Source organism: Procambarus clarkii, chromosome 89, assembly GCF_040958095.1.
Source record: "Procambarus clarkii isolate CNS0578487 chromosome 89, FALCON_Pclarkii_2.0, whole genome shotgun sequence".
NCBI lineage: Eukaryota > Metazoa > Arthropoda > Malacostraca > Decapoda > Cambaridae > Procambarus > Procambarus clarkii.
The window spans coordinates 2748021-2820109 of NC_091238.1; the positions used below are offsets into that span (position 1 = coordinate 2748021).

The window sequence follows — 72089 nt, forward strand, 5'->3', positions numbered from 1 at the left end:
GTTTATTATTGAAGTTGAATTTGCTGAAATCTCCTCCACCGGGAATCTGGACTGGTTTTGAAGGTCTACTCCCCATGGTTGTCATAACTTCAATTAAGTTGTGATCTGAGTAACAGGTATTTGTAATCATTAGGCATCTAATCATCTAATTTTAAGCATCTAATTAGGCATCATTTGTAATCATGCCTTCTGCCTAGGATATTGATATTACTCATGCCTTCTGCCTAGGATAATTGAAATAACATTTCACCATATATGGATGTCTATGGACATCCATATATGGTGAAACACATGTGAAGAACCTCTCACACACTCACAGCTCCCTGACAAGAGGGAGCCAGCTTAGCTTAGCTGCCAACACCCACACATCATGTCAGCAAGGCGGACAGCCCGCCTGCTTTCATACCTCTCACTGTATTTCCCACTTCTATACTTCCCTTCACCTATGCCTCTCCTTCCTCTTTACTCCCCCCCCCCCAAAAAAAAAAAGTTATTCGAGGAGAGATGAATCCATTGTGAATTTGAAGTATTCACTATTTTGGATGTACTCATTATCCATTATTTTGGAAGTACTCATTACCCACTATATTGGAAGTACTACACGTCCGACATAACTCATGCTTGGGATATTGATATGACTCATGTCTAGGTTATTGCTATTACTCATGCTTGGGATGTTGATATGATGGATATTGATAATATTCATGCATCCTGCCTAGAATTTTGATATTACTCATGCTTACTGCCTAGGGCCTAGGGCCTAGGCAGTAAGCATGAGTAATATCAAAATTCTAGGCAGGATGCATGAATATTATCAATATCCATCATATCAACATCCTAAGCATGAGTAATAGCAATAACCTAGACATGACTCATATCAATATCCCAAGCATGAGTTATGTCGGACGTGTAGTACTTCCAATAAAGTGGGTAATGAGTACTTCCAAAATAATGGATAATGAGTACATCCAAAATAGTGAATACTTCAAATTCACAATGGATTCATCTCTCCTCGAATACCTTTTTTTTTTGGGGGGGGGGGAGTAAAGAGGAAGGAGAGGCATAGGTGAAGGGAAGTATAGAAGTGGGAAATACAGTGAGAGGTATGAAAGCAGGCGGGCTGTCCGCCTTGCTGACACGATGTGTGGGTGTTGGCAGCTAAGCTAAGCTGGCTCCCTCTTGTCAGGGAGCTGTGAGTGTTTGAGAGGTTCTTCACATGTGTTTCACCATATATGGATGTCCATAGACATCCATATATGGTGAAATGTTATTTCAATATCCTAGGCAGAAGGCATTAGTAATATCAATATCCTAGGCAGAAGGCATGAGTAATATCAATATCCTAGGCAGAAGGCTTGAGTAATTATCAATATCCTAGGCAGAAGACATGAGTAATATCAATATCCTAGGCATTAGGCATGAGTAATATCAATACCCTAGGCCCTAGGGTATTGATATTACTCATGCCTAGGATATTGATATTACTCATGCCTTCTGCCTAGGATATTGATATTACTCAAGCCTTCTGCCTAGGATATTGATATTACTCATGCCTTCTGCCTAGGATATTGATATTACTCATGCCTACTGCCTAGGATATTGAAATAACATTTCACCATATATGGATGTCTATGGACATCCATATATGGTGAAACACATGTGAAGAACCTCTCACACACTCACAGCTCCCTGACAAGAGGGAGCCAGCTTAGCTTAGCTGCCAACACCCACACATCGTGTCAGCAAGGCGGACAGCCCGCCTGCTTTCATACCTCTCACTGTATTTACCACTTCTATACTTCCCTTCACCTATGCCTCTCCTTCCTCTTTACTCCCCCCCCCCCCCCAAAAAAAAAAGGTATTCGAGGAGAGATGAATCTGTGAATTTGAAGTATTCACTATTTTGGATGTACTCATTATCCATTATTTTGGAAGTACTCATTACCCACTATATTGGAAGTACTACACGTCCGATATAACTCATGCTTGGGATATTGATATGACTGATGTCTAGGTTATTGCTATTACTCATGCTTAGGATGTTGATATGATGGATATTGATAATATTCATGCATCCTGCCTTGAATTTTGATATTACTCATGCTTACTGCCTAGGGTATTGATATTACTCATGCCTAATGCCTAGGATATTGATATTACTCATGCCTTCTGCCTAGGATATTGATATTACTCAAGCCTTCTGCCTAGGATATTGATATTACTCATGCCTTCTGCCTAGGATATTGATATTACTCATGCCTTCTGCCTAGGATATTGAAATAACATTTCACCATATATGGATGTCTATGGACATCCATATATGGTGAAACACATGTGAAAAACCTCTCACACACTCACAGCTCCCTGACAAGAGGGAGCCAGCTTAGCTGCCAACACCCACACATCGTGTCAGCAAGGCGGACAGCCCGCCTGCTTTCATACCTCTCACTGTATTTCCCACTTCTATACTTCCCTTCACCTATGCCTCTTCTTCCTCTTTACTCCCCCCCCCCCTAAAAAAAAAGGTATTCGATGAGAGATGAATCCATTTTGAATTTGAAGTATTCACTATTTTGGATGTACTCATTATCCATTATTTTGGAAGTACTCATTACCCACTATATTGGAAGTACTACACGTCCGATATAACTCATGCTTGGGATATTGATATGACTCATGTCTAGGTTATTGCTATTTCTCATGCTTGGGATGTTGATATGATGGATATTGATAATATTCATGCATCCTGCCTAGAATTTTGATATTACTCATGCTTACTGCCTAGGTATTGATATTACTCATGCCTAGGATATTGATATTACTCATGCCTTCTGCCTAGGATATTGATATTACTCAAGCCTTCTGCCTAGGATATTGATATTACTCATGCCTTCTGCCTAGGATATTGATATTGCTCATGCCTTCAGCCTAGGATATTGAAATAACCCATGCCTTGGATATTGATAGTACTCATGTCTAGAATACTGACTGAGGTAATCGACAAGAGTTAGATCTTCCATAATTTCTAGAAACTTCTTTATTGTAATTATTCTTGAATAAGTTCCAAATTCTTGAAATGAAGAAAGAATTAAGATTAATTTAATGAGACAAACAAGGAATGAGGAATGAGACAAGCAAAGCAATAAAGAACTAGCGTCAACAATGTCCGATAAAGACGGACATAGATTGAACTGTAAAGAAGAATGGATTCAAACTCTTCTTAATCTTGCTGCCTCGCATTTTAGACTGTATCGTTCACTGCATCAGGATTCCAGTGGTTTAGTGAGAATAAAAGCACCGCTTTTGTGGTCTAAGTGTTGAAAACCACATCAAATTCAACGATAAGCGAATCGCGATAGAAGCGCCGCTGTGAGTGCCTTGTCCAGCTACACTCATAAAAGCCCTCATTAAAATCAAAGGAAGTTCCTATTGAAGTTTGTGAAAGTCCTTATTGAGGTCCATGGAAGCCTTTATCTCAAATTCAAAGAAATTCTTATTTCAAGTCCAATGGAATCTTTAATCAAGTTCGTGGAAGTACTTATGGAAGTATGTAAGTTCCTATTGAAGTCTAATCTATAGTTAACCCGTATCGTTTGCTCCAAGAGATCAGTAACAAAAAACTGCGTTGTTCTTGACGGCATTAATATCAACTGAACAAGACGGCAGTGACGGGGGAATATGATCGTCGATGTATATGAGAAAAGTCTCTGATGTGATTGTTAAGCGTATCACCCTACATGATATTGGTGGGTGCCTCGCATGTCCCGGACCATCTCAGCTTCTGTAGACACCTTAACCATTCTTCGCCCTAATGACCCTCTAAGAAAGCTAGTGATTGGTAGTAGTCTAGTGTTGATGGGTTTGAGGTCTAAAACAACCTCTCAAGGGTTATTGAGAGCATGACACTGACCAACCAGAAGGTAAACTTTGAACCGGAAGTAAATTCCTTAGGAATAACTGACAACGAAAACCTAGGTATATCTCCTGATGTTTATATACCGCGGTCTTGATCATATCTGGGGTAATCAGCTTGTTACTATAGCAGTGGCGTGTCCTCATCAGTTTCTCCATACGTGAAAACTCACTTTATCGTCGTCGACTTAAAATGGGAAGCTTATTTTCGAATTCCGAGCCATCACGTTATCTTGCTATCAGCTGGTGTGTGACTGAGCTTGAGCGCACGTAAGCCACTGCGGCATGTAACCACTGGTAAACCCCCACTGTCAGATGCTTACTACTGAGTGAAACCCCCATCATTGATCAAGCTTCGCTACACCTTCAATGGTCCTATGGACTTACAATATTAGTGGATAAGGTTATCTATGTACTCCGTACTATATAAGTGTACTATGTTATTTGTGTACCTGCGTGCACAGCTTTGTATATGTTCCTCGCCTATTTGTGCTTGCGGGGAATGAGCTCCGGCTCTTTAGTCCCGCCTCTCAGTAGTCACTCAACTGGTGTACTGGTTCTTGAGCCTATTAGGGGTCTCAAGATCAAGGGGTATCTATTTTTAAAACTGTCTATGAAGCCTGCTTCATCCACATCACTTCCTAGTGCATTCTATATATTAACAACGTTGACAGTCCACCCGTGTGTGTCAAAAGCTCTCTATGTCCCTCATGGCCATACCGCGTTGTGAGATACAGGTTGACAATGCCTTTAACATTATTGAATTTGGTTTGTTGTATTTATGACTGATAAACTATAATTACGAAAACACTAATTTTAACAAAACGAATTATGATAATTAGTAATGGTAATGTCCTCTCGCAGACATAATAACATAGGATGAAAACCCAGACTTGTGGGGTTTTATGTAAAATTTACGTGAAATTTATGTAAGGGATTTAAACAAGTCTTTCTCACTCCTGAGTACTTTATCAAGGTCAGAGTTTGTGATTAGGACGAGACTTACATCTCAACGTCTAATCAACCTGATATAGACTTTGAGATGTATTCAAATATACACAAGTGTGGGGTTTTTATCCTAAATTATAATAAGGAGAAAATCCACCCGGGTTGTGAGGTGGGGCAAACCTACGGCCCCGGCATTGCCAATGGACCACAGACCCGGCGTTGTCAGTGGACCACAGACCCGGCGTTGCCAGTGGACCACAGACTCGGCGTTGCCAGTGGACCACAGACCCGGCGTTGCCAGTGGACCACAGACCCGGCGTTGCCAGTGGACCACAGACCCGGCATTGCCAGTGGACCACAGACCCGGCGTTGCCAGTGGACCACAGACCCGGCGTTGTGAGTGTGCGACTGACAATGCCGTGGTCAAGGTTCCCGCCCCCCTCACAGCCCTGGAGCACTTTCTCATTGATATATATCACGTTAGTGTGACTTATAATAATGTTGATGACTATCATATTGACATAAATATTTATTTTAATGCCAATAATTAGAACACTGACCATTTTACCCAATTTCCTAATTTCTTATACCTCTAAATTATAGAAAAAAATTTAATTATTCCCCACAACATTACTTCTATGATCAGGACAATCATATTTTGAAATTGACTAATCTCCCAATACATTTCGGATAGAATCAGTGTTGAGTAAACTTAAAGTGACTGCTATGGAACTTTATAATAATCCTCAAAGAGTATTATAACAATAGCTGCTGGAGCTATGCTGGACACCTTGAAATATGATGAGCACGTCTTGAGGATCATCACTTCTAGGGAATCATCACATCTCGAGGATCATCACGGCCGGAGGGTCATAATGACTGGAGGGTCATCATGACCGGAGGGTCATCACGACTGGAGGGTCATCACGACTGGAGGGTCAACACGACTGGAGGGTCATAACGATTAAAGGGTCATCACGACTGGAGGGTCATTACGACTGGAGGGTCATCACAACTGGAGAGTCATCACGACTGGAGGGTAATTACGACTGGAGGGTCATCACAACTGGAGGGTCATCACGACTGGAGGGTCATCACGACTGGAGGGTCATCCCAACTGGAGGGTCATCACGTCTGGAGGGGTCATCATGTCCTGAGAGTCAAATGTACGAACCACAGGAGAAACCATAGAACCTGGAAATGCCTCCACTGAACATCAAATTGGTTCTAATTAGTCAATATGTCACAAGTCTAGAGTTAAGTAGACGGAAGCCTTCACATCCTTGTGAACGCACAACGTGACGATCCCCCTATTCGTACCATGTTACTGCTTCATGGAAAGTTGCTTCTTCTTGTTTTATAAAGTTTTTAGGACGTGTTAGAAAGTTGTTCAAACTTGTTAGATAGTTGTTACTACAACTTGCTAGACAGTTTTTTCTACAACTTGTTCGAACGTTGTAGCAACGTCGTAGTTTCGTTGTGTGTTTTGGCGGGAAGATTATAAACCTCGACGACCTCTTCCCTAAACAGTCCGAGGCAAAGATCAAAGTGTCTTCGTCACACTGTGGATAATGAAGATCCTGTAGTGCAGGAAATTCCCCAAGAAACTCATAATAGGATGCATATCATGTTAGTATGCATCCTGTTTCGATGAACAATGTTGTAATGTATCCTGTTGCTATGTGTCTTGTTGCCACGTATCCTATTGTCATGTATACTGTTTCCTGTTGCTTTGTGTCCTCTTACTATGTATCATATTATAATGTGTCGTACTAGTATATGTATCATGTCCCCCATGTCCTTACCTGTCTATTCTTACCTAGGTGTCCCTGCCTATCTTCTTGTTGCCCAGTTATTCTTATCTCCTCCATACGAGCGGCTTCGTATCTGCCTGTGTGTTCAGCAATGGGCCATAGCTCCTGGCCTCTGCAACTGAGCTAACGATCGTCAGATGAAATGATCAGAGGAAGACAAAGAGGTTGCTTAAGACCTAAAGACGAATATTGCCATTCCTTCCTTCCATCCTTCCTTCCTCCCCCCTGTCCCAGATCCTTCTCCTTATATCCCAGCTCCTTGTCCCTATATCCCAGCTCCTTATCCTCATATCTCATGCAAGTGCTATACAGTCATTACTTGGTAAGTGCTTTCTTTTGATAATTACCTACCTAAGAATGCTTATCTCCACTATGTAAGCTTAAGGGTGAATAGATGAATTAAGAAAAGTGAAAAGGCAAAATAGAGGATAATGCCCATGGAATACTTAGCAGGTTAAAAGCAGCAGAAGAGAAAGAAAAACAGTTGATGCAGCAACAAACGTAACGGAGAAGAGCGTAAAGCAGACAGAGAGTAGTACTGAGTCAATGAGAACACGACCAGCCACAACATTAATAGAACCACCCAAAGGTTCACAGATAAAGTAGATGTAGCCATGGTGATGGAGGCTGCAAGAGTCCGCCAGGGTGTGAATTGGAGAGAAAGATAGCCGTGATAATTTGACACTATACAATAACGATATCCTTTTGTAGTATTTGGACAACTTCGTTGGGGAGCAGGAAAAGTTCTTTGATGAAGTTCATGAAAGAGTTCTTTGATCAAGTTCATGAGAGAGTTTTTTGATCCAGTTCATAAGCTCGCAAACAGTTGAATAACACATGAATTGCTTTTACATTTTTTTCCATTATGGGATTTAAAAATCATCAAAATGAGGATAAAAAAGCATTGGTAAAAAAGGGAGGTGAAGGTTGACAACGCAAACAGCAAGCCGAACGTAGACGCTCTGCAATGCACATGGCATCTCTAAACACAATGACTGGCAACTATGGCTAGACACACGAGTGTTTAGCTTACTTTATCAACAACAAAGGCAGGTTGCCTTGGGAGTGACAACCTGACTCTACACATGGAGTGGCAACCTGCCTCTACAAATAGAGTGGCAACTTGCCTCTACACATGGAGTGGCAACCTGCCTCTACACATAGAGTGGCAACTTGCCTCTACACATGGAGTGGCAACCTGCCTCTACACGTGCATTTTTTTAATATTATTAATTTCTACCACAGACGTGGCCACACATTTACAATGCTAACCAGCATATATACATTTTCTGCTGTCCTCCATGGACAGGGTTAGAGATGTGTTAAAAATATACTTCAGGAGTTTATTGAACAATCAATCACAGAAGGTGATTCGGTGCTTTTAAAATGTTAAGCTAACCTACATACGTAAATACATAGATACACAGATTTACTTATGCCCTACAAAAAGTGTTCGATGTGTGAACTTGCCTCTACACATGGAGTGGCAACCTGGCTATTCACAAAGAGACGAAGCGTTGGATAGACATTTGGGTGACCTCTACACTCATTAATGGGGTCATACATTAAAATTACAGTTGTTGCATATAGATTTTATTTATTTGTTAGAAAGAAAGGATGGTATTCCTTTAAAATATACTGATTAATGTGGAAAAGTGTAAATATGCATTACCAATAGTCAGGACTCTTCTATGTTTTTTGTTGAAACTAATGAGGCAAAGAGTGTTCACTGTTGCCTAAATTTACTGAATATTAGTATCGTTTATGTAGTCATTAGTGGTTGACGACCTTGACGAGGATTTGTTTGAAGTTAGAAAGACTTTGGAAGATGCGTTCATCGTCAACACGACGGTCCAGGGGGTAGCCGTGTGGTCGCTTGTCGGGATACACTCCTCGGTAGCCATAGTGGTTGAATTTGGTGTTTGTGTGTAGATCATCTACAGCAGCGTCAGCCTTGCCGTCGGTCACAGCCACCACCAGGTCGAACTCCATACCATTGGAGTTACCCTTAGGCAGTAGGAACCTGTTGGGCAGTCCAAGGGCACTCTCATACTGATGAAGGTCGAGCTTGCCGTGTGAGGCGAGCGCCTCGTCAGCCTTCTGTATCAGGGTCTGGAAACTGGGCACGTCGGGGACAGTCACTGACGAGTCCTTAGACTTGCGCACGATGTGGTTCACTCCAGCACTCACTGTTAGCAAAATGTAACATGTAAAATACATATATATATATATATATATATATATATATATATATATATATATATATATATATATATATATATATATATATATATATATATATATATATATATATATATATATATATATATATATATATATATATATGCAATTGACGATCACAAAACACTGATCATTTTATGCGGAAAAACCACAGAGAAATATGAAATGAGGTGAACGTTTCGGCTTTGTTAAAGCCTTTGTCAACACCAGACTGACTGGTGTCAGTCTGGTGTTGACAAAGGCTTTAACAAAGCCGAAACGTTCACCTCATTTCATATTTCTCTGTGGTTTTTCCGCATATATATATATATATATATATATATATATACATATATATATATATATATATATATATATATATATATATATACATATATATATATATATATATATATATATATATATATATATATATATATACATATAACAATTCAGGCTTGTTCGCATATATACATATATATATATATATATATATATATATATATATATATATATATATATATATATATATATATATATATATATATATATATATGTAATAATCATCTAGATAGGGTTTTGAAATGGTCAAAAGATTGGCAGATGTAATTTAATGCTGACGAATGTAAGGTTTTGAGGCTAGGTAATGCTTTAGTTACAAGATACGAGCTAAATGGTGTTGAGATTGCGAAGGGGTCTGGGGGGGACATAACAAAGAAGATCTTAACAGGGTATTAAAAGTATCAACGCAAGACAGAACACGAAACAATTGGTATAAATAGGATAAGTTTAGATTTCGGAAAGACTTGGGTAAATACTGGTTCGGTAGCAGGGTTGTTGATTTATGGAACCAATTACCGCGTAACGTAGTGGAGGCGTGGTCCCTTTAATTAATTGTTTCAAACGTAGGTTGGACAAGTATATGAGTGGAATTGGGTGGTTATAAATAAGAGCTGCCTCGTATGGGCCAATAGGCCTTCTGCAGTTACCTTTATTCTTATGTTCTTAAATGGAAGTTCTTCATGAACTGGTTGTGATATATATAAACATGTGTAATATACGTAATATATTATATTGTCACATAATTATTCGAACTATAATATTATTCAAAAAAACTTATTACTTAAAGTCACATTTTCGTCATTTGTTTTCACTTTAATTGATGCCTTTACATAGGAGAGAAAACTAAACGAAAGGCCACTTACGTTTGGTCCAGAACCTGTCCAGCTCGATGGCTCTCCAGCGTCCCTCGTTGAATGGGAAGACAATACCATTGTTGTCACGGTGGGGCCAGGCGAAGATGCGCACTGTTGCTAACACTTCTTCTTCATGATTATTGTTGATATCAATTTTGAAGGAGAAGTCCCTGTGGTTCAGACGTGACACAGTTGTTGATATTTCGACGTCTTCAATTTCGGGGGTGTCATCCACAGCATTGACGAGGCTGTATTCAAAATCTTCAAAGTAAGTTTCAAATTTTCCAGTCAATTGCAAAAGCGTCAACAGACACACCGCTGAACTCCAACTCATCATGAGTGTATGGCGTAAGGCTGTCCTTATGTTCCCTGAATATATTATCCATATATTTATGTAGTCTGAAGAAGCTGGGGTCGCGGGTGGCAGTTTCAAAGTGTTCCAGGACACCTGGGGGAAGGTCGTACTTTCCTTGAGGGTCTCCCTGGCGACCAAGCATAACGTGAGCATGTGTTGTGGAGGGAGCCGTAGTACGCAACGTTAGGACTGTAGGTAGAAGACTCGATAACATCACCCAGAACGTCAATGCCATGCGAGTTATTGATATCGATGGTGGAACCATCTTTGGCAGTAACAAAGCCATGGGCAATGGCGTCACGAATACGGTTCTCAAGTATGAGCATGTCGCGAACATGAGCAACGCCCTCCACATCCTGATATTCCACATTATCTGGACGAGAGGGGAAGTAGCCACCATACTTGTATGTTGTATGAGGAGCAAATCCTTCCTTGATGGTTTTTTCCCAATGAAGCTCTTCCACGGGACTTAAGTAGTTGGAAAGACGTTCTGCGTCGAAGCGGACTGTAAGCTGGTGATGTACCCAGAAGAAATTCTCACCTTTGCGGTCCAGATGGTGACCTTCATGAGCATCATCCCACCAGAATGGGAACTCCAAATGCCAAGTGACGTGGTGGGTGTTCAGGCCAATGTCTTCACCAAAGTAGGCCACACGCTGCTCTGGGTTCCTTTTGCTGCCAGAATATGTTGACTTGAATTTACCTGGTGTCTGGGTCATCTTGGCACGGTACGCTTGCAGGATAATTTCACTGTTAGTGAACAAGTGTGGGGTGACCTCGTAAAGTGGTGGAAGCACAACGTCTTGAGTGAGTGGAGAGTGGATCACTGCTGCATACAAAGCATACACAAACTCTCCTTCATTAACGTGACGTCTAAAATAAGCAGCATTGCCGACGAAAGTCTTCCAGTCCTTGCTGTGTTCCAGGACATCATAGAGCCAAAGGGCTTCTTCACGTTGTCGAGTATTGAAGAGGGAGAACCAGTGTTTCTGCTCCAGAAGTCTCCCGTCCTTCAGTTCCTTCACCAGCTTGTGGGCAGCGGCGCCATCGTCACTATAGTGAGATGTGTCCGCCTCAGGATCGAAGGTCTCCCCGAGCTGCTTCAGTCTTTCATCATGAACGTCTTCATAAACCTTCCACAGAAGATAATTTACGTCGTGCTGTATCAGCGCTGTAAAATTCATTGACTTTACATTGTGTCATATATAAACCTTCAAAATTTAGTCAGCTATAATTTGCTACCTGTTTTATTGACATTGCATCGCTTAAACGATGAATTATTTTTAAATAATTTGCATTAATATTTTTTTATTATTTGCAAATTAATATATAGACTTTTCCAAACGAACACGATTTCAAGATGGAGAACTAATATTGATATTCTTCAGTTTTTTATTTGATACTGTGAAACCCACTATGGAAAAGCTATAAAATTCTAATAATTGATGGATATTAATTAAGAATGCAAATTACACGATTTACAATATATATATATATATATATATATATATATATATATATATATATATATATATATATATATATATATATATATATATATATATATATATATATGCGAACAAGCCTGAATGGTCCCCAGGACAATATGCAACTGAAAACTCACACCCCAGAAGTGACTCGAACCCATACTCCCAGATGCCACGCAACTGGTATGTACAAGACGCCTTAATCCACTTGACCATCACGACCGTCATAATGAGGTGATAGCCGAGGCTATTTGAACCACCCCACCGCCGGCACTCGGATAGTAATCTTGGGCATAGCATTTTACCAAATCACCTCATTCTTTGGGGCACACGTGAGGAACACAAACGTGTTCCTCACGTGTGCCCCAAAGAATGAGGTGATTTGGTAAAATGCTATGCCCAAGATTACTATCCGAGTGCCGGCGGTGGGGTGGTTCAAATAGCCTCGGCTATTACCTCATTATGTCCGGTCGTGATGGTCAAGTGGATTAAGGCGTCTTGTACATACCAGTTGCGTGGCATCTGGGAGTATGGGTTCGAGTCACTTCTGGGGTGTGAGTTTTCAGTTATATATATATATATATATATATATATATATATATATATATATATATATATATATATATATATATATATATGTATATATATATATATATATATATATATATATAATATATATATATATATATATATATATATATATATATATATATATATATATATATATTATATATTAAGGCATCCTGTAGATACCAGTTGCGTTGCTCCTGGGAGTATGGGTTCGAGTCACTTCTGGGGTGTGAGTTTTCAGTCCATATATATATATATATATATATATATATATATATATATATATATATATATATATATATATATATATATATATATATATATATATATATATATATATATATAAATGTGGTGTGTTGAAACCTGACAGTTGTATTACAAATGGTAAGTTCCAAGCTCAACAATGTACCAAGTTTAGAACAGAGACCACAGCTAGTTACCACAGGGGCCTTCATGCACAAACTGGACTCCGGGTCCTCCAGCTCCTTTGCTCTCACAGTCTGCAATCTCTCGTGCACAATCGTTGGGGTAGGTGACCCCGTCGCTGCCGCACACGGGCCACAAGATCAATGGGCACGGCTTAAGGCAGGAGGCAGCGACTGCGGAACAGTGCCAGAATCCAGTTAACTTCTTCATTTACATAAAATAATAATTGGCGTGGAATGCAGGCTAACTGGCCCAATTTCATCTTGATATTTCTCTACAAGAAAAATTCAATTCAAATATAGATTAAAACATAAGACAAATTAGATTCCCATATAAGCTTCAATATAGCACGTTAGTGCAATTTTGCTTCCATTTAACCTGTGTTAATTTTTTTTATTATTTCCATCCGGCGGCACTTATATATATTATCCAGTGCTTTTGTTTTGTACAGATATCCTTATTTGCCCCTTTCCTTCGACTTTTTCGTCCCCTTTCATCCGTAGGTTTCATCCCACTATCTTGGTGGTCAAATGACCTGTCCTGGCAGGTTATATCATGACATGGTAGGCTGCCTACAACGTTTCCTCCTTCATTTTATTTTGCTCTGGTAGAGCCGAAAACACGTTTAGCATTTTGTGTTTTTCACATGTGGTTTTTCCGCATACTTGGATCAGTGTTTTTGTGATCGTTGTTACATAAATATATGCAGAAAAATAAGAACCCAGTGCAGGGTAAGGTGTACAAGCATTCTGCACAATAATTTTTAATTATTTCTCATAAAATTATTGAATTTATTTGTCCGAATACTTTTAGCCCTGCGACTTTGTCTCGTTGTTATATGTCAGTGAAATATGGGAAAGTGCAGCGATACCAAGTTGATATAGTGAGTATTAATCAAGAACGTAACAGGCCCTGAGACTGACCCCTTGAGACCCACCAACTGGTACATTTAATAGGCCCTGAGACTGACCCCTTGAGACCCACCAACTGGTACATTTAATAGGCCCTGAGACTGACCCCTTGAGACCCACCAACTGGTACATTTAATAGGCCCTGAGACTGACCGCTTGAGACCCACCAACTGGTACATTTAATAGGCCCTGAGACTGACCTCTTGAGACCCACCAACTGGTACATTTAATAGGCCCTGAGACTGACCCCTTGAGGCCCACCAACTGGTACATTTAATAGGCCCTGAGACTGACCCCTTGAGGCCCACCAACTGGTACATTTAATAGGCCCTGAGACTGACCCCTTGAGGCCCACCAACTGGTACATTTAATAGGCCCTGAGACTGACCCCTTGAGGCCCACCAACTGGTACATTTAATAGGCCCTGAGACTGACCCCTTGAGGCCCACCAACTGGTACACTTAACAGGCCCTGAGACTGATCTCCTTCAGATCTTTACCCCACAAGTCATATTTACTCTGGATAACACATTAGAGGATTTTGATCATGAACAAATTCTGCAGATTTGGTTCAGCGTTGACCTATGGAGACGATTCCTATGAATAACAAATAAATAATACATAACCCATCTGAAAAAAAATATTTTTTTTCTGCCTACAATGATGAAAACTAAATAATAATAATAATAATAATAATAATAATAATAATAATAATAATAATAATAATAATAATAATAATAATAATAATAATAATAATAATAAATTTGGATATTTAGAGCAAAGAATGACCATAGAGGAGCTGATGTGGGAAATACTGTCGGGATTGATATGAAAGGAGAACTACTAGGGACTTGTACTGTACTAAATTAAAAATTACCGTATGCAAAATTAATTCAACTAAAGTGTCTTGCTACGGTCGTAAATCCTAGTTCCTCTTTTCCTAATGACAGATTGTAGGCAGTAAGGGGCAGGTGGGGTCCCTAAGGATGAAAGAAGAAGTTGATTGAAGATCCACAATCCACCTGCAGACAAGTTTCTCACATCAGCTTGTATTGTTAATACAAGAATAAGATTTACAAATTCAGTTCTATAATAGAACACTGGTTCTGTTTAAATTAGGGATCTAAACATGTACACAGTCCAACCTAGCACCATAACTATAACAGCCAATATTCTTATACTATTAAACAGAACAATGTATATTATAGAAGAATGATATATATGAATATGCAATAAAATGACCTTAAATGTGGTCTAAGTACTATTAAGTAAGTACAAGAGATTATACTCAATGTGGTAATCTTATATGATAGATTAATAACTAAGTAAGCAATTATTAACCTAATGTTTTTTATCAATTATATATATATTCAGTTTATATGAAGAGATTCAGTCAAGCTTGACTGAGCTTTTCTCAAACAAGGAACACTCATGAGGCAACCCGTCCTCTTAAAAATAACGTCACTTTTGGCTCGTATGCGCGGTATGGCTAAATTTGGACGTAATTTGAAGTAAAATCGACTCACAAAAGTGACGTACTGTTCCGTTTTCTGTTTGAGTCGTCCGGCCTACGCGCAGAAGTTATAAGAGGACACTTTAAATTAACATTTTTCATAACGTTTTGAAACTTTATGAGAATTTCATGCCCACCTAACCTATCAGAGGACCCTTAACTTACTGTTGTTGAAAAAAAAATCCCAAATTTATTTTTCATTTTTTTTCATTTTCTAATTACGTCCAAATTCGACCATACTGGCAAACGGCCAAAAGCGACGTTCTTTTTAAGAGGACAGGTTGCATGAGGCTCTGTACCTCACGAGTGTCAGGGGTCCGAAAGGAAATTCAGTTGCTACAATATTAATAAAACTTACTGAAATATGAGGTATTGCGTCACCCTGTACCGACAAACAGATTTATTGGATATATTAAGGTTATATAAGCATGCAATTGGCCAATTAACACTCTAAATAACAATTAATATACTTATGTCTAAGTGCCTGTCTGACTAGTTGCCAGACTGGTTAACTCTCATGTCGAGTTTAGGCATTATATTTTATGTCACCACTTTGCTGTATAAAGTTATGGTAGCGTTGTTAATTGGACATAATTAATTATGTCCTTAATTGTGTTTGCAGTAGACTAAGATCAGTGGTGGAGGCAGCGTTACTTGGTGTGCCCCACTCTACACTCTTATTTAGATAAAGTACCAGGAATTTTCCTTGTAGATATATTGTCCAGATACTCCCCCAGTTCCAGAGAGTAATCACTGGTGATAAAGATAATTGAATAAGGTGTCCTAAGCTGAAAATCGTTCGCAAGGCACCGTCACACCGTCACCGGACGCAGGTTCGAATCCTCGTCACGGCCCTTGTGGCTTTGCACCATCACACGTTTCACTCTGGTAGTAAACAAACGCTTTCTGGCTCCGGGGCAGCTCGTAGCTCGCTTCACTCCCGAGTTTGCTCCTCTCCTCCTAGAGAGGGTAGCTTTCAATGATTATTGATTGATTATTTTCACTGTTTACACATCTGGTTAAGATAAGATGTGATTATAATATAATTTGATATAAGATTTAAAGATTATGAGTAGTACTTGCTAGTACTACTGATTCTTATTAAGGATTTGATTTAATCCGTACTGGAAATCGATTTAATTGTTCCAATAGTTTTTTAATTAATATATTCTTCTTGAAGCTTCTAGATCTTTGAGAAATCATGCACAAAGTCACGTAGGCAACTATAGGGCCCTATGGTGTACGTGATCATAGGCATTGTCATCTAGGATCCAGATATATAATGAATCTGTAGTGATTCTAAGATGATTTTGTTATGCTTTAGATATGATGTAGAAATTATACATTTCTTGGATAATAATATAGATATAGTGGGTAAAATTTCCCATAGCTGAATCATAAACTGAAGCTCATTTCCAAAACCCATATTTGGAGTTTATAATTTATTCTTATCTCTCTTTAATGCCTTTCAATCATCTATTATTTTGTCTTGATAGTGTCCACTGAGAGGCCTGATAGGCTGAGTGGACAACGCTCGGAATTCATAGTTCTAAGGTTCCGGGTTCGATCCTCGGTGGAGGCGAAAACAAATGGGCAGAGTTTCTTTCACCCTGAAGCCCCTGTTCACAAGGCAGTAAATAGGTACCTGGGAGTTAGACAGCTGTTATGGGCTGCTTCCTGGGGATGTGTAACAAAAATGAGGCCTGGTCGAGGACCGGGTCGGGGAGACTACTAAGCCCCGAAATCATCTCAAGATACCCTCAAGGACTCTTAACACAGTTTAATCACTTTAGTAGCTGAGCTGTTATTATAAGTCGATGATTAACTCAAAAATTCTTTATTTTTATTTTAAACAATTAGTGCAACTTTTGTTGGCTCAGATTCAAAAATTAAGTTACCGAGATCTCATGTGCAGTAACGACAATTTCAGTGTTCTCACACACCTACTTAGTGTAAATTTATTGATCGTTAAATTCCATGTTTAGCGTTTTCAGTCCAGAATATTGTGATTTTATCATGCAGTAATTATAAATTTAAGGTTCTTACACCTACATTTTCTCCCTTCCTTCAATATTCTCATTTAGTGATTGAGTTTATATTTGTCGGTGATATGTATAGCTGTGGAAGTTTGTTCTAATCATGAATGTTTATAAATATAAGATTCTGTGCCAGAGTTAGGATGTTCCTGCCATATGCTGACGCTTTTAACACTTGTGCAAAATATGACATTGGCTGGATCTAGTAACTATTATCGCCATATGAAGACATGAGAATCTTTCGTCATTCAAATAACATGTCTTTCGACTCACCTGTGGAATATTGTCACTGGAAAATAAGTATATTCTCCGTCATACAAAACAATGCATGTCCATATGGACTATAGAGCTACGAGGGGACTGACAGACACTGCTACTGGCTGGGGTTTACTCACCATCTGCACCGTCGTTCTGGAAGCCCAGGTTAGGGCCAGGCGGCGACAGCGGCCACGAGAGTACACAGCACCAGGGCCTTCATGGTGGAGATGGCTGATCATCTGTGCAGTCACCTTCTTTATATCCTCCGGTCTCCTGGTGACCTCCAGACTCGCCACCAGATACGTTCCTCTCAGCTGTTGCCATCCAACTTTCAATCAGATAAATGTTCATTACAATTATCAAAATGTAATCACGTCTACTACAAAATTGAGTACATATCTTCCCTAACTCACAAGTGCTAGGGAAACTCCAAACACTTTCAAAGGATTATAAAGAGAAAGAAACTTATAGAGCTAAACTATTGGAGATTTGTGTATGGAAAGCTTATGCTGAGATAAACATCTTAAGGCGAAGTTCTAAGGGAAAGCACTTATCAATTTTGTTTGTATTCGTATATTCGATATTGCCCACACACCCCTTCTGTCCCATTCTCCACCTCTCTCATCACTCGTTCCCTATCCCCCTTAGTTTTCCCCATGTCCCCCTCCTCTAAAACTTAATCCCTTCTCCTCTCCTTCCCTGTTCTTCCGTTTTTCTCCCCTCACCCTGTTCTCAAACTTTTCACCCCTCTCCTGGTCTATACCCCCCTCTCTCACTTCTAGTCTCTCTCTTCCCGTCTTCATCCTCTCTCTCCCTTTCTCTAATTCCCAACTTTAAAATATCCCCCTTCGCCATCCCTCTCTTCTAAATCCCCCTTCTCCTTCTCTTTCTGTCTCTCCCTATCTCTGTATCTTCCTGTCTGTGTCTGTATTTCTCTGTGTGCTGTTGTCTGTCTCTGTTTCTGACTCTGCTTATAAGTCTTTGCTAGTTTTTTATTTTCTCATTCTATCTGTCTCATTCTGTCTGTCTCTTTTTCTCCGAATAGGCCTCTGTCTCTCTCTGTCCCTCTTTAACTCTCTCTCTCTCTCATCAAAGTAATATAATAGTCTACCTTTAGCGTGTGGGTGGCCTGCTATCGGAGAAGCCTTTGTGTGAAATGTTTAAACAAATATATATATATTAGTTACCCATTTGCTTCTCAAAAAGGTGGTGGTGGTGGGGGTAAGTGTGAAAACGTTTGAAGCTGCTGGATTCTCTGTTTTATGCCAGTACAGCCGAAGTACGAATAACAGAAAATTTGCATAATTTTTTCTGAAATCATTGAATAATGATGTATATTACTTTTATAAAAAAAAATCTTGAAATCTTTGTTTTCGAAATATTTCACCACGTGTAGGCGGTGGGCAGTGACAAAAATTGTCGTGGATATCAGAATGTGACCCTGACACTCGGTTAATTCTCGAATTCTGGCTACCCTGACGAACCTGTGTCTGTACCGGACCCTAAACCAGTTCCCCTGCAAAGCTGGATGAGGCTAGCCCCAAGTGTCTGGCCTGCAACCATCGGTAGAATGACAGACATTCTCTCCTATAAAGTTAAGAAACTTTCCTTATTCAGACTACTCATAGTCCAGTCGATAGAGCTTTGGCTTCACACGCGTGAGAACGAAGAGGCGGGAAATCTACTTTTTATTTCAAGTACAAAGAAATCTTTATTTAATGTCCAAAGGAATCGTTAATCAAGTCCGTGGAAGCTATTCCCCACGCACACGTACCTCCGACTGGATCACGATGGGCTTACTGTTTCTCGTAGATGATCTTCAGCTATCCTTGTTGGCATGATCTTCAGCTATTCTTGATGGCATGATCTTCAGCTATCCTTGATGGCATGATCATCAACTATCCTTGATGGCATGATCTTTAACTATCCTTGATGGCAGTATCTTCAACTATCCATGTTAGCATGCTCTAGCGATATCAGCACTTAACAGTTGATATAGGCACAGAAAGGTAAAACAAGAGGTATAGGCACAGGAAGGTATACCAAGAGGTATAGGCACAGAAAGGTATACCAAGAGGTATAGGCACAGAAAGGTATACCAAGAGGTATAGGCACAGAAAGGTATACCAAGAGGTATAGGCACAGAAAGGTATACCTAGCGCCTTCGGTGTACACTCTGAGCATTTCTTTGGCTCTTCAAATAGGTTCTGAACTAAGGTCTACTTCCTGACTGGTCAGTAAGCTATTGTGATGGTCTTAACGACCCTCATGAGGCGGATAGACCTTAATAATTAACCCTCTAGAGGTTCATAGGAGTTAATAACCCTCAAGAGATTGATAGACCCTAATGGCCCTATGAGGTTGATAGGCCATCAAAACCCTTAAGAGATTGATAGGCCTTAATAATTTGCCACAGGTTGATAAACCTTAATTAACCCACTTGAGGTTGTAAGGTCATAATGGCCCAAAGAGGTTGATAGGTCACAATAACGAGGCTGATAGGCCTTCACAACCTTCCAGAGACTGATAGGCCTTAATAACCCTCACGAGGTTGATAGACCTTACAAACCCTTCTGAGGTTGGTAGGCCATAATACAGCACTTCATAGTTGGACAGGCCTAAATAACCCTTCAGGGGGTTGAAGGGCCTTAATAACACCCCTGAGGATTGATGGGCTTTAGTAACGCTCAAGAGGTTAACCGGATTTAATAACTCTTCAGAGATTCATAGGCCTTAATAAGCCAAAAGAGGTTGATATATCGTAATACGCTTACCAATATAGATAGGTCATAGTAACCATCCAAAGGTTATATGCCTTGATAACCTTCCAGAGTTTATATAGCCTTAATAACCTTCCAGAGTTTCACAGGCCTAGATAAACATTCAGAGATTTATAGGATTTAATAACCCTCCAGAGGGTGATATTAAGTCTTAATAACCATTCAGAGGTCGATTGGCCTTATTACCATACTCCAGAGGATGGTAATAAGACTTATACTAACCTATCCAAGGTTGCTTGGTCTTAATAAATCTCCTGTGAGTGATGGGCCTCAATAAACCCTCATGAGGCTAATAGGCCTTAATAAACTTTCGGAGGCTAATAGGCCTTAATAACCCTATATTGTTTAAACAGATCTGAATAACCTTCCTGAGTCTGGCTTGCCTAAATAATCCTTATGAGGTTGATAAGATTTAACCCTTAAGAGTTGAGTTGTCCCGCTCCTGTGCCAGGTAAGTTACGGGCTCACCATAGCCCGTGCTACTTGGAACTTGTTCCGAGTAGCTGAATCTATAACAACATAACAACAACCTTAAGAGTTTATTTAACCTTAATGCCCCTCCAAAGATTGACAGGCCTTAATAACCCCTCAAGAGAATGACAGGCCTTAATAACCCTCCAGAGATTGATTGGCCTTAAACCACTACACTAAATCACCTTTCACGGTCGACGACTGAGTGGCAAACTGCCTTTACACATAGAGTGGCAATTTGCCTCTACACATTGAGAGGCAACCTGCCTTTACACATGGAGTGCCAAGCTGCATCTACACATGGAGTAGCAACTTGGCTCTACACATTGAGTGGCTACCTGACTCTTCACAAGGAGACGAAGCGTTGGTTTAACATTTGGGTGACCTTAACATTCATTAATGGGAAATAAATTAAAATTACTGTTGCTGCATATAGGTATTGTTTATTTATAAGAAAGAAAGAAAGGATGGTGTTCCTTCAAAATATACTGAATAATACGGAAAAGTGTAAATATGCAATACCAGTAGTCAGGACTCTTCTATGTTCTTTGTTGAAACTAAAGAGGCAAAGATTGTCTATTGTTGCCTAAATTTACTGAATATTAGTATCGTTTATGTAGACATTAGTGGTTGATGACTTTGACGAGGATTTGTTTGAAGTTAGAAAGACTTTGGAAGATGCGTTCATCGTCAACACGACGGTCCAGGGGGTAGCCGTGTGGTCGCTTGTCGGGATACACTCCTCGGTAGCCATAGTGGTTGAATTTGGTGTTTGTGTGTAGATCATCTACAGCAGCGTCAGCCTTGCCGTCGGTCACAGCCACCACCAGGTCAAACTCCATACCATTAGAGTTACCCTTGGGCAGCAGGAACCTGTTGGGCAGTCCAAGGGCACTCTCATACTGATGAAGGTCAAACTTATTTGCGGAGGAGAGCGCCTCGTCAGCCTTCTGTATCAGGGTCTGGAAACTGGGCACGTCGGGGACAGTCACTGACGAGTCCTTAGACTTGCGCACGATGTGGTTCACTCCAGCACTCACTGTTGGCAAAATATAACTTGAAATTGGAAGTTCTTCATGAACTAGTTGTGAGATATTAATATGTGTATCATATGTAGTATAATATATTGTCACATAGTTATTGGTGTTAAAAGATTGCCCAAAAATTTATTACTTAAAGTCAAATTTTTGCGATTTGGTTTCATTTTAATTCATGTCATTAAATAGAAGAGAAGACTAAACGAAAGGTTACTTACGTTTGGTCCAGAACCTGTCCAGCTCGATGGCTCTCCAGCGTCCCTCGTTGAATGGGAAGACAATACCATTGTTGTCACGGTGGGGCCAGGCGAAGATGCGCACTGTTGCCAACACTTCTTCTTCATGATTGTTGGTGACGTCAATTTTGAAGGAGAAGTCCCTGTGGTTCAGACGTGACACAGTTGTTGATATTTCGACGTCTTCAATTTCGGGGGTGTCATCCACAGCATTGACAAGGCTGTATTCAAAATCTTCAAAATAAGTTTCAAATTTTCCGTCAATTGCAAAAGCGTCAACAGACACACCGCTGAACTCCAACTCATCATGAGTGTATGGCGTAAGGCTGTCCTTATGTTCCCTGAATATATTATCCATATACTTATGTAGTCTGAAGAAGCTGGGGTCGCGGGTGGCAGTTTCAAAGTGTTCCAGGACACCTGGGGGAAGGTCGTACTTTCCATGAGGGTCTCCCTGGCGACCAAGCATAACGTGAGCTGTGTTGTGGAGGGAGCCGTAGTACGCAACGTTAGGACTGTAGGTAGACGACTCGATAACATCACCCAGAACGTCAATGCCATGCGAGTTATTGATATCGATAGTGGAACCATCATTGGCAGTGACAAAGCCATGGGCAATGGCGTCACGAATACGGTTCTCAAGTATGAGCATGTCGCGAACATGAGCAACGCCCTCCACATCCTGATATTCCACATTATCTGGACGAGAGGGGAAGTAGCCACCATACTTGTATGTTGTATGAGGAGCAAATCCTTCCTTAATGGGTTTTTCCCAATGAAGTTCTTCCACGGGACTTAAGTAGTTGGAAAGACGTTCTGCGTCGAAGCGGACTGTAAGCTGGTGATGTACCCAGAAGAAATTCTCACCTTTGCGGTCCAGATGGTGACCTTCATGAGCATCGTCCCACCAGAATGGGAACTCCAAATGCCAAGTGACGTGGTGGGTGTTCAGGCCAATGTCTTCCCCGAAGTAGGCCACACGCTGCTCTGGGTTCCTTTTGCTGCCAGAATATGTTGACTTGAATTTACCTGGTGTCTGGGTCATCTTGGCACGGTACGCTTGCAAGATAATTTCACTGTTAGTGAACAAATGTGGAGTGACCTCGTAAAGAGGTGGAAGCACAACGTGTTGAGTGAGCGGAGAGTGAATCACTGCTGCATATAGAGCATACACAAACTCTCCTTCATTAACGTGACGTCTAAAATAAGCAGCATTGCCGACGAATGTGTTCCAGTCCTTGCTGTGTTCCAGGACATCATAGAGCATAAGGGCTTCTTCACGTTGTCGAGTATTGAAGAGGGAGAACCAGTGTTTCTGTTCCAGAAGTCTTCCGTCCTTCAGTTCCTTCACCAGCTTGTGGGCAGCGGCGCCATCGTCACTATACTGAGAAGGGTCGGCCTCAGGGTCGAAGGTCTCTCCGAAGTGCTTCAGTCTTTCATCATGAACGTCTTCATAAACCTTCCACAGCAGATAATTTACGTCATGCTGTTTCTGCGCTGTCAAATACATCAACTTTACATTTTGTTAAATTGAAACATTCAAAATTTAGTCAGCCAAATTTTTTATCTGTTTTAATGATTACATGATTTAAACGATGAAGTATTTTTAAATAATTTGCATCAATATTTATTTAATATATGCGAATTCATATATAGACTTTTTCAAACAAACACGATTTCAAGATGGAGAAATAATATTGATTTACTTCAGCTCTTCATTTGATCCTATGAAACCTACTGTCAAAAAGCTATAGAATTCTAGTACTAGTTGAATATTAATTAAAAATGCCATATATATATATATATATATATATATATATATATATATATATATATATATATATATATATATATATATATATATATATACATATTATATACATATTATATATATATTATATATATATGCATATTATATATATATATATATATATATATATATATATATATATATATATATATATATATATATATATATATATATATATATGTCGTACCTAGTAGCCAGAACTCACTTTTTGGCCTACTATTCAAGGCCCGATTTGCCTAATAAGCCAAGTTTTCCTGAATTAATATATTTTTTCTAATTTTTTTCTTATGAAATGATAAAGCTACCCATTTCATTATGTATGAGGTCATTTTTTTTTTATTGGAGTTAAAATTAACGTAGATATTTGACCGAACCTAACCAACCGTACCTAACCTAACCTAACCTATCTTTATAGGTTAGGTTTGGTTAGGTAGCCGAAAAAGTTAGGTTAGGTTAGGTTAGGTAGGTTAGGTAGTCGAAAAACAATTAATTCATGAAAACTTGGCTTATTAGGCAAATCAGGCCTTGCATAGTAGGCTGAGAAGTGCGTTCTGGCTATTAGGTACGACATATATATATATATATATATATATATATATATATATATATATATATATATATATAATATGTATGTGTGTGTGTAATTACCTAAGTGTAGTTACAGGATGAGAGCTATGCTCCTTGTGTCCCGTCTACCCAGCATTCTTTGTCATATAACGCTTTGAATCTACTGACGGTTTTGGCCTCTACCACCTTTTCACTTAACTTGTTCCAACCGTCTACCACTCTATTTGCGAAGGGGAATTTTCTTATATATCTTCGGAATCTTTGTTTAATTAGTTTAAATCTATGACCTCTTGTTCATGAAGTTCCAGGTCTCAGAAAAAAGAGATCATATGCCTAAGATGCTGAAGAGTTAACGTCTTAAATAACGCAGCTGGTGTTAAGGCCGCGTTGTACACGACAGCCGGCAAGTTGTGAATTGCGGTTAACTGTCAAGAGAAGGTGGGGGTAATTATCAGGAGAAAGCGCTAAGCCGGTACGACTTCATAGCACTTGGAAGAGATCTCAGACAGAGAGCTGCGTGACTACACAGCACTTGGAATGATATGAGAACAATGAGGGGGGGGGGGATAAGACTTGGGGGAGGAATGGTGGTCAACACACATGAACCATAAAGGGATTTGAAAGACGACCTGCAAGAAGTGAGAGCCGTCGCTGTACCGGCCAGTACAAGCAGTTGGCTAAAAAAAAGAAAGATGACCGCAGCAGTAGCTTAGGGTTGGACCTGGTGAAAAACAGAGTAAAAGAAACTCTTCCCAATGTTTCTCGCCTGTGCCCGGGATCGAACCCGGGACCTACAGGATCATATGACCAGCGTGCTGCCCACTCGGCCGGCCGGCTCCCCTATATGTGTGTGTGTGTGTGTGTGTGTGTGTGTGCATCAAGTTCTGAGGAACCTACATCAACTGTTTTGTTTTTAATGAACTTGCAAGCTTTAATCAGCAATAAATGTGATTTGTTACCTAATACTTGAAACTGCAGTATTTGTGTACAGAGAAATCACAAACACGGGAAAGTGTTCAAAGGGTCCATTCGAATTAGTGTAATTATGAGGGAAGTGGTTTGTTGAAACATGACAGTTGTATAGAACATGGGATGTTCCAAGCTGAGCAGTGTACAGAGAACAAAGAACACTGCCAGTCACTCACCACAGTGGCCGTCAGACACAGCCACGATGCCCGTCCCTCCAGCTTCTCTGTTCTCACAGTCTGCGATCTCTAGTATACACTTGTTGGCGTAGGTGAATCCGTCGTTGCCGCACACGGGCCTGTAGATCTTGGTGCACGCCTTCATGCAGGAGGAATCTGGAATGCAGTAAATAGGTACCTGTGAATTAGACAGCTGCTACGAGCTGCTTCCTGGAGATGTGAAACTAAAAGAAGGCCTGGTCGAGGACCGGGCCTGCTAAGCCCCGAAATCATCTCAAGATAACCTCAAGATATCTTTTAACAGGGTTTGATCACTTTATAGTAGCTGAGCTGTTATTATAAGTCGATATTCAACACAAAAATTCTTAATTTATATTTTAAACAATTATTGCAATTTTTGTTGGCTCACATTCAAATATTAAGTTACTGAGATCTCATGTGCAGTAATGACAAGCTCAGTGTTCTCACAAACCTACTTAGTGTAAATTCATTAATCATTAAATTCCAAGTCTAGCAGTTTCAGTCCAGAATATTGTGATTTTATCGTGCAGTAATTGTAAGTTTAAGGGTCTTACCCCTACAATTTCTCCCTTCCTTTAATATTCTGATTTAGAATTTGAGTTTATATATGTCGGTGATATGTATAGCTGTGGAAGTTGTGTTAATAACGAATGTTTATAAATATTTAAATAGTTTATAAAGATTCTGTGCTAGAATTAGGGTATTCTTGCCACATTCAGATACTTATAACACTCATGTTATATATAACATTGGCTGGGTCTAGTAACCATTATTGCCATATGAAGACATGAGAATCTTTCGTCACTCAAATAACATGTCTTTCGACCCACCAGTGGAATATTGTCATTAGCAAGTAAAATATATTCTCCGTCATACAAAACAATGCATGTCCATATGGACTATAGAGCTACGAGGGGACTGACAGACACTGTTGCTGGCTGGGGTATACTCACCACCTGCACCGTCGTTCTGGAAGCCCAGGTTGGGCCAGGCGGCGACAGCGGCCACGAGAGTACACAGCACCAGGGCCTTCATGGTGGAGATGGCTGATCATCTGTACAATCACCTTCTTTATATCCTCCGGTCTCTTGGTGACCTACAGACTCGCCACCTGATACGTCCCACTCAGCTGTTGCCATCCGGCTTGAAATCAGATAAACGTTCATAACAGTTATCGTAATGTAATCACGTCTATAACAAAAATGAGTACATATCTTCACAGACTTTCGCAAGTGCTATGGAATCACCAAGCACTTTTAAAGGATTACAAACTATAAGAAGTTTATAGAGCCAAACGATAGGAGATTTGTGCATGGAAAGCTCAGGCTGGGATAAACATCTTAAGGCGAAGTTCTGAGGGAAAGCACTTATCAGTTCTGTTTGTATTCGTATATTCGATATTGCCCTGATGCCATAATGTACGGAGGTATGCGGCTGTGTACAGGTTTCTCTCACCCTCCCCTCCATCCCACACACACTCATTCTTTCCCATTCTCCACCTCGCTCATCACTCTTTTCCTATCCCCTTAATCTTCCCATATCCCCCTCCTTTAAAACTTAATCCCCTCTTCTCTCCTTCCCTCCACCCCCTTCTATTTGCCTCTCCCCCACCCCTCTCCACTTTTGTCTCCTCAACCCGTTTCTCAAACTTCTCACCCCTCAAAGAAGTTACTTCTATACCCCCCCTCTCTCACTTCTCGCCTCTCTCTTCCTGTCTCCACCTCTCTCCCTCACTCTAATTCCCTATTTTCAAATTCCCCTTCGCCTTCTCTCTTTTCTAAATCTCCATCATCCTTCTCTTTCTGTCTCTCCCTTTCTCTCTTTCTACCTGTCTGTGTTTGCGTCTGTGTGCTATTGTTTGTCTCTGTTTCTGACTCTATATCCGCTTGCATGTAAATCTATGCTTGTCTCTCAATTTCTCATTCTATTCTATTTGTCTCATTTCGTCTGTCTGTCTGCTTTTCTTCTGAATATGCCTGTGTCTCTCTATCCCTCTCTCACTCTCTTGTTAAAATAATATATTAGTCTACCATTGGCGTATGGCTGGCCTGCTGTGGAGAAGCCTTTGTGTAAAGTGGTTACATATATATATATATATATATATATATATATATATATATATATATATATATATATATATATATATATATATATATATATATATATATATATATTAGTTACCCGTTTACTTTTAGAAAGAGAGAAGGGTGGGGGGGGGTAAGAAGCTGATAGATTGTCTGATTTATGCTAGCACAGCCGAAGTAAGAATAACAGAAAAAACTGCATAACATTTTCTGAGATCATTGAATTATGATGTATATTACTATTATAAACAAAATATATATTGATATATTTGTTTTCAGAACATTTCACAACGTGTAATCAGTGGGCAGTGTCAAAAATCGTTGTGGGGGTCAGAATATGATCCATGACACTCGGTTCATTCTGGAATTCTGGCAACCCTGACGAACCTGTGTCTGTACCGTACCCCAAACCATTCCCCCTGCAAAGCTGGAGGAGGCTAGCCCCTTCTGTGTATGGCCTGCAACCATCGGTAGATTGACAGACATTCTCTCCTATAAATTTAAGAAACTTTCCTTATTAAGACTACTCATAGCCCAGTCAGTAAAGCTTCAGTCTCACACACGTGGAGTCTATGGATCGAGACCCATACAGCTCAGGTGAATGGAATTCTCTCCTATAGATATAGATTATATTTTTTCATTATGTGTACAATTCGGTTAAAAAGTGTATTTTGCCTTGTTTGACTGAAAACATTGAACCTGGAAGTTCTTCTCCCCTAGCCCGGCCCGAGGCCAGGCTTAACTTGTGAGAGCTTGGTCCAACAGGCTGCTGCTTGGAGCGGCCTGCAGGCCCATATATCCACCACTTCCCAGTTGGTCAGGCACTTCTTGAAGAAAACTGGTCATTAATTTTAAAACCATTGTTACGAGTGAAATGCGGTCATATGAGGGGACCAACATTGCCATTCCCTTTTAATGATCTCATATAATTGCACTAAATTGATTCTTATTCTTCTTCTTTGAAGAATGACTAAAATGTTATCCTTTTAACGAGCTTCGACTGAGTTATGTCTAACTACCGTCAGTAGTTTTGCTGCTCGACGCTGAGCATCGTCTAATATGGCAATTACCTGCCTTAAGTACGGCGACCAACACCGCATGCAATATATTCCAGTACGGGACGCAGTTGTGTGAACTGTGCAAGGCGAGAATGACTTTCCTCGATGGAGGCTCGTAAGATCTCTCAATGAAAATTAATATTCTGCTGTTGCTTTACCGCCTCCTTGCGCTCCTTAGTTGACTTCAGACCATCTTCAACTCTACTTTCAACAACTCCGTGTTGATCATGCAGTTCCTTGTTTCAAAATTTGTGTTTCCAATACATGTATTGCTTCTCATTTATAAATATTAACATTAATACACAAAGAAATAGCACTAACGGGATTTATACATCAGGGAGAAAATAGATTCCAATTGATTAATTTAATGAAAAAAATTGTAAATGTTGGTAAGGTTTAAGAGATTATACAAGGGTTGTGTACGTTGGTAAGGTTTATGAGATCTCTATATACAAGGATTGTCAACGTCGATAAGGCTTATGAACTCTTCATATACAATGATTGTCAAAGTAGGAAAGACTTATGAGACCTCAATATTCAAGTATTGCCAACATTTTCACTATTTACAATATATGTATACACAAGGATAGTTAACGTTAGCAAGAATTATGAATCATCAAAACATACGACTTGGCAATGTTTTTGACAAGTTCTGTTGGCTCTCTGCATTTGGGTGTAGAGATTGACAAATACAATTTGAGGAATGAATTAAAATTCCAGTTATTGTATGAAGCTTTCATTGCTGTGTAAGTTAGAAAAGATGTTATTCCTTCAAAAGTATAATTATTTATACAGCTATGTGTAAATATGAAATACAAACATTCAAGCATTTTTTGTTCTTATTGTTGTAACTTGAAACAAAAGAATGTTCGTTGTTGCCTAAATTTACTGAATATTATTGTTGGTTATGAAGTCATTAGTTGTTGATGATTTTGACGAGGATTTGTTTGAAGTTAGAAAGACTTTGGAAGATGCGTTCATCGTCAACACGACGATCCAGGGGGTAGCCGTGTGGTCGGTTGTCGGGATACACTCCTCGGTAGCCATAGTGGTTGAATTTGGTGTTTGTATGTAGATCATCTACAGCAGCGTCAGCCTTGCCGTCGGTCACAGCCACCACCAGGTCGAACTCCAAACCATTAGAGTTACCCTTGGGCAGCAGGAACCTGTTGGGCAGTCCAAGGGCACTCTCATACTGTTGAAGGTTGAGCTCGCTGCCTGAGGCGAGCGCCTCGTTAGCCTTCTGTATCAGGGTCTGGAAACTGGGCACGTCGGGGACTGTCACTGACGAGTCCTTAGACTTGCGCACGATGTGGTTCACTCCAGCACTCACTGTTGGCAAAATGTAACATGTAATTGAAAGTTCTTCATTAACTGGTTGTAATATATAAATATCTGTAACAAATGTATTATATATTAGCATGGTTATTGGTATTAGAACATTGCCCAAAAATTAATTACTTTAAGTTACATTTTTACAATTTATTTTTCATTTTAATTCATACCATTATATAGAAGAGAAACCCAAACGAAAGGCTACTTACGTTTGGTCCAGAACCTGTCCAGCTCAATGGCTCTCCAGCGTCCCTCGTTGAATGGGAAGACAATACCATTGTTGTCACGGTGGGGCCAGGCGAAGATGCGCACTGTTGCCAGAACTTCTTCTTCATGATTATTGTTGATATCAATTTTGAAGGAGAAGTCCCTGTGGTTCAGACGTGACACAGTTGTTGAGATTTCGACGTCTTCAATTTCGGGGGTGTCATCCACAGCATTGACGAGGCTGTATTCAAAATCTTCAAAGTAAGTTTCAAATTTTCCGTCAATTGCAAAAGCATCAACAGACACACCGCTGAACTCCAATTCATCATGAGTGTATGGCGTAAGGCTGTCCTTATGTTCCCTGAATATATTATCCATATACTTATGAAGTCTGAAGAAGCTGGGGTCGCGGGTGGCAGTTTCAAAGTGTTCCAGGACACCTGGGGGAAGGTCGTACTTTCCTTGAGGGTCTCCCTGGCGACCAAGCATAACGTGAGCTGTGTTGTGGAGGGAGCCGTAGTACGCAACGTTAGGACTGTAGGTAGACGACTCAATAACATCACCCAAAACGTCAATGCCATGCGAGTTATTGATATCGATGGTGGAACCATCATTGGCAGTGACAAAGCCATGGGCAATGGCGTCACGAATACGGTTCTCAAGTATGAGCATGTCGCGAACATGAGCAACGCCCTCCACATCCTGATATTCCACATTATCTGGACGAGAGGGAAAGTAGCCACCATACTTGTATGTTGTATGAGGAGCAAATCCTTCCTTGATGGTTTTTTCCCAATGAAGTTCTTCCACGGGACTCAAGAAGTTGGAAAGACGTTCAGCGTCGAAGCGGACTGTGAGCTGATGATGTACCCAGAAGAAGTTTCTCGCCCTTGCGGTCCAGATGGTGACCTTCATGAGCATCGTCCCACCAGAATGGGAACTCCAAATGCCAAGTGACGTGGTGGGTGTTCAGGCCAATGTCTTCCCCGAAGTAGGCCACACGCTGCTCTGGGTTCCTTTTGCTGCCAGAATATGTTGACTCGAATTTACCTGGTGTCTGGGTCATCTTGGCACGGTACGCTTGCAGGATAATTTCACTGTTAGTAAACAAATGTGGAGTGACCTCGTAAAGAGGTGGAAGCACTACGTTATGAGTGAGCGCAGAGTGAATCACTGCTGCATATAGAGCATAAACGAATTCTCCTTCATTAACGTAACGTCTAAAATAAGCAGCATTGCCGACGAATGTCTTCCAGTCCGAGCTGTGTTCCAGGACATCATAGAGCAAAAGGGCTTCTTCACGTTGTCGAGTATTGAAGAGGGAGAACCAGTGTTTCTGCTCCAGAAGTCTCCCGTCCTTCAGTTCCTTCACCAGCTTGTGGGCAGCGGCGCCATTGTCACTATAGTGAGATGTGTCCGCCTCAGGGTCGAAGGCCTCCCCGAGCTGCTTCAGTTTTTCATCTTGAACGTCTTCATAGATCTTCCACAGCAGATAATTTACGTCGTGCTGTTTCTGCGCGGTAGAAGCTCCTGAAAAGGGAAACTCTTTAGTGTGCTTTACGAATTATAAAACGATTCAACTAAATGAAACAAAATGCCTACTTTCTCGAGTTTAGTGCTTATAACACGAATAAATACCTGAACATTTGATTTTTTTTACGATTTACGTGTATTGTTATCACACTGTTTCATGGAAGAAGTTACTTAATAATTTCTTAAAATTCATTTATATAAATTCTAAAAAGAAAACTATTTCTTCATGTATTGGAATTTGGCAATACGTAACAGAGGTTTTTATGACGTCAACTCTTATACAATGGACTGTTTACGGAACTCACTTCCTCACTTATTACTATCAATCTCTCAAGGAAACCTGCATTCTAAATACAATAAAACTGAAAACATACTTTGGTGGTACCACGCGTACCACCAAAGCTTTGTGTTTCATGAAACCACGAAAGCTTTGTGTACAATGCGTACCGCTAAAGCTTCGTGCATCATTTGTACCACAATAACTTAGTTAACCATGTGCACCACGTATGTTTACCATGTATCATGTTTACAACGAAACCTTATCGTACCACTGAAGCTTGGTGTATCACGAAAGTTTAGTGTATCATGTGTTCCACGTAAGCTTAATATATAATGTGTCATAAAAAGCTTAGTATATTATGTACACACGAAACCTTAGTGTTCCATATGTACCACGTACGTTTAGTTTACCATATATACCACGAAAGCAAAAATTATTATCAACAATGACAACAATATCAAATCAACAATACCGGCAGATAAAATATCAATGTTAGAAGTCTATAATTTATTAATTGACTCATATTTCAAACAATTTGATCTCTAATGATTGCTTACACACACTTGTGATAAATTTTAAATTAAATAGCGAGTTGATAGTAAACACGAAGTGTTGTATAGTTTACAGGTGAATGCAACATGTGAGGTTTGCATTATCTTTTACACATAATTTTTTTTTCATTATCTTACTGAAAGGTATAGTTAAAGTGGAAACTTCTATTTTTGTTTAACCTCGTTTCTTATTTCCGTTTAACTTATTTCCTCATTTATCTTTCGTTTAACCGAAAGTTTCTTATATGTTTGTGCAGTAAAACGACGTTACGCTTGGTCATTGGGCAACAGAGAAGTTTTTATCATAATCTTTAATTCGAAACACTATATTGACCATTCTTTTTGTCGAAGTCAGTGCCATAAGAAAAATGAATTTCTAGATTGTAATTAAAAATAGTATCATTCTGCTTCAGGTGTCACACAGAAATCAAGATATATTATTACTATGTCGAGAATGGAACCGTTCGTTGAGATTATTATCTTCTTCATGAAAATTTTAGCGATTTTTCAATACAAAGTCTGAAAATTATATCTGAAAACATAATAGAAACACACATGCACAAATAACCTATTGCGTTCTATTCTTATTAAAATTTTAAGTGGCGCCAACAAGCCGCTATGTTCTATTTACAAATGCAAACAATAACGGCTCTAGCTAACGTAACTGTTGTTGTTGTTAAAGATTCGCTACTTGGAACAAAGCAGTTCCAAGTAGCACGGGCTATGGTGAGCCCGTAGTACTAACGTAACGTAATCCAATGTCATGTAGCCTATTCTAGCACAGCCTAGCTCAATAGTATGTGTGCATTAGTCAGACGGGAAACTAAATGAAAGATGGTTGTGAAGGCTCGGTGACTGGTTCTGGTAATGAAAGATGGTTGTGAAGGCTCGGTGACTGGTTCTGGTAATGAAAGATGGTTGTGAAGGCTCGGTGAATTGTTCTGGTAATGAAAGACGGTTGTGAAGGCTCGGTGACTGGTTCTGGTAATGAAAGATGGTTGTGAAGGCTCGGTGAATGGTTCTGGTAATGAAAGATGGTTGTGAAGGCTCGGTGACTGGTTCTGGTAATGAAAGATGGTTGTGAAGGATCGGTGAATGGTTCTGGTAATGAAAGACGGTTGTGAAGGCTCGGTGACTGGTTCTGGTAATGAAAGATGGTTGTGAAGGCTCGGTGAATGGTTCTGGTAATGAAAGACGGTTGTGAAGGCTCGGTGAATGGTTCTGGTAATGAAAGATGGTTGTGAAGGCTCGGTGAATGGTTCTGGTAATGAAAGATGGTTGTGAAGGCTCGGTGACTGGTTCTGGTAATGAAAGATGGTTGTGAAGGATCGGTGAATGGTTCTGGTATAACACTGACTGGTATACTCACCGCCGGCATCGTCGCTCTGATAGCCAAAGTTGGGCCAGGCTGCGGCAGCTGCCACGAGAGCACAGAGCACCAGGACCTTCATGGTGGAGATGGCCGAAGTGAAGGAGAGTCGCCCGCTTTATACCCCGGCCTCCAGATGACCTCCAGACTCGCCCCCTGATAACGATGCAGTTGCTCAATAGTACGGTCAGAGTTATCTATAAACACCCTACCGCCTCCCTCCCTCCCTTCCCCCAGCCCGTTCTCTAAAGCGAGTCCAACGTCAGGAAACTGTCGTACTAGATCGCCTCATCCTAACCTACCAGAGGACCTACGAACAGAAAACGGGACATTGTCAATTTGACGAGCCGCTACCGGTTTCTAGTACGATAGTTTTTGGCCTTAGGTAAAGTATACGTGAAAATGCGACGTGCTATTAGGAGGACGGGTTGATCCTACGACCTCAAAGATCACGTTTATATCTACACTAGAATCGTATGTGTATGTGCATACATATTTATATTGATATGCAACATTACTTTCGTAGTAGACTTATGCAGTGCATTCTGCAATTGTTATTTCTTACATAATATTTCGAAACATTTCTTATAAATAATATATATATATATATATATATATATATATATATATATATATATATATATATATATATATATATATATATATATATATATATATATATATATATATATATATATTTATATAGATAAATATAAAGTTACATTTTATTCAATATGCATGTACAAACATATTTATAGGTATACATTTATAGTAAGTATTATCAAGCCAAATTCTGACATACCTCAATTCTATTCAAATACATATATATGTTACGTAAATGTACCAATACTCAGAGTTTATTTATCCAACTTTATTTTGAAATAAATGGCACTTCGAGATGCGTGGGAAGTGCGTACCTCAAACAGTGTTTAATGTAAATATCAAAGAAAACACTAATCTTTGTAATTGTTAACTAAATCACGTAAAACAATTTTTTGTATTTATAATGTTCGTATATGCTCGATAAACATTAGTTTATTTATCTCATTAAAGAGAGACATGTTCAATACTTAACTAATTTTAATATTTAAACTCATGATCATTTAAAATTGATAATATGTGACATAACATGTTCCCGTATAACTGAGAAGCACATTTGTAGCAAGCGACGACATGAGTGCGCTGGCTGGCTTACACCTTGTGTAAATCACCCCATCCTCCTGATTAGATAGTAATTTTTGTTACTATGTGGACCATCGTCCATACATTAACGTACTGGACAATTAGAGAGCAGAATTTGGAAGTATTTTCTTTATAGAATCCGAAAAAAAATAAAATCTAAACCTAATCATTCCTAGGCCTAATATAGCACTTAAATTTAATACATTAGGCCTCAGATAGCGCGTTTTTGGCCAAGGTTGATTCGGTTAGATTTTATTGTCAACATATATACAACACCTTTTCCAGTTCCAGTTTGTTCAAATTCAATGGTACCAAGTTCTACATTTTAATTCTCTATTGCGTCAATATATGTACGATGGTTCACATTATTACAATGAGTACTATCTAAAGAGGAGGATGGACTAGTTTAAATACACACATGATTAGCGTGAATTTGGCACCATGTTGGAAGACCACTGTACTAAAGAGAACCTCTGCATTATGTTATTTGTTTGTTACTGAGCCTTTGTTACTGACATGAGCACTGATAACCCAAGGCCTCTCCCTAAGTGGGAATGTGGACGAACCAGAGAGTTCGACTATTTTCTGCTGTGAAGCTGCAGCACGGAGGATGGCCTCAGCTATTCTCTCCATCATTAGACTGTCCCATCTGAACTGTTTTTGATTTTTGTTTCGTCGAATCTGACCTTGAGAGCTGTGGCTGTAAAAAATATCCCAGTGATTGATACTTACAGTGAAGGCGAGATCGTGCGTCCCCGCCAGCACTGTCCTATAAGTGAATCTAAAACAATATACTGTCCCATTCACTTGAGAATGAACCCTGTAGTTTCGAAACGTTGCGTAAATTTATAATAAGTGTGATATATTCTACAGTTAATTATATATTTTCATTTTCCTGGAACAAAGAAGAAATTTGGAGAAAATTTGGAGAAATTCTCTTCCAATTACACCAATATACAAAAACACTAGTCCGAGGGATAGATGCCGTAAACCAGAATATAATCGATACAGAATATGCAGTCATATTCAATGAAACACACACACGCATACATACATACATATATATATATATATATATATATATATATATATATATATATATATATATATATATATATATATATATATATATATATATGTCGTACCTAGTAGCCAGAACGCACTTTTCAGCCTACTATGCAAGGCCCGATTTGCCTAATAAGCCAAGTTTTCCTGAATTAATATATTTTCTCTAATTTTTTTCTTATGAAATGATAAAGCTACCCATTTCATTATGTATGAGGTCAATTTTTTTTATTTGAGTTAAAATTAACGTAGATATATGACCAAACCTAACCAACCCTACCTAATCTAACCTAACCTATCTTTATAGGTTAGGTTAGGTTAGGTAGCCGAAAAAGTTAGGTTAGGTTAGGTTAGATAGGTTAGGTAGTCGAAAAACAATTAATTCATGAAAACTTGGCTTATTAGGCAAATCAGGCCTTGCATAGTAGGCTGAGAAGTGCGTTCTGGCTACTAGGTACGATATATATATATATATATATATATATATATATATATATATATATATATATATATATATATATATATATATATATATAGTTGCTGGAGTTGCCCTTCGCCTTGCCGCCCCGATCCTCACCGAACATAGGTGCATCTGCGGAACTGCGATGGCAGACCAATATGGTCGTCATGGTCTGGTATGTCGTAAATCACAGGGTAAAATCGCAAGACATGAAGAAGTCAACGACATCATCAAGAGGAGCCTCGCCACAGCCCGGCACAAAGAGAACCACACTTATCCAGACCTAACGACCCTCAGATGCGCCCTGATGGAGTCACCTAGCTACCTTGGAAGGATGGTAAGCAAGTGGTATGGGACTACACGTGCGCTGCCACACTGGCCAGTACCTACCTCCACTACAGCACACGTGAAAGCGGTGGTGCTGCTTCTTTCAGGGAATCGCAGAAAATTATTAAATACAGAGGTCTAGCACACTGCTACAGCTTTGTTCCGATCGGCTCGGAGACCCTCGGTTCGTGGGGAAAATGCGCATTGAAGTTCCTGAAGGAATTGGGGGACAAATTGATCAGCGCTACAAAAGACCAGAGAGCAAAGAGTTTCTTGTTCCAGCGCCTCAGTGTTGCGATTCAGAGGGGAAATGCCTGTTGCGTCTTGGGCACTAGTCCAACTTCAGAGGAATTCGAAGAAGTGTTTGACTTGCAACAATGATCGGACCCGTCTGTGACATTCATCAATGTTTCCCACTGTTGTGTTTTTCAAGAGATCCATAACCTTTAAGCACCTTTTTGCATTATTATTTTTGTATCAACCCATGTATATCTTGTAACCATCAAATGCATAATAAAGCGCAAAAAATAAAAAAGGAAGGGGGTGGTAGGAGAAAAGCACACAGAAACTGTATTGGAGGGGATCTAAACATTCCCTCTAATGCGTTATGCGCGGTTTCCTCCGAGGCTATGGGTCCCCCTTCTTCCAGCTAGAGGTGGTACTTCCTTCTATATTATATATATATATATATATATATATATATATATATATATATATATATATATATATATATATATATATATATATATATATATATATATATATATATATAATCTTTGGACAACACCCACCAGTGGACCTCGAACCAAGAGAAAGTACAACTACCTTCCAGTAGCTGCCATAACTAGTACGCCTTAACCCACTACACCATCAGACCCTTAACAGAAGTAGAGATTTCGAGGTATATATACACCTCAAATATCCCCACTTCCCAAGGGCACCAGATAAGTGAGGGGTTACTATACGTTTTTCATCAAGCCACTGTTAATGTGGGTGAACTCGTGTCCATGCTATAAGCCCATATATATATATATATATATATATATATATATATATTAGTATATTTTGGTAGCAGTCTTTCCTGTAGACATATATTATTAAATATGACCGAAAAAGTAAGATTAATAATTCTAACACGAATTTTCTCGATCTTTCGTACGTTTCTTTTCAATGTTGGTGGTAATTCAAAAATCAATTCTCCAAAACTCATTTTTATTTCTAGTCTGACGCGACACTTGAGCGCGTTTCGTAAAACTTATTACATTTTCAAAGACTTTAGCTTACACATACACAACTGAATAGAACTTACACATCTTCGATTTGTTTATATCTACATTGGAGTGAGGTGGATGGGGTGAGGTGGTATTAATAGGGTATTAAATTCCTAAACACAAGACAGAACACGAAACAATGGGTATTGAATGGAAGTGATTGTAGAAAGCCTATTGGTCCATATTTCTTGATGCTTCTATATTGGAGCGGAGTCTTGAGGTGTCTTTGTGTCTGGAGACACAAAGCAGAACGCTTTAAAAGAGACTAACGTCGTCTATGCCTTCAAATGCCCACTTGGGGACTGTAAGCTCCAAAAAAAAAACAGTATATAGGCAAGACAACAACATCTCTTTCTAGGCGTTTAACGATGCATAAGCAACAGGGCTCCATTAAGGAACATATAATCTCTTCCCACAACCAAACCATCGCCAGAGAAATCCTAGTAAACAACACAGAAATCATCGATAGATACAGCGATAGCAGGCGGCTTGACGTTTGCGAGGCACTACACATCAAGAAGTCAACACCAGCAATCAACAGCCAATTAATGCACAACTATATTCTACCCACCTCAAGACTCCGCTCCAATATAGAAGCATCAAGAAATATGGACCAATAGGCTTTCTACAAATCACTTCCATTCAATACCCATTGTTTCGTGTTCTGTCTTGTGTTTAGGAATTTAATACCCTATTAATACCACCTCACCCCATCCACCTCACTCAAATGTAGATATAAACAAATCGAAGATGTGTAAGTTCTATTCAGTTGTGTATGTGTAAGCTAAAGTCTTTGAAAATGTAATAAGTTTTACGAAACGTGCTCAAGTGTCGCGTCAGACTAGAAATAAAAATGAATTTTGGAGAATTGATTTTTGAATTACCACCAACAGTGAAAAGAAACGTACGTAAGATCGAGAAAATTCGTGTTAGAATTATTAATCTTACTTTTTCGGTCATATTTAATAATATATATTGGTGTATACTGGCAGCAGGTATAGTAGGGCAGCAGAATTATTAATCTTACTTTTTCGGTCATATTCAACAACACATGTTTACAACAAAGACTGGTACCAAAATATAGTAATATATATATGTATGTATATATGTATATATATATATATATATATATATATATATATGTATATATATATATATATATATATATATATATATATATATATATATATATATATATATATATATATATATGTAAGGTAATTTCACATGTCTACTTCAGTTGAAGTTTTGAATGTATGTATGTATGAACATAAGAATAGATTTATATTTGATTTTGATTGGAATATGTATTGATTGCATACTATGCCCCTGAAATGATAGTAATTATTTTATGTTTGGTCGAAAGTATCAGTATGTAGTGATGGTCCACCAGAAAGTTCACATTGAATTTGAAAAACTGAAAACTTTTTGAACTGCAACGTAACCTCCCCTAACATTCCTTGGACTAATACACGGTATCTTAGGTTTAATATAGTACATGCATGTGTTATACTAGTCCTAAGAATATTTAAGTTTCCTTTTAGGTAAAATTTTTCTTTTTATAATTAATAGTAGAGAAAGTGGTCTACTGGTCGTCCGTTACTACATATTTATACTTTCGACCATATAGCTACTATAAGTACTATAATTTACGGGAAATATGCTGGTATTGATGACTGGCAGTGTTATGGAGCAACTGCATTGTTATCAGAGGGCGAGTCTGGAGGTCATCTGGAGGCCGGGGTATAAAGCGGGCGACTCTCCTTCACTCGGCCATCTCCACCATGAAGGTCCTGGTGCTCTGTGCTCTCGTGGCAGCTGCCGCCGCCTGGCCCAACTTTGGCTATCAGAGCGACGATGCCGGCGGTGAGTATACCAGTCAGTGTTATACCAGAACCATTCACAGAGCCGTCACAACCATCTTTCATTACCAGAACCAGTCACCGAGACTTCACAACCATCTTTCATTACCAGAACCAGTCACCGAGACTTCACAACTATCTTTCATTTAGTTTCCCGCTAGACTAATGCACACTATTAAGCTAGGATGCGCTAGAATAGGTTACATGACATTGGATTTAGTTAGGTAAGGTAAAGCCGTTGTTTTTTTAATTTATAAACTTAACGTAGCTGTGTTTAATGCAATAAGAATCGTTACTAAGTATGCAGCTCAATAATACAGTTGTATTTTAGTATTATTATGATTTTTTTTAACAAAAAGTGCATGTTACTTTATTTTTGGTCATAATAAGAAACTTGCATTAAAACACTAAGAAATTCTCAAGCAATAGCCCAAAACCTCAGAGATTAGTTCTATTCTCGACACAGCAATAATGTATTTTGCGTTCTTGTAGCTGCACGTGTTCAAGAGTGATGAACTGTGCAACGGTTATCTTCGAGGCCATTAACTCAATTAAAATCCAAATATCTTTACTAGGAAAAACATTGACCTTGTCTATAATGTTGATTTGGATTGTGAATTTGACACAAACATCTCAGTTAACTGTCACAAGCAGCAAATGGACATGTGATTTTCTGGACAAAAAAATAAGTACCTGGACGAGTTGCCACTGATAAAATCAAACAAAAATTTATATGTATCGTGTTTCTTGTGGACTTACACAGGTAAACCGAACATATTGTGCACGAAGCTTTGGCGGTACACATGGTACACGAAGCTTTTGTGATACACAAAGCTTCCGTGGTAACATGATACACAAAACATTCGTGGTACATATATACACTAAGCTTTAGCGGTATGTATGGTACACTAAGCTTTCATGGCACAATAAGCTTTAAAGAAGGATTTTAGTGAGGTTCTTCGCGAGAGGGAGAGGCGCAGGTTAGGGCTGGAATAATTATCTGGAAACAGACGGTGAGTTGGTCTTTATTGGTCAATGTAATCATTAACCTTACATGAAGTGTGCCTCCAGCACTACTGGGATACGTTCGGGTCTTGATACAGGTAAACTACACTGAAAGTAGGTTATATTGCACAGTATGAAAATTCCTGCCAGTGAATCGAGGGAGGAAAGTCACTAGGTTTCTAAATCTTGTAATATTTCAGGTATTGCAATATACTTGTGTAAATAAAATTATCTCATCAATTGACAATTAATCTCAATGTTGATAAACGTCAAATAATATGCGCTGTGCAAAGCTAAAACTGAAAATCTTCAATAAATGTTTTAGAGTTAAGTGAATTACAGAATATTTTGAATGGTTAATGTTAGTTGTTCAACCTTCAGCCAGTCATATGGATTTTTAGTTACAAAGTAGTTGGAAAAGTATTAAGAGTCAGTACTTTTAATTCGATTATCATAGACTCATGAATTAGTTCGAAGAACGAGCGACATGATTCCAAACGATTATGTTATTGACTTTTTTAGGTTAAAGGATTAACTCGTTAGATAAATTACTCCTGATAACATAACAGAAGACGGAAATGCGAGCTATATTTATCTACTCTAATACGTCACTTACTATGGATATACATTAAAGTCATATCTGTCACAATATTAAAACTGTGAACAAAATCTGTTTTGCTGTAACAAAAGTAAAAAATTATCAAAAGAAAGCACCAAGCCGGTGCTTTGGTTAAAGACGAAAACTTTTACACCAGTAATTATATCTTTTGTTACCCAAAATATGGGGACATCACGTGCTTACCCTAATTATTCTGTTTGTCACAATTTTACAAACTTGTGTTTTTATAATTTCATTTTTCTTGTATTTAGTATGCAGGTATTCCTTGTGAGATTGATAGTAATAAATGAGGACGTTCATTTGGCAAACAGTCTAATGTATAAGGGCTAACGTCATAAAAACCTCTATTACTTATTATAAAATTCCAATTCTCGAAATTAATGTATTCTCAAAAATTAATACATAACTTCTTTCATGAAACAGTTTGATATGAAGACATGGAAACCGTTGACAATTTTAAATTTTTAGGTATTTAATTGTGTTATTAGCATTAAACTCGAGAAAATAGAGCATTTTGTTTCATTTCGTTGTATCGGTCTCTAATTTGTAAAGAACACTGAAATATTTTTCTTTTCAGGAGCTTCTACCGCGAAGAAACAGCACGACGTAAATTATCTGCTGTGGAAGATCTATGAAGACGTTCAAGATGAAACCCTGAAGCAGCTCGGGGAGACCTTCGACCCTGAGGCCGACACATCTCACTATAGTGACAATGGCGCCGCTGCCCACAAGCTGGTGAAGGAACTGAAGGACGGGAGACTTCTAGAGCAGAAACACTGGTTCTCCCTCTTCAATACTCGACAACGTGAAGAAGCCCTTTTGCTCTATGATGTCCTGGAACACAGCTCGGACTGGAACACATTCGTCGGCAATGCTGCTTATTTTAGACGTTACGTTAATGAAGGAGAATTCGTTTATGCTCTATATGCAGCAGTGATTCACTCAGCGCTCACTCATAACGTAGTGCTTCCACCTCTTTACGAGGTCACTCCACACTTGTTCACTAACAGTGAAATTATCCTGCAAGCGTACCGTGCCAAGATGACACAGACACCAGGTAAATTCGAGTCAACATATTCTGGCAGCAAAAGGAACCCAGAGCAGCGTGTGGCCTACTTCGGGGAAGACATTGGCCTGAACACCCACCACGTCACTTGGCATTTGGAGTTCCCATTCTGGTGGGACGATGCTCATGAAGGTCACCATCTGGACCGCAAGGGCGAAAACTTCTTCTGGGTACATCATCAGCTCACAGTCCGCTTCGACGCTGAACGTCTTTCCAACTTCTTGAGTCCCGTGGAAGAACTTCATTGGGAAAAAACCATCAAGGAAGGATTTGCTCCTCATACAACATACAAGTATGGTGGCTACTTCCCCTCTCGTCCAGATAATGTGGAATATCAGGATGTGGAGGGCGTTGCTCATGTTCGCGACATGCTTATACTTGAGAACCGTATTCGTGACGCCATTGCCCATGGCTTTGTCACTGCCAATGATGGTTCCACCATCGATATCAATAACTCGCATGGCATTGACGTTTTGGGTGATGTTATTGAGTCGTCTACCTACAGTCCTAACGTTGCGTACTACGGCTCCCTCCACAACACAGCTCACGTTATGCTTGGTCGCCAGGGAGACCCTCAAGGAAAGTACGACCTTCCCCCAGGTGTCCTGGAACACTTTGAAACTGCCACCCGCGACCCCAGCTTCTTCAGACTTCATAAGTATATGGATAATATATTCAGGGAACATAAGGACAGCCTTACGCCATACACTCATGATGAGTTGGAGTTCAGCGGTGTGTCTGTTGACGCTTTTGCAATTGACGGAAAATTTGAAACTTACTTTGAAGATTTTGAATACAGCCTCGTCAATGCTGTGGATGACACCCCCGAAATTGAAGACGTCGAAATCTCAACAACTGTGTCACGTCTGAACCACAGGGACTTCTCCTTCAAAATTGACGTCACCAACAATCATGAAGAAGAAGTGTTGGCAACAGTGCGCATCTTCGCCTGGCCCCACCGTGACAACAATGGTATTGTCTTCCCATTCAACGAGGGACGCTGGAGAGCCATTGAGCTGGACAGGTTCTGGACCAAACGTAAGTAGCCTTTCGTTTGGGTTTCTCTTCTATATAATGGTATGAATTAAAATGAAAAATAAATTGTAAAAATGTAACTTAAAGTAATTAATTTTTGGGCAATGTTCTAATACCAATAACCATGCTAATATATAATACATTTGTTACAGATATTTATATATTACAACCAGTTAATGAAGAACTTTCAATTACATGTTACATTTTGCCAACAGTGAGTGCTGGAGTGAACCACATCGTGCGCAAGTCTAAGGACTCGTCAGTGACAGTCCCCGACGTGCCCAGTTTCCAGACCCTGATACAGAAGGCTAACGAGGCGCTCGCCTCAGGCAGCGAGCTCAACCTTCAACAGTATGAGAGTGCCCTTGGACTGCCCAACAGGTTCCTGCTGCCCAAGGGTAATTCTAATGGTTTGGAGTTCGACCTGGTGGTGGCTGTGACCGACGGCAAGGCTGACGCTGCTGTAGATGATCTACACACAAACACCAAATTCAACCACTATGGCTACCGAGGAGTGTATCCCGACCACCGACCACACGGCTACCCCCTGGACCGTCGTGTTGACGATGAACGCATATTCCAAAGTCTTTCTAACTTCAAACAAATCCTCGTCAAAGTCATCAACAACTAATGACTTCATAACCAACAATAATATTCAGTAAATTTAGGCAACAATGAACATTCTTTTGTCTCAAGTTACAACAATAAACACAAAAATCCTTGAATTTATTTCAAGGATTATAATAAAAATAATATATAATAATATAATTCTATATAAATAATAATATAAATATGTATTTTGTATATACACATTTTTGTCTAAATTATTTTACTTTTGAAAGAATAACATCTCTTCCAACTCACACAGGAATTAAAACTTTATGCACTAACTAGAATTTTAATTCATTCCTCCAATTATATTTGTCGATCTCTACATCCAAATGTAGAAAGCCAACATAACTTGTTACAAACGTTCCCAATTTGTAAGTGTGGATGATTCATAAGTCTTGTTAATGTTGAATGTCCAAGTTTATAGATATCTTAAATGTTGCAAATGTTGGAAATCCTTGTATATAGAGATCTCATAAAACCTTACCAACGTTGACAATACTTGAATATAGAGATCTCATAAGCCTTACCAACGCAGACAATGCTTTTATTTAGAGATCTCATAAGCCTTACCAACGTAGATATTCCTTTATACAGATATCTTATAAAGCTTCCAAGAGTTAACAATTATTGTCCACGTATCATGTAGACCGTCCGTGATCGAGGACTACAGCTTTAGCTTTGCTACTGCCGTTTGGCATCCCAATTCAACGGTCCGGTTTTACAACGCCTGGCGCATATATCGCCTTGGGTCACCGGATTGTTGATAGATCTTGTTTTTTACGTGAACTGGCTGGTTCTCCCGGCGGGGTGACGGTTTTCGAGGGGCCGGCTTGGCCGAGAGGTTGGTTGGCGGGTCTTGGCGGACCCTCAGCCGTGGTGGGCGGCTGGCTTCTGCTCTGCCGGAGGACACTGGATGACTTTTGCGTTTTAGTTGGGGCCGAGTTTTGGTTTTGTTACCTAGTGTTCACTGTGTGGGGCGGGGCCGGTGCTTGTCACCCTGAAGGACTCCTGGGGCTCCCCAATCATCTGCCTGTCTGCGTTTCTTTGCCACATGGCATATTATTTTCCAGTGATTGGCGTCACTCGTTTCACGATTGGGCTTGGCGTTTCACCTCTCCGGGCTTCGCGATTAACCCTTACTGGGTACGCCGGGGCGCATTCGATCCCACGATCGTCGTCACCCCTAAATCAACAACAGCAAGCCATTACAAATTATGTAGTTACGTGAGAAAGAGAAGAGTTTCCACTCAGCGGTTGCTGTTGATTCAATATCAGCATCAAATGGAGACAGTTTATAGTGAAAAAGATGAGGTAAAGATATTAAATGATTTTCTTCAGTAATTACAGTGAAAACCTTAAATACCATCCCTCTTCCTACTACCACGCTACTAACGCGTGGTAGTAGGAAGTAGTATTAGTTTGTCCACTGTTATAGTTTTTGAACAGAACTTAGGGCAAAATTAACCAATAGCAGATGAAGCAGCGGAGTCTCATATTTCTCTAGGAATTGTCAAGAATGTTTTAAATTGAGAACTGAGAAACCTTTGACCAATACTTTGAACAGGCCAATCGAGACAGGAACAGTTCCACAAAAGTGAAGACTGGCAAATGTCACAAGATACATAACCTGGATAGTCAGGCTTCTCCCTTTATAAGTCTCATAGACCTTCTTCCTGTAGAAGCCTCATATGGCTTCTCCATGTAGAAGCCTCATATGGCTTCTCCCAGTAGAAGCCTCATATGGCTTCTCCCAGTAGAAGCCTCATATGGTTTCTCCCAGTAGAAGCCTCATATGGCTTCTCCCAGTAGAAGCCTCATATGGCTTCTCTCAGTAGAAGAATCATATGGATTCCCCCAGTAGAAGCCTCATATGGCTTCTCACAGTAGAAGCCTCATATGGATTCTCCCAGTAGAAGCCTCATATGGCTTCTCACAGTAGAAGCCTCATATGGCTTCTCCCAGTAGAAGCCTCATATGGCTTCTCACAGTAGAAGCCTCATATGGCTTCTCACAGTAGAAGCCTCATATGGCTTCTCCCAGTGGAAGCCTCATATGGCTTCTCCCAGTAGAAGCCTCATATGGATTCTCTCAGTAGAAGCCTCATATGGATTCTCCTAGTAGAAGCCTCATATGGATTATCCCAGTAGAAGCCTCATATGGATTCTCCCAGTAGAAGCCTCATATGGCTTCTCCCAGTAGAGGCCTCATATGACTTCTCTCAGTAGAAGCCTCATATGGATTCTCCATGTAGAAGCCTCATATGGCTTCTCCCAGTAGAAGCCTCATATGGCTTCTCCCAGTAGAAGCCTCATATGGCTTCTCCATGTAGAAGCCTGAAAGAGAACATCCACCTGTCCTCTTACTCAACGCACTACAGTTTCTTTTACGCAAGCGAAACCACAGTCAAATTTGCGGTTTTTTTTTTTTACATTATAGGTTAGGTCTAAAACAGTCCAGTTATTTATGGAGTGGAATGGAGAGAACGTGCTGAGTTATCAACCATCAGCTTGACGTTGACAACTGGGAAAAGTATGGAAATAATAACATAATAGTTACACTGATAATCTAATTGGGGATTCTTAGCATAGTTAAGAGCGATCGTGACTGACAATTAGTCTTGATTTCATTCATATTTTTAATATGTTCAACGAAAGCAAGGCAGAAGACAGATACTGAAGACATGTTTCTGGATTTTCAGCGAGAGTTTGATAAAGTTCCTCACCAAAGAAAACTTTCAAAACTTTACATGGTCGTGTAATAAATTGATTGGAAAACTGGTGTCGTTCTAAAGGAAAATACAACAGGTCCACCAGACGTGACACTGGGAAGCGCCACAGGGTCGGTTTCGGGACCAGTTTTTTTTAAGTAAGTTAATGTTATCGTTAATGGATAATACAGCACAATATCTAAACTTGTAGATAACAACAAATAAGAAAAGTTACAACACTGATAGAGCGACAGAGATAGGAAACAAACCTAGAAACATTTGTAAATTGGTTTGACGCATAGCAGATTAATTTAATTAAAAAAAACATTGGAACTGATTTTCGCAATAAATTAATCAATTGGTTAGGGCGTGAACAGTCATACTTTGGCTATACATTGATTTTCTCATTGATGTATAAATCCCGTTAGTGCTAGTTCTTTGTGTATTAATGTTAATATTTAAAAATGAGAAGCAATACATGTATTGGAAACAAATTTTGAAGCAAGAAACTGCATGAACAACACTAAGTTGATGAAAGTAGAGTTGAAGATGGTCTGAAGTCAACTAAGTAGCGCAAAGAGGCGGTAAAGCAACAGCAGAATTTAATTTCATTGAGAGATCTTACGAGCCTTATTAGAGATATCATGCCATATTAGACGATGCTCAGCGTCGAGCAGGAAAACTGCTGACGGTAGTTAGTCATAACTCAGACGAAGCTCGTTAAAAGGATTAAATTTTATTCATTCTTCAAAGGAGAGGAATGAGAATCAATTTAGTACAATTATATAAGATCACTGAGAGGGCATGACAATGTTGGTCCCCTCATATGACCCGCATATCACTCGTAACAATGTCTAAAATTTATGACCAATTTTCTTCAAGAAGTGCCTGACCAACCGGGCTGTGGTGGATATGTGGGCCTGCGGACCGCTCCAAGACCTTGTTGGACCAAGCTCTCACAAGTCAGGCCTGGTCTCAGGCCGGGCTAGGGAAGTAGAAGAACTGCCAGAAACCCATCCAGGTACAATGTTTCCAGTCAAACAAGGCAAAATACTTTTTTTTTTAACCGAATAGTACACATAATGAAAAACTTATCATCTATATCTATAGGAGAGAATTCCATTCACCTGGGCTGTATGGGTCTCGAACCGTGGACCCCACGTGTGTGAGACTGAAGCTCTACTGACTGGGCTATGAGTAGTCTTAATAAGGAAAGTTTCTTAACTTTATAGGAGAGAATGTCTGTCAGTCTACGGATGGTTGCAGGTCAGACACAGATGGGGCTAGCCTCCTCCAGCTTTGCAGGGGGAATGGTTTGGGGCACGGTACAGACACAGGTTCGTCAGGGTTGCCAGAATTCGAGAAGGAACCACGTGTCAGGGTCGCATTCTAACCCCCTACAACAACTTTCGGCACTCCCCACCGACTACACGTGGTGAAATATTCTGAAAACAAAGATTTTAAGACAATTTTTTATAATAGTTATATCCATACTATTATTCAATGATCTCAGAAAAATTTATTAAAATTTTTTGTTATTCATACTTCGGCTGTACTAGCATAAAACAGACAATCCATCAGCTTAAAACGTTTTCCCACAACTCCCCCCCCCTCGCCTCTACCTTTATAAAAGTAAACGGGTAACTCATAAATATTTTTTAAAATGTTTCACACAAAGGCTTCTCCCACAGTTGGCCACCCACACGCCAATGGTACACTATTATATTACTTTGATAAGAGGGAGTGAGAGAGGGACAGAGAGAAATATTCAGAGAAAAAACAGTCAGACAGATAGACAGAATTAGACGAATAGAATGAGAAAATAAAATACAAGCAGAGACTTACATTCAGTCAAATATAGAGTCAGGAACAGAGACAGACAACAGCACACAGAGGCAGACACAGGTACAGACAGAGATAGGGAGAGACAGAAAGAGAACGAAAAGGGGGATTTAGAAGAGAGATGGCGAAGGGGAAATTGAAAATAGATAGAATGAGGGAGAGGGGGGAGAAGTGAGAGAGGGGGGAAGGATATAGGTCAAGAGAGGAGTGAGAAGTTTGAGAAAAGGGTGAGGGGAGAAAGGCAGAGAAGGTTGGGGGTAGAGGGGCAGGAGAGGAGAGGGGAGTAAGTTTTAGAGGAGGGAGGAAATGGGAAGACTCAGGGGATAGGGAAAGAGTGATGAGAAAGGTGGAGAATGGGACAGAATGGGTGTGTGGAGGGAGGGGGAAAGGTGTGAGAGAAACCCGTACACAGCCGCATACCTCCGCACATTATGGCATCAGGGCAACATCGAATATACGAATACAAATAGAACTGATAAGTGCTTTCCCTCAGAACTTTGCCTTAAGATGTTTATCCAAGCATAACCCTTCCATACACAAATCTCCTATAGTTTGGCTCTATAAATTTCTTACTCCTTGTAATCTTTGAAAATGCTTGTGGTTTCCCTAGCACTTGTGATTCTGGAAAGATATGTATCTATTCTTGTAGTAGGAGTGATTACATTAAGATAACTGTTATGAACGTTTATCTGATTGCAAGCTGGAGGTCAACAGCTGAGTGGGAAGTATCTGGTGACGAGTCTGAAGGTCACCAGGAGACCGGAGGATATAAAGAAGGTGATTGTACAGATGATCAGCCATCTCCACCATGAAGGCCCTGGTGCTGTGTACTCTCGTGGCCGCTGTCGCCGCCTGGCCCTACCTGGGCTTCCAGAACGACGGTGCAGGTGGTGAGTATACCCCAGCCAGCAACAGTGTCTGTCAGTCCCCTCGTAGCTCTATAGTCCATATGGACATGCATTGTTTTGTATGACGGCGAATATATTTACTTGCCAATGACAATATTCCACAGATGGGTCGAAAGACATTATTTGAATTACGAAAGATTCACATGTCGTCATATGGCAATAATGGTTACAATACCCAGCCAATGTTATAATAATAATAGCCAATAATAGCATGAGTGTTGAAAAGCGTCAGAATGGGGCAGGAACATCCTAACTCTGGCACAGAATCTTATATTTATAAACATTTGTCATTAGCACAAACTTACACAGCTATACATATCATCGACAAATAAAACTCTAAATGAGAGTATTAAAGGAAGGGAGAAATTGTAGGTGCAAGACCCTTAAACTTATAATTATTGCACGATAACATCACAATATTCTGGACTGAAACCACTAAACTTGGAATTTAACAATCAATGAATTTACACTAAGTAGGTGTGTTAGAACAGTGAACTTGTCATTACTGCACATAAGATCTCGGTAACCTAATATTTGTATGCGAGTCAACAAAGTTGCACTAATTGTTTTGAATGTAAATAAAGAATGTGTGTTAATTATCGACTTATAATAAGAACTCAGCTACTATAAAGTGATCAAACCGTGTTAAGAGAAAAAATAATACATGATTGAAAGGCATTAAACAGGTTATGAAAAATTATAAACTCCAAATACGGGATTAGAAAAAAAGCTTCAGTTTATGAGTCAGCTTCCTCTATTGTCATGCATTGCTCTAAATTTCCAAATTATTATTATTATTACTATTATTTAGTTTTCATCGTCGTAGACAGAAACAAATATTTTGTTCAGATAAGTTATGTGTGATTTATTTGTTATTCATGGAAATCGTCTCCCTAAGTCAACGCTGAACCAAATCTACAGAATTTGTTCATGAATAAAATCCTCCAACATGTTATCAAGAGTAAGTAGGACTTGTGGGGTAAAAATATGAAGATCAGTCTCAAGACCCATTAAGTGTACCATGTGGTGGGCCCCAAGGGGTCAGTCTCAGTGGTTTGCTTGGGCATCCCAAGCTTACCACCAAGGGCCGTCTGGGATATAGCTTCTGCTACCAATGACTTTTGCATGGTCAGGGTGGTCGAGTGGTTAAGATACCAGGTATGCCAAGGTGTATAGTGCTTCTGGCTGTCTGGGTTCGAATCCTTCTGGGGTGTCGAGCTTTCAGTTGCCACTGGCGAACACTGGCGTGTTCACCTTCTACATGGGCCAGTCCACCAACACCGTATCACGATGTGGCTACACCCCTCCTTCGCTCTCCAGATACTCACTGGCAGAGGGCTTCAGCAACACGCTGACAGGGGTCTCAAACAATTATATACAGGGGTAGCGAACACCCTGGTAGAAGCCTCTAGCAGCTTCCTAGCAGCACGTCACAAATAGACACATCACTGTTTTCCTTAACTCTTAGGAGCCAATCCCAGGTATGTCGATCTTCAAAAACACTGCGTATATCAGCAGCTCACACACACTGCTCGAATCGATGGCGGCTACTTAATCCTCTCTCAAGACCAAGCTAAGAGTTCATGGACTGCCCAAGGTGAACTTCCCTCCTCAGCTCAATCGCCTCTATATGTCACCCCTGTGGACATAAAAACGCTTTAGCCAGATGGACAGTACACTAGGTAACCCTGGGACAACACTCGTTCACTGGGGAATTGACATTATGCATTATAGCCACAACCTAGATGGCGCTGATCGTGATACGCCACCCACCAGAGGTCATCATCATCGACCCCACATTCTGAATGAGGCCGGAAACCAGAGCCATTTGCTGATACCACGCCACCACCAACAGATCGAGTTATCTACATAGGACCCAATACTAGGGGAGTTGGAGTGCAGATCCATAGATGGCGCTGAAATTGCCACTCTTCACTCCGACGATGGTGTCGACACCGTAACAATGATGTTAATGGCATCCTTAATTAATATCCAACTAATATTAGAATTCTATAACTTTTCGATAGAGGGTTTCACATGATGAAATGAAGAGCTAAAGTAGATCAATACTATTTCTCCTTCTTGAAATCGTGTTCGTCTGGGAAAATTAATATATTAATTCGCATATATTAAATAAATAATAATGCGAATTATTTAAAAATGCTTCATCGTTTAAGTCATGTAATATCATTAAAAATGGAAAAATTATAGCTGACTAAATGTTGAAGGTTTCTATTTAACAAAATGTAATTTTTTTCCCCCAGGAGCATCTACCGCACAGAAACAGCACGACATAAATTATCTGCTGTGGAAGGTTTATGAAGACGTTCAAGATGACAACCTGAAGCAGCTCGGGGAGGTCTTCGACCCTGAGGCCGACACATCTCACTACAGTGACGATGGCGCCGCTGCTCACAAGCTGGTGAAAGAACTGAAGGAAGGGAGACTTCTGGAACAGAAACACTGGTTCTCCCTCTTCAATAATCGACAACGTGAAGAAGCCCTTTGGCTCTATGATGTCCTGGAACACAGCACGGACTGGAACACATTCGTCGGCAATGCTGCTTATTTTCGACATTACGTTAATGAAGGAGAGTTTGTGTATGCTTTGTATGCTGCAGTGACCCACTCTCCACTCACTCATGACGTTGTTCTTCCACCACCTTATGAAGTCACTCCACATTTGTTCACTAACAGTGAAATTATCCAGGAAGCCTACCATGCCAAGATGACCCAAACACCAGGAAAATTCAGGTCAGAATATTCTGGCAGCAAAAGGAACCCAGAGCAGCGTGTGGCCTACTTCGGTGAAGACATTGGCCTGAACACCCACCACGTCACTTGGCATTTGAACTTCCCCTTTTGGTGGAACGATGCTCACGAAGGTCACCACATAGCTCGCAAGGGTGAGAACTTCTTCTGGGTACATCATCAGCTTACAGTCCGCTTCGACGCAGAGCGTCTTTCCAACTACTTGAGTCCCGTGGACGAGCTTCATTGGGATAAACCTCTCAAAGAAGGGTTTTCTCCTCATACGACTTATAAATATGGAGGCAACTTCCCATCTCGTCCAGATAATGTGAACTATGAAGATGTGGAGGGCATTACTCGTGTTCGCGATTTGGTTCTATCTGAGAGCCGTATCTTTGATGCCATTGCTCATGGGTATGTCATTGCCAAGGATGGTACCAAAATAGATATTAAGAACAGCCGCGGAGTTGAAATCCTAGGTGATCTCATTGAAGCATCTGAATACAGTCCAAACTTCGCATATTACGGTTCGATCCACAACCTTGCTCACATAATTATAGGTCGCCAGGGAGACCCTCATGGAAAGTATGACCTTCCCCCAGGTGTCCTGGAACACTTTGAAACTGCCACCCGCGACCCCAGCTTCTTCAGGTTCCACAAATACATGGATAACATGTTCAGAGAACATATTGACAGCTTTGCACCATATACTAAGGAACAATTAGAGTTCAGTGGTGTGGCCGTTGACAACTTTGCCATTGACGGGAAATTAGAAACGTTCTTTGAAGATTTTGAATACAGCCTTCTCACTGCTGTGGATGATGCTCCCGGAATAGAAGACGTCGATATATCAACCGTCGTGTCTCGTCTGAACCACAAGGACTTTTCCTTCAATATTGACGTCACCAACAATCATGAAGAAGAAGTTCTGGCAACAGTGCGCATCTTCGCCTGGCCCCACCGTGACAACAATGGTATTGTCTTCCCATTCGACGAGGGACGCTGGAGAGCCATCGAGCTGGACAGGTTCTGGACCAAACGTAAGTGGCCTTTCGTTCAGTTTTCCTGTAGCCTGTCTTATATATATATATATATATATATATATATATATATATATATATATATATATATATATATATATATATATATATATATATATATATATATATATATATATATATATAATTAAGCCATAAATCACTAAAAACCCTAAATCACCTGACGAGGATTCGAGCCCAAGACGTCTAGGATCACCCAGAAACGTACACAGTACCGTGACCACCGCACCATTGATAGACATCAATGATGAATACCGCATCATTGATTGGGTAGTCAACATAATGTGAGCGTTTGGAGGTGATCTTAAACGTCATGGTTTCGAATCCTGGTCGGGTCATCATTTAGAGTTCTTAGTGGCAAATGAAAGTATAAAGGCTAAATGTTTCAGGAAAATAAGACTTAGTCATCAAAATCTGAATCAGAAATTCAGAGGCATGAGGTTTTTATGAGCGATTTCACAGGTTTCCAATACGCGTACGCCTGTGACCCGGCCCACGCCTGTAGTCCCGCTCCTGTCACCCTCCCAACAGCCTGTCTTGGGTAATGGTCTCCAGTCCGACAGTGACTCTCTGCTGGAGTTTCCCCAGGCTTGTAGGAAGAGGGGAGGATATAGACCAGTCCCTTCACATAGCCCCAGACAGAGAAAAAAACATGATTTCCTCTTCTTCCTCAGACTTCATCTTCTTATAAATTTCCTGGGGCTTCGCAAAACTGTTTCCCGAACCTCTAGACTTTCTCTTCTGGTACTAGTGGTCCTGCAGATCCCTTTGAACTGCACAGTCAGCGATCCTCTTTAAACGTTTTGTGCCATGTCCAAATCTGCATTTTAGTTTGTGCATTGTTAGCGAAATACACCCTGAACAGTCTTGTTCGACTGTGTTCGAGCATACTCTGACACACAATACGCCTTTTCTTTTCCAGTGAATGCTATTTCTATACCTGAAAAAAAATATGAACAGAATTTTGAGTTGCTTTTACACATGCTGTTAAAATTGTAGATCATTTAAACGATAAGTGATCAAGTTCTTAGATTACTAATTTTTATAATTGTTTCTGTAACACTCGTATATAACTTCTTCACAACCAGGTAACGAAGAACTTCCAATCACATGTTATATTTTTGCCAACAGTGAGTGCTGGAGTGAACCACATCGTGCGCAAGTCTAAGGACTCGTCAGTGACAGTCCCCGACGTGCCCAGTTTCCAGACCCTGATACAGAAGGCTAACGAGGCGCTCGCCTCAGGCAGCGAGCTCAACCTTCGTCAGTATGAGAGTGCCCTTGGACTGCCCAACAGGTTCCTGCTGCCCAAGGGTAATTCTAATGGTATGGAGTTCGACCTGGTGGTGGCTGTGACCGACGGAAAGGCTGACGCTGCTGTAGATGATCTACACACAAACACCAAATTCAACCACTATGGCTACCGAGGAGTGTATCCGGACAATCAACCACACGGCTACCCCCTGGATCGTCGTGTTGACGATGAACGCATCTTCCAAAGTCTTTCTAACTTCAAACAAATCCTAGTCAAAATCACCCATCAGTAATTGCTGCCCAAACAACAGTGATGTTAGTGAATTTACATTACAATGAAAATTCTTTGTCTCTTTAGTTTCACCAATTAACACACAAGGCCTTGACTATTTATATTGCATATTTGCACATCTGTGCATAAATGATTGCATTTTCGATGGACTGTTATTCTTTCAAACATGAAAATAAAGCTCTGTACAACAACTGTAGTTAAGTATTTTTATCCAATGCTCAATGTAGAGATCTCCGAATTGTGTAGGCAACGCTACAAATCCCTGTGTAGAGAACTCTCTTATTCCTTACAATCCTTATCACCTTGGATAATCAGATATCATATGTCTTGCTGATACCTGGACCGTCTAACTACCGATGAATTCATCTTCCACAAATGTTTCAACTTCAAACAGCTTATCGTCAAAATCAACAGTCAATTAGCCTTTCAAAAATAGCAATGAAAAATATTTTTCTGTCAATCTACTTGGACCTCCAGTGTGATGGACAGTAATACTAAAGGCCGCCTCCATGTTTGTAGAACAGGACTACAGCCCGCGCTCAACAGTCTGCATGGTATTACTCAGGCAGGCATTGGGGAAGGGGAAGGAAACTCAAACTACTGAAAATAATGAAATATTTTTAACAATATATATGTTATATATATATATATATATATATATATATATATATATATATTTTAACAATATATATATATATATATATATATATATATATATATATATATATATATATATATATATATATATATATATATATATATATATATATATATATATATATATATATATATATATAACTCAGCTTATTTAAAATTTCATTACACAAAAAGGGGTTACAACATTGGTTACATGCCGGGTACAAGGCTACTCGCCACAGGTTGTAGAGTTCCTCCAGCTCCTCAGATGGCGGGCAGGAACCATGGATGCAGTGAGCATTTCCTCTCTGGATCGCCACACTAAGGAGCTGAAAGAGGAAACTAACAGCTCTAGGGTCTCTAGTTGTTTCAATTAGCTTGGAACTCAGCTCCTTAAAAAAACTAGCAGCATTTTTACTCCAGGCACCAAGTGTCTCTGAGGGAATGGGGACAAAATTGTAGTGGTGATCAAGATCTCTGTATTTACGCGACTTGGCTACTTCCCGGTGATTGGCAGCACCTCATGCCTATGCAGCACTAAAGTTAACATAGGTGTTGGCTAAAGTTGAAACGCAAGTGTAGTCCCACACCAACTGTCTACCATTCTTCCTGGGTTTCACCGTGATCCCGTCTGGGCTACCGACAGGCTCATCAGAATTGCGGGGCATTAGGTAACGGGGCTCTCTCTCTCTCTCTCTCTCTCTCTGCTGGACAACCGGCTGTGGTAAGGCTTCTCTTGATAATGTCGTTAACCTCGCCGTGTCTTGCATGTCATCCTGTCCGTTGGCAGAGAATGCCATGCTGTCCGAACCTGTCATCAACTGACTCGCCTCAAATACACCTATATTCGGAGTGAATTGGGGCAGCAAGACGGAGAGCCACAGCAATTCGGAGGCCCTGCAGTGTGAGACGCGTGCCAGTTGCTGACATTGGGGTTGCTAATAGGAAGTCACCTGCATGGGGAGCTGCTACAGCTCTTAATCGGGCAGTGTCATGTGGTGTTGTTGCAGCTTCTAGCAATGTAGCAGCTTCTTGTTCGGCAATGGGGCGATCCCAGTTGGATTGCTTATGGGCTTCAGAAAGCAGTGGTTGGGGTGCTGGTCCTGCGAGAGAGACCCATTTGGTGGTGCAGTCTGTAAAGCTGGGATCATGTACCCCTGCCGGTTGAACTAAGTATTCAGGTAGGATTTCTTTCACCAGGTTGTCAGATGCCACTGAAGAGGATAGGAACGCTGTTACAGCAATTCGTGTTGCTGTGCGAACGCCGAGGTCCCCGAGTCTGACAGGAAGGGAGGCCTGTTTCCACTGTGGGTCACTGAGAGAAAGGTTGAGGGCTTTTTCTAGCCCTCAAGAAGAGGGGGAAAGTGGGTGGAAGAGGGGGGGGAGTGGGTGGAAGAGGGGGACGTGGGTGGAAGAGGGGGAAGTGGGTGGAAGGGGGGAAGTGGGTGGAAGAGGGGGAAGTGGATGGAAGGGGGGAAGTGGGTGGAAGAGGGGGAAGTGGGGTGAAAGAGGATGGAAGTGGGGTGGAAGAAGGGGGGAAGTAGGGGTAAAGACCAGAGAGGTTTGACTAAGTGGGGAACCAAGAGGAGGGGGGCGAGAGGGGAGGAAGTAAGGAAAGAGGTAGAAAAGGTGGAAACCCCCCGTGTGCAGCTGGGTACCCCTTCTGTAAATATACAAATGTAAATATCTGTCTGTTCGAGTTTAGAGGCCAGATGGCGGAGAGGGGAAGGCAGTGAACACATAATAATATGTTCACTAATAATGCAATCAGGTCTAATTTAAGAATAATTTACAAAAATTTAACAAAAATACCTGTATAATAGACAAAACCCAAGATGCAAGAAGATTACAAATTCTTGAAGCAATTCACATAATAATAGAACAACCTATCATGAACACCCAAATCACGGAACTATTTACTCTACTCACCATGAGAGTAAGGGCAAGACGATGCCAACACAGAAGACACTGTTCAACATAACAGGCCAATTACACCTGATTAATCTTTGTATAATAGGAGCTGCCTCATATGGGCCAAAGGGCTGTTGGAAATTTCCAACACTAAATACAACACTGTTGCATTCTCATCAATTATTACTAATTCTACTAATCATTGTAGTGATAAAATTAACCCAACGTAGAGTTCACATGTACTAATAATCACATCTGTACAATAAGGCTAGAATTCTTACGTCACCCGACGCCAGTATTGCGTCAGATTCCATTGTAATAAACACATTTATATCCAATGTGTCTGAGAATTGAATTTGATTCTCTATAAACAACGGTGTTCTGTGTGATAATTAATTACAGATAAACTGATCTCCAACTAAAGCCAAATAGAGCGTTTATAGTTATAACTGTTATCTAGTAGTAAATTTAACGTCACGCGTGAATGCCCTGGAGAGACTTTAATTCATCTCCATTGTTCGTTTACTATCATAAAACGGGCAAATAATAATATTTACCTCCTCTAAATAATAAACCCGTCCTAACCCGAGCATTCCAATCACAACTGCGAGAAATGATAATATTCACAATAAATAATTTGAGTAACAAACGCGGGACGCGGAGCGGGGCGGAGGAGACGCCAGTGCACGAGGTGACGCGTTCACGAGCAGACGCGTACACGAAGCAACGTGCTCACGAGGAGACGCCATTACCCAGCCACCAGGGTAAACGCCATCAAGATCTCTAGTAAGAAAGTCGCCACTGTGAGGTGTGAAGAACCTAGCAGAACCTTAACTTCACTGGTGTCAGTGTCATTTACATAAACAGTCGAATGGTCAAGAGATTAATTTGATATTCGGCCAGAACCTGTTAAATTTGGTTCTATGTAATACCACGTGACCGGCCAGTGAAGCGCGTCAGTATCTAGGATAGGCTAGACCGGAACCTAGGACGCGAATTTCGCCAAGCCTTAACTTACACAGTGCCCATATTAGCTAAGTAACTTCATTCTTATTTGATGCATCATATAGGGGGTGGGTTTATAGCTGGGTAGCTTGTCGTGACGCCGTGCGACCACAAAAAACTACAGGTCATTATCTCTTCTTATTATTCATACCAATTTCATGAACATAGATATCTAGTAGCTTAATCTGTTGCTACTGAAAACAATTTGATTTACAGCGTGTGTGAAGAATTCTCCGAGCTGTCATTTCATTTCTGTCATTTCCCATGTTAATCAACTCCCAGTGTTCCATGACGAGTCCAGGAGAATCAGAGGATGAGTCGTGACTAACTTCTTGGAAATCGTCTTTAAGCTAAGATTTCTTTTGTATTCCTCGATTTATATTATCTGTACTCTTTTACATGCAGAACTCTTTTCATTGGATTAACATGTGTTTATTATGATTATTATTATTCATGTTCTTAATCTATGTTCTCATTGATGATAAAGATAATGACTTTATAAATGTTCATAGGATTAGATTATTATACATTGGACTGGTGAACGAACCACACTAGTTCCTGGACGTATTGAGTTCCAGTAATACCCCCCCAATGTAGGTGTTTGAGGCTTTGATTCATTTAATTATACAGCCCATTAATTATTTCAGTGATCATATTCTCTAGTATTTTATCCATAGTTACTGGTTCATCTAGGAATTTTCTAATGATCATATTTTCTTAGTTTCCCTCTTTACTATAAAAGCGGGTGGTCCTTCGTAAATGATTTTCATTACATTACTATTTAAATAAATATAGTCAAGCCCCAAATGTCCCACAAGGGCCTTCTGCAGTTACCTTTATTCTTATGTTATTATGTGCTTCGTCCCCCATTTATCCCCTATGTATCCCCTTTGTTTTTACCTTTATTGTACTTGTCTTATCACCTGACCCCGTATGGGAATAAATCAACGAGTCCTGTAATTTCATTTCACTTGAGAATGAACCATGGAGGTTCGAAACGTTGTGCAAATTGTATAAATAAGTGTAATACATTCTATAGTAATTAACTTTTTTCTTCACCTTAGAATAACGAAAATGAGTTTAGGAGAAATCCACTTTCAGCTAAGCCCTGATGCTTATATATATATATATATATATATATATATATATATATATATATATATATATATATATATATATATATATATATATATATATATATATGTCGTACCTAGCAGCCAGAACGCACTTCTCAGCCTACTATGCAAGGCCAGATTTGCCTAATAAGCCAAGTTTTACTGAAGTAATATTTTTTCTCTAATTTTTTTCTTATGAAATGATAAAGCTACCCATTTCATTATGTATGAGGTCAATTTTTTTTTATTGGAGTTAAAATTAACGTAGATATATGACCAAACCTAACCAACCCTACCTAACCTAACCTAACCTATCTTTATAGGTAAGGTTAGGTTAGGTAGCAGAAAAAGTTAGGTTAGGTAGGTTAGGTAGTCGAAAAACAATTAATTCATGAAAACTTGGCTTATTAGGCAAATCGGGCCTTGCATAGTAGGCTGAGAAGTGCGTTCTGGCTACTAGGTATATATATATATATATATATATATATATATATATATATATATATATATATATATATATATATATATATATATATATATATATATACATATATATATATTTATATATATATACATATATATATATATATATATATATATACATATATATATATATATACATATATATATATATTTTGGTATCAGTCTTTCCTGTAGACATATTTTATTAAATATGACCGAAAAAGTAAGATTAATAATTCTAACACGAATTTTCTCAATCTTTCGTACATTATGCTTCACTGTTGGAGGTAAATCAAAAATCACTTCTCCAAAATTCATTTTTATTTCTAGTCTGACGCGACACGGGCGCGTTTCGTAAAACTTATTACATTTTCAAAGACTTCACAAATACACAACTGATTAGAACTTGCGTTTCCCTGATTTTATATCTACATTTGAGTGAGGTGGGAAGGGTGATGTGGCATTACATTTGAGTAAGGTGGGAAGGATGATGTGGCATTAGAGGATATTAATAGGGTATTAAAAGTATCAACACAAGACAGAACACGAAACAATGGATATTGAATAGAAGTGTTTGTAGAAAGCCTATTGGTCCATATTTCTTGATGCTTCTATATTGGAGCGGAGTCTTGAGGTGGGTAGAATATAGTTGTGCAATAATTGGCTGTTGATTGCTGGTGTTGACTTCTTGATGTGTAGTGCCTCGCAAACGTCGAGCCGCCTGCTATCGCTGTATCTATCGATGATTTCTGTGTTGTTTACTAGGATTTCTCTGGCGATGGTTTGGTTATGGGAAGAGATTATATGTTCCTTAATGGAGCCCTGTTGTTTATGCATCGTTAAACGCCTAGAAAGAGATGTTGTTGTCTTGCCTATATACTGGGTTTTTTGGAGCTTACAGTCCCCAAGTGGGCATTTGAAGGCATAGACGACGTTAGTCTCTTTTAAAGCGTTCTGTTTCGTGTCTGGAGAGTTTCTCATGAGTAGGCTGGCCGTTTTTCTGGTTTTATAGTAAATCGTCAGTTGTATCCTCTGATTTTTGTCTGTAGGGATAACGTTTCTATTAACAATATCTTTCAGGACCCTTTCCTCTGTTTTATGAGCTGTGGAAAAGAAGTTCCTGTAAAATAGTCTAATAGGGGGTATAGGTGTTGTGTTAGTTGTCTCTTCGGAGGTTGCATGGCTTTTCACTTTCCTTCTTATGATGTCTTCGATGAAACCATTGGAGAAGCCGTTATTGACTAGAACCTGCCTTACCCTACAGAGTTCTTCGTCGACTTGCTTCCATTCTGAGCTGTGGCTGAGAGCACGGTCGACGTATGCGTTAACAACACTCCTCTTGTACCTGTCAGGGCAGTCGCTGTTGGCATTTAGGCACATTCCTATGTTTGTTTCCTTTGTGTAGACTGCAGTGTGGAAACCTCCGCCCTTTTCCATGACTGTTACATCTAGAAAAGGCAGCTTCCCATCCTTTTCCGTCTCGTAAGTGAAACGCAGCACGGAACTCTGCTCAAATGCCTCCTTCAGCTCCTGCAGATGTCTGACATCAGGTACCTGTGTAAAAATGTCGTCAACATACCTGCAGTATATGGCCGGTTTCAAGTTCATGTCGACTAAGACTTTTTGCTCGATGGTACCCATGTAGAAGTTTGCAAACTTCAAGTTTGTATAAGCAAGTAGATGGGGTCGCTATGGGTTCTCCCCTAGGTGTCCTGTTTGCAAACTTCTACATGGGTACCATCGAGCAAAAAGTCTTAGTCGACATGAACTTGAAACCGGCCATATACTGCAGGTATGTTGACGACATTTTTACACAGGTACCTGATGTCAGACATCTGCAGGAGCTGAAGGAGGCATTTGAGCAGAGTTCCGTGCTGCGTTTCACTTACGAGACGGAAAAGGATGGGAAGCTGCCTTTTCTAGATGTAACAGTCATGGAAAAGGGCGGAGGTTTCCACACTGCAGTCTACACAAAGGAAACAAACATAGGAATGTGCCTAAATGCCAACAGCGACTGCCCTGACAGGTACAAGAGGAGTGTTGTTAACGCATACGTCGACCGTGCTCTCAGCCACAGCTCAGAATGGAAGCAAGTCGACGAAGAACTCTGTAGGGTAAGGCAGGTTCTAGTCAATAACGGCTTCTCCAATGGTTTCATCGAAGACATCATAAGAAGGAAAGTGAAAAGCCATGCAACCTCCGAAGAGACAACTAACACAACACCTATACCCCCTATTAGACTATTTTACAGGAACTTCTTTTCCACAGCTCATAAAACAGAGGAAAGGGTCCTGAAAGATATTGTTAATAGAAACGTTATCCCTACAGACAAAAATCAGAGGATACAACTGACGATTTACTATAAAACCAGAAAAACGGCCAGCCTACTCATGAGAAACTCTCCAGACACGAAACAGAACGCTTTAAAAGAGACTAACGTCGTCTATGCCTTCAAATGCCCACTTGGGGACTGTAAGCTCCAAAAAACCCAGTATATAGGCAAGACAACAACATCTCTTTCTAGGCGTTTAACGATGCATAAACAACAGGGCTCCATTAAGGAACATATAATCTCTTCCCATAACCAAACCATCGCCAGAGAAATCCTAGTAAACAACACAGAAATCATCGATAGATACAGCGATAGCAGGCGGCTCGACGTTTGCGAGGCACTACACATCAAGAAGTCAACACCAGCAATCAACAGCCAATTATTGCACAACTATATTCTACCCACCTCAAGACTCCGCTCCAATATAGAAGCATCAAGAAATATGGACCAATAGGCTTTCTACAAACACTTCTATTCAATATCCATTGTTTCGTGTTCTGTCTTGTGTTGATACTTTTAATACCCTATTAATATCCTCTAATGCCACATCATCCTTCCCACCTTACTCAAATGTAATGCCACATCACCCTTCCCACCTCACTCAAATGTAGATATAAAATCAGGGAAACGCAAGTTCTAATCAGTTGTGTATTTGTGAAGTCTTTGAAAATGTAATAAGTTTTACGAAACGCGCCCGTGTCGCGTCAGACTAGAAATAAAAATGAATTTTGGAGAAGTGATTTTTGATTTACCTCCAACAGTGAAGCATAATGTACGAAAGATTGAGAAAATTCGTGTTAGAATTATTAATCTTACTTTTTCGGTCATATTTAATAAAATATATATATATATATATATATATATATATATATATATATATATATATATATATATATATATATATATATATATATATACAAACATCACATAAATCATTGATAGATACAGCGATAGCAGGCGGCTCGACGTCTGCGAGGCACTACACATCAAGAAATCAACACCAGCAATCAACAGTCAATTAATGCACAACTATATTCTACCCACTTCAAGACTCCGCTCCAATATAGAAGCATCAAGAAATATGGACCAATAGGCTTTCTACAATTACTTCCATTCAATACCCATTGTTTCGTGTTCTGTCTTGTGTTTGAATTTAATACCCATTCAATACCCATTGTTGAAAGTTTGTTTTCACCTCATCCACCTCACCCAAATGTAGATATAAAATCGAAGATGTGTAAGCTCTATTCAGTTTCAGTTGTGTGTTTGTAAACTAAAGTCTTTGAAAATGTAATAAGTTTTACGAAACGCGCTCAAGTGTCGCGTCAGACTAGAAATAAAAATGAATTTTGGAGAATTGATCTTTGAATTACCATCAACAGTGAAAAGAAACGTAAGAAAGATCGAGAAAATTCGTGTTAGAATTATTAATCTTACTTTTTCGGTCATATTTAATAATATATATATATATATATATATATATATATATATATATATATATATATATATATATATATATATATATATATATATATATATATATATATAAAAGGCTTCAATTAATGCTATCAATATACACTACAATAGTCCTAATTTAATATTACCTTAACTTCTATAGCAGAGAACACCATACATGGGAACAACTAGTGAGAATTGTTGTTGCTATGAGTGAAGACAGTGACTCGTGAGTGGCCCCACTCAGGAGCACATACGAGATATGTGAGTGAAGTAGTCTGTTGACAAGACGACTCATTTAACACGTGATAGCTGATTGGGGACGTGCCTGGTCACACACACATAGCAACAACCCCTAGGGTCTCCTCCCTTCCTTCGTGGTTCTAGGCGTGGTATCTGGAGATATCAGCACTCCAGGGCCGACTCTCTCAGGCGCCACACCTCCGTCAGCCACTCTCCGTGTCCCGCCGCACCTTCGTCACGCCCTAACCATCAGAGGAGCGACAATGGTGTACATGACTGATGTTGAGCTGTCAATAGTACAATTGGCCTTCATGGTGTTTTCACAGATTTACTACTGGTTCCACAGGGAACAAATAAAATAACAAAATAGTTGTTTTTAAATTTGTGTAACAACATGAAGAGTAGATTAAGAAAAACTTGAAAATGTACACTCTCTTGATGAAGAAGAAGAATTAACTAAAAACAAATGAATGTCTTGCGGTTGTGGAATGGCTAGCAATTCACCAGCAGACAACTGGACTATGTTGAAAGCGTGTGACACAGACGCGCACGTCGGCCATCTACATGGAAAAGGTTATTACGTCGTGTCGATGATTGAAGATGATGCGAAACGTATTAAAACATTTTTGTTCCATACATTCAACTTCCAGATCCAGAAAGAGACTGTTTCCAGAGTCAGAGAGAAAGAGAGAGAAAGAGAGAGAAAGAGAGAGAGAGAGAGAGAGAGAGAGAGAGAGAGAGAGAGAGAGAGAGAGAGAGAGAGAGAGAGAGAGAGAGAGAGAGAGAGAGAGAGAGAGAGAGAGAGAGAGAGAGAGAGAGAGAGACTGGCAGAGAGATTGTCTCTTATAGCATAGGCATCCGACGGCGAAGTGAACCACCTCACAGTGACCCGAAAGCTTGGTGGCAGCTTACTGATCTCCTGTGTTTCAGTGATGGCTTTGGGCCGTACGTGCGAGGTTTCATCTTGGTCTCAACGACGTCTGAGTGTCACCTTGTGTTAGCTGGTGGTTGATGGTTGGCTGACTTAGTCTGATGATCCTCCCCTGATGTTCCGTCATCTATTGTCATTGTACCTGTCAGTAATTGTCGAGTTACACAGATAAATCACATTATCGTGATATCAATGAGAAAATCCACAGGAGCCGTGATGAGGATTCGAACCTATGCGCTGGGTATTCACAGATACACGCTCTAAACGACTACGCCACGACATGGTCAAAGAATTGTAACATCGAAGGAATCCTAGAGGGTGCAGTAGTACCCCTGGTTGGAATTATTTTGACCAAGTCGTGGCGTAGTCATTTGGAGTGTGCATCTGGGTTCGAACGCTTATCACAGCTCCTGTGTTTTTTTTTATCAAATTTGTAGTTGTTTGACATAATATCTCTGGCGATGTTCTGGTTGAGTGCAGAGGCTATGCGTCCGTTGATGGGTCTCGCTGTTTGTGTGTTGTCAGGTGCCTTGAAAGAGCTGTTGTTGTCTTGCATGAGTACTGAGAGCGTTGAGGTTGACAACCCCCAAGTGGGCATGTGAAGGCATAGGAAACATGTGTCTTTTTCAAGGTGTTTTGTTTGGTGTCAGTAGAGTTTATCCCTAGCAAGTTGTCGGTCTTCTTGCTCTTATACATTATTGACAGAAACATATCCCCTATAGACACCAACCAGAAGATTGAGTTTAATAATATACAATAATAGCAGGACTGTTTCCTCCGTTATGTGGGCCGTGGGAAAGAGGTTCAGGTAGAAAATTATAACACTAGTCCGAGGTTATATATGACGGCGCACCGTCCAGTTAATGATCTCTTCGACGTAACCATTAAAATATCCGTTATTGACCAGGACCTGTCTTTCTCTATCATCCTGCTTCCAACTGGACACTCACAGCATCGTACCTTTTCAGGGAGGCAGACGGTCAGCACTATAGTCAATCATGCAATAACACCCGCCGGGCGCTGGCCTGCAGACCCGTCCTGCTCGTTTCACAACGTCAATGAAATTTTACGGCCCCTCTCTAATTTCATTTCAAAACATCAATGAAATTTTATGGCCCACTCAAATTTCCAGGTTGACGAAACTTTTGCAAGAATATTCATTGCAAATTCAATGGCACAATAGTGAATCAAACAATGAACATATTATTACTTCAGTCAAATAAATAAATATTTAATTTATGAACAAAATAATTAGTCATATAATATATTTTAATGATGAAATAATGAATAAGGCAATTAGTCAAAGAGACAATGACTCACCTTATCAACCAATGAAAAAATGAGTCAGTATATACAATAAGAGAGAGAGAGAGAGAGAGAGAGAGAGAGAGAGAGAGAGAGAGAGAGAGAGAGAGAGAGAGAGAGAGAGAGAGAGAGAGAGAGAGAGAGAGAGAGAGAGAAAGAGAGAGATAATGTCTCTCTGTCTGTCTGTCTGAGCCAAAATTGGAGGCCAGACGCTTAGAGCTAGCCGCACCCAACTTTGCAAGGGATTAGTCTAGGGTTTGAGACCGACATAGGCTGTTCGGGGCAGGCCGAAGTAAAATTAAAAACTAAACCTCACACCAGAAGATGAGGAGATGACGATACAATCAACTTGATAATGGTCCAGGACGGACAGAAGCGTCATCGTCTCCTCATCTTCTACTGTGTGGCTTAATCGTCATATCTTCAGCCACGTTATTATGACTCATCATCTGCCTATGATAAATGTTAAAAAAATATTGCATTTATAGAGAACACCCCATGCAATTTCATGGAGCCAATTGTGAAACATTTGGTAGAATTTACCTAGAGTTTTTGGATATTGAAATATATTTTGTGAGAAACCAATAGTTATTTCAGTGCCTCTTAATAAATTTTCAGAGAAGGAAAGAGAAGGAAGAGTGAGGGGTGGGTGCTTGAAAGAAGGAGGCTCCTTCCTTGGCTCCCCTCCGTCCGAGGGGGCGGCCAAGGGCTGATATAAGGTGGGAAGATGGTGGAAGGGAAGGGGACAGAGGTTGCGAAGAGACCCGGGTGCAGCAGGGTACTCCTTTTATATACATATATAAGTGGAATGTCTGATCGAATTTGGAGGGGAGAAGGTAGAGAGATTAGAGCCAGAGTGGAAGAAGGGGAGAAGAGAGAAAGGGAACAGGAGGTTTGGAGGGAATACGCGTGAAGAGACAGATTATCCCGGGCACTCCCGGATTAGTTTGTCTTATGTAGTTTATTTATTGACAAGGAAAAGCATACAATGAAGATGAAGGGAAAGTGGTGAAGAGTAGACACGGTGAAAGAGTGATAAGGTGGTGAAGGGGGGCTGGGATGATAGATAACGAGAGGGAAGGTGGTGATGGGTATGGTAAGTGTTGAAGGGTAGGGATGACAAGGAAGGGTACGAAAGGCAGTGAAGGGGAGTAAATAATGAAGTAAATGGAATCAGGATCAACAGGTGGGTTCACAGGACTAAAACCCAACCACATCAAACTAATGTTCAACCCTGCACTGGGCGACATTGCACAGGCCCTTCTGGGGGAACTAACCAGATTCACCAACACATGTCTAGCTGGCAACGTACAAGAGGCCATGAGACTTTTCAGTAGCATCTCTCTGTGCTCTGAAGAAAAAGGATTGAGAGATCAGACCAATAACTGTGGGCAATTCCCTCCAGCGTCTCGTCACAATGGCTACTGCAAGAACAGTTAGCGAGGCAGCGGCCAACATGCTAAAGCCAAAACAGCTCGGGTTTGGCATTCCACAAGGGTGAGAGGCGGCAGCTCACGCAACTCGAGCTTTTATTGCTAACATCACAGATGAAAAGGTCCTGATCAAGCTGGATTTCGAAAATGCCTTCAATTTAGTGCGGAGGGATGTTGTACTCCTTGCGGTTCATTGCCATTTCCCTTCCCTCTACCCTTTAGTACATTCATGCTACAATACGGATCTAAAGCTACTTTTTGATGAACATGAAATTGACTCGCGAGAAGGAGTACAAAAAAGGGGATCTCCTTTCCCCTCTCCTCTTCTCCTTAGTCATCAAACAAGTCACAGACGCACGGTCTGTACACACACACACACACACACACACACACACACACACACACACACACACACACACACACACACACACACACACACACACACACACACACACACACACACACACATATATATATATATATATATATATATATATATATATAATGTGGGTTATCTCATTGTAATATATATGTATATGTTACTCATTTTGTTTTGCAGTCAAATTTGAATGGCTGTGAACTGTATCGAGCTGTAGAAATTTGTTACCTTCAAAATATCTGAATATAAACCTGTGTCGTTATCAGTATATAGTAGGCCTATTAAGGAGAACATAATCTTAGACTTGGAAGACATGATTTGAAGGCGAAAGCCTACTGGCCAAAGCGATGATGCCATCTTATCTCGGATGTACAGTCGTGGAGAATTGGCACATTTGCAGTTTTGTGGTTATCATGTGTGAATTGGAGCCTCTGGGAGCTGGTATATAAAGCCAGGCAGGACGGGAGAACACTCACCATCGACACCATGAAGGTCCTGGTGCTGTGTGCTCTCCTGGCGGCCGCCGCCGCTGCTACTGAAGGTCAGTACGTGATTTGGGAACTGAATAACTGGGAGGAGGAGAGACTGAATGCAGTAGTGATCTGGTCGATTTATAATTATACTAATTGTCAGAAAAAGTATAATTAATATTACTGTGCCCTATTTTGATTATGTAGATCAAATTTATTCATCGTGCTATAAACTGAACATAAATTCACATAAACATGTTCAGATAAAGATGACAAGGTTAATTCCAGGAATTAGAAATGCCACTTACGAGATTCAGGAAAATCGATTTTTCATTCTCTAGACAGGCGAAGAATACTGGGAAAAATTCCTGTAGAATAAACATTTAAGAATGGGTAAAAAACAATTGGATGATAGATATTACAGTTAAAAAGAGAACTCGACATATTATAAACAAAACTACCGGGTAACATAGCAGATCTGTTTTTGTTATTTTAGATTTAGCTACTCAGAACGAAATATCCATGTAGCACGAGCGATAGTGATCCCGTAATTGAGTACGGTTATTCGTGATAACCTTGTTACTGTAATATTTCGGTCAAAGTTTTAAATGGAATTGGGGTTTCCTCCTTTTCTCCTGTTTCTTTTCCGCTTCTATTTTTGCGAACTGGTTTTAGTTATATTTTAATAGCATTATATTGGTGGCGGCTATAGATGCAGAGTGTTCACTAGTGTGTCCCATTCTTCAATTGCTTTTCTAACCATTGTAGTCGCTGTAGAATTTGCATCTAATGCAGCTGCTCTTGTTGGATGAATGTTGAGTTTGATGCACGGGGCTTTAGTTGCTTCCCATTCCAGTAAGCAGTGTAACAGTAGCACCTCTGCATCTGTTCCAAAGATATGATACTCTTTAACTATTGGGTTTATTATCTCCCTGCAGCACTTGTAACCTAGTCAGAGTCTGTGTATGGCTACTGCAATGCCTCTGGATATCTTTCTGCCTGGTTTGAAAGAGGAGTTCCCAGTGGCTTGTTCGTACCACATCACAGTGGATTTTCCTTCCGCTACTTTGTCTCTGGAGCGACTTTAGATATATGGAAGTATTTTCTTCTTGATTTGCTCCTTAATCTGTAAAAAAAACGTGTAGGTATTTTAACCTGTACAGCAGGTAGAGCAGTGTCAGTTTTTGTTAGTGAGTCTGCCTTTTCATTAGCATCTATGCCAATGTGGCTTGGTATCCAAATTAGGGTGACTGACAGTCCTACATTGTGTGCATGTTTCTCTATATGTAGGATTTATGTGACTGGCAGACCTATAGGAGTCAGTTTATATGGTAACACACATCAGCTGTCACGTATGCATCAATAGACCTTATGCGATTTCCAATATTAATATATTTTTATACACATACTTCTTAATTATCAGTTGAATAATGCCAAACCAATTTGTTCACCCAGGAGCGTCCGTAGCACAGAAACAGCATGATATAAATTATCTGCTGTTTAAGGTCTATGAAGTTTTTCGTGACGCCAACCTAAAGCAGCTCGGGGAGACCTTCGACCCTGAGGCCGACCCATCTCACTATACAGACAATGGCGCCGCTGCCCACAAGCTGGTGAAGGAACTGAAGGACGGGAGACTTCTGCAGCAGAAACACTGGTTCTCCCTCTTCAATACTCGACAACGTGAAGAAGCCCTTATGCTCTATGATGTCCTGGAACACAGCAAGGACTGGAACACATTCGTCGGCAATGCTGCTTATTTTAGAAACCACATTAATGAAGGAGAGTTTGTGTATGCATTGTATGCAGCAGTGACCCACTCTCCACTCACTCAAGACGTTGTGCTTCCACCACTTTACGAGGTCACCCCACACTTGTTCACTAACAGTGAAATTATCCAACAAGCTTACCGTGCCAAGATGACCCAGACGCCAGGTAAATTCAAGTCAGAGTTTACTGGTAGCAAAAGGAACCCAGAGCAACGAGTGGCTTACTTCGGTGAAGATATCGGCATGAACACCCACCACGTTATTTGGCATTTGGAGTTCCCATTCTGGTGGGACGATGCCAAAGAAGGTCACCATCTGGACCGCAAGGGCGAGAACTTCTTCTGGGTACATCACCAGCTCACCGTCCGCTTCGACGCCGAAAGGGTGTCCAACTACTTGAGTCCAGTGGAAGAACTTCACTGGGAGAAACCTATTAAGGAAGGTTTCGCTCCTCATGCAACTTACAAGTATGGTGGCTACTTCCCCTCTCGTCCGGACAATATCCACTTCCAGGACGTCGAAGGTGTAGCTCATGTTCGCGACATGCTCATTCTTGAGAGTCGTGTTCGTGACGCCATTGCCCATGGCTTTGTCACTGCCAAGGATGGATCTCTCATTGATATCAATAACGCACGTGGCATTGACGTTCTAGGTGATATTATCGAGTCTTCTATGTACAGTCCTAACGCTGAGTACTACGGTGCCCTCCACAACACAGCTCACATTGTGCTTGGTCGCCAGGGAGACCCTCAAGGAAAGTACGACCTTCCTCCAGGCGTCCTGGAACACTTTGAAACTGCCACCCGTGACCCTGCGTTTTTTAGGTTGCACAAATATATGGATAATATATTCAGGGAACATAAGGATAGTCTCACGCCATACACTAAGGAGGAGTTAGAGTTTAGTGGTGTTGCTATTGACAATATTGCTATTGACGGACCTGTTGAAACGTATTTTGAAGATTATGAATACAGCTTGCTTACTGCTGTTGACGACACGGTCGAAATTGATGATGTAGACATATCAACAACTGTGTCACGTCTGAACCACAGGGACTTTTCTTACAAAATCGACGTTATCAACAACAATGACCACGAAGTGTTAGCAACAGTGCGCATCTTCGGCTGGCCCCACCGTGACAACAATGGTATTGTCTTTCCATTCAACGAAGGTCGCTGGAGAGCCATCGAGCTGGACA

General features: G+C 40.2%; 6 protein-coding genes across 6 annotated transcripts in view; 3 read left to right on the top strand and 3 right to left on the bottom strand.

The window, feature by feature from the left end:
• Nucleotides 1-8251: 8251 nt before the first annotated feature.
• LOC123773421 (hemocyanin subunit-like) lies at nucleotides 8252-11644 on the bottom strand. Its single transcript, XM_045767173.2, is given in 4 exon segments — nucleotides 8252-8863; nucleotides 10100-10376; nucleotides 10378-10596; nucleotides 10598-11644. Coding segments are annotated over 4 exon segments (1944 nt in total). The 5' UTR covers nucleotides 11630-11644; the 3' UTR covers nucleotides 8252-8447.
• A 9675-nt stretch (nucleotides 11645-21319) lies between these two features.
• Nucleotides 21320-26821, bottom strand: LOC123773422 (hemocyanin subunit). The gene is made up of 4 exons (XM_045767174.2): nucleotides 26666-26821; nucleotides 25692-25847; nucleotides 22152-23666; nucleotides 21320-21935 (listed from the first exon to the last, which is right to left on the bottom strand). The coding sequence occupies exons 1-4, from the start codon at nucleotides 26745-26747 to the stop codon at nucleotides 21520-21522; spliced, it is 2169 nt and encodes a 722-aa protein (XP_045623130.2). The 5' UTR covers nucleotides 26748-26821; the 3' UTR covers nucleotides 21320-21519.
• A 2753-nt stretch (nucleotides 26822-29574) lies between these two features.
• LOC123773423 (hemocyanin subunit) lies at nucleotides 29575-34285 on the bottom strand. Its single transcript, XM_045767176.2, is given in 4 exon segments — nucleotides 29575-30186; nucleotides 30399-31278; nucleotides 31280-31926; nucleotides 34130-34285. Coding segments are annotated over 4 exon segments (2025 nt in total). The 5' UTR covers nucleotides 34212-34285; the 3' UTR covers nucleotides 29575-29770.
• Nucleotides 34286-40203: 5918 nt separating this feature from the next.
• On the top strand, nucleotides 40204-44911 carry LOC123773420 (hemocyanin subunit-like). The gene is made up of 3 exons (XM_045767172.2): nucleotides 40204-40300; nucleotides 42498-44024; nucleotides 44237-44911. The coding sequence occupies exons 1-3, from the start codon at nucleotides 40219-40221 to the stop codon at nucleotides 44650-44652; spliced, it is 2025 nt and encodes a 674-aa protein (XP_045623128.1). The 5' UTR covers nucleotides 40204-40218; the 3' UTR covers nucleotides 44653-44911.
• A 5047-nt stretch (nucleotides 44912-49958) lies between these two features.
• Nucleotides 49959-55637, top strand: LOC123773418 (hemocyanin subunit). The gene is made up of 3 exons (XM_045767171.2): nucleotides 49959-50072; nucleotides 52355-53881; nucleotides 55031-55637. The coding sequence occupies exons 1-3, from the start codon at nucleotides 49991-49993 to the stop codon at nucleotides 55444-55446; spliced, it is 2025 nt and encodes a 674-aa protein (XP_045623127.2). The 5' UTR covers nucleotides 49959-49990; the 3' UTR covers nucleotides 55447-55637.
• Nucleotides 55638-69135: 13498 nt separating this feature from the next.
• LOC123773417 (hemocyanin subunit-like) overlaps nucleotides 69136-72089 on the top strand; it is a 3710-nt gene continuing 756 nt past the window's right edge. The window contains exons 1-2 of the mRNA XM_045767170.2: nucleotides 69136-69193; nucleotides 70578-72089. The exon at nucleotides 70578-72089 is cut by the window's right edge and continues 15 nt beyond it. Coding sequence (XP_045623126.1) covers nucleotides 69139-69193; nucleotides 70578-72089 — 1567 coding nt within the window. The 5' untranslated portion in view covers nucleotides 69136-69138. The remainder of the gene's footprint in view (nucleotides 69194-70577) is intronic.

Coding starts and splice junctions, on each gene's coding strand:
- LOC123773422 (XM_045767174.2), bottom strand. CDS start 26,747: ATGAAGGCCCTGGTGCTGTGTACTCTCGTGGCCGCTGTCGCCGCCTGG. Junction 25,848..26,665: donor CCAGAACGACGGTGCAGGTG/GTGAGTATACCC, acceptor ACTGCATTCCAG/ATTCCTCCTGCATGAAGGCG. Junction 23,667..25,691: donor TGTGTCTGACGGCCACTGTG/GTGAGTGACTGG, acceptor TGTATTTGACAG/CGCAGAAACAGCATGACGTA.
- LOC123773420 (XM_045767172.2), top strand. CDS start 40,219: ATGAAGGTCCTGGTGCTCTGTGCTCTCGTGGCAGCTGCCGCCGCCTGG. Junction 40,301..42,497: donor TCAGAGCGACGATGCCGGCG/GTGAGTATACCA, acceptor TTTTCTTTTCAG/GAGCTTCTACCGCGAAGAAA. Junction 44,025..44,236: donor GGACAGGTTCTGGACCAAAC/GTAAGTAGCCTT, acceptor TTTTGCCAACAG/TGAGTGCTGGAGTGAACCAC.
- LOC123773418 (XM_045767171.2), top strand. CDS start 49,991: ATGAAGGCCCTGGTGCTGTGTACTCTCGTGGCCGCTGTCGCCGCCTGG. Junction 50,073..52,354: donor CCAGAACGACGGTGCAGGTG/GTGAGTATACCC, acceptor TTTTTCCCCCAG/GAGCATCTACCGCACAGAAA. Junction 53,882..55,030: donor GGACAGGTTCTGGACCAAAC/GTAAGTGGCCTT, acceptor TTTTGCCAACAG/TGAGTGCTGGAGTGAACCAC.